We start from the raw sequence: 72,089 nt of genomic DNA, 5'->3' as shown, positions 1-72,089 counted from the left end.
CAGCTGCTGCCACGTATTCTGCTTCTGTTGTGGAATCTACTGGAACTGATTGTTTGCGTGATCTCCAGGAAATAGCTCCTGATCAAAGACTCATAGCATATCCTAAAGTAGATACCCCAGTTTCTTTGTCTCCATCAAAGTTTGAATCAGAGTATCCAATAAAGCTGAAGTCGTCCACCTGTGTATACTTGATTCTAAAGTCTTGAGTTCCCTTCAAGTACCTTAGAACTCTTTTTGCAGCAGACCAATGTCCCTCACAAGGCTTTTGCATAAACCTGGAGAGGATTCCAACAACAAAAGAAATGTCTGGTCTGGTAGTAGTTAGGTAGTTGAGACTTCCTACAAGCTATCTATACTTTGTTGCATCCTCAAATTCTTTTCCTTCAATAGATGTGAGCTTTAAGTTTTGTTCCATTGGAGTAGTAAGAGGATTGCATTCTGTCATGCCAAACCTATTCAACAAATCTCCAATGTACTTCTTTTGAGAAAGAAATATGGACTTCGGATGTTGAGTTACTTCAATACCAAGATAGTAATGAACATAGCCCAAATCAATCATTTCAAAACTTTTCCCCAATTCCTTTTTTATGGATGCAACGTAGCTTTCATTGTTCCCTGTCATCAAAAGATCATCTACATACACCACAAGATATACAACTATTTTGCCAACTTTCTTGACAAATAAAGTTGCATCATCAAGATCATAATGTTTGAAATTGAGTTTCAGAAGATGCTCAGTTAGTTTTTCATACCAGGCTCGTGGTGCTTGTTTGAGGCCATACAAGGATTTCACAAGTTTTCATACTTTATGTTCATGTCCTTTCATAGCAAATCCTTCAGGCTGGGACATAGAAACATTCTCTTTTAGGAAAGCAGTTTTTACATCCATTTGATGGACTTTCCAACTGTTCTGAGCTACTACGGAAAAGAGTGTCTGGATGGTAGCCCATTTTGTTGTGGGGGCAAAGGTCTCCTCATAATTGACCCCTTCCTTCTGTGCAAAACATTTTTCCACAAGCCTGGCTTTGTGCTTGTCAAGTGAGCCATCAACTTTATACTTGTTCTTGTGGACCCACTTGCAGCCAATTGGTTTGGTTCCTAATGGAGGATCAACAAGCTTTCAAGTGCCATTCTTTATGAGGGAATCATATTCCTTTTGCATCACTTCTTTCCATTCATCATGAGAAGCAACTTCTTTGAAGGAAGTTGGTTCAAAATTTGTAGACAAATTCAATTCACAATCATAAGAAACATCCATATCAACAGGTGAATTAGAGTCATCTACATCACCTCCATTTTGCCGGTTTGAATTTCTAGTTCCTGTCTTTCCAACCTCATCAGGATGAACACTTTCAAGTGTCTTTATCAGCCACATTGGAGGACCTTTCTCATATGGTCCAAGTTGCTCCATTGATTGATTTGGGACTGAATCAAGATTGAGCCTCCTAATTCTATCAATCAAATCACTTAAAGCATCATCCGTTGTTGGAGTTTCATGCGGGGAAGAGAGTTCTTTAGAAGAAGATTCCACATGTTGATCTAGTATAGGAATGCCCCCTTCAAGATGTGGAATCTGATTATCAAATTCTTGAAATGATTTTTCATTTGCGAATCAATCCAAGCTATCAAGTTGCCTCTCAACAACATTGTCAATTTTGGATGATTCAAGAAAAATTACATCTCTAGATACAACAAACTTTTTATTGACTTCATCATAGAGACGATATGCTTTGGAGGTGTTTGAATACACCAGGAAGATATACTTACGACTTCTTGCACCAAGTTTGTTTCTATGTACCTTTGGGCATAACAAGTGGAACCAAAGACCCTGAGATGCTTTACCGAAGGAATGTGCCCATACCACATTTCATATGGAGTCTTGTTTCTAATATCATTAGATGGACATATATTCTTTATATATGCAACACATAGAACAACATCAACCCAAAACATTATTTTTACATTTTTGAAGAAGAGCATGGAGCGTACCATATTTAATATTGAAGTCAATAAAAAGTTTGTTGAGCAGGATTCTTTTCTTTATGAGCAAGGCACACAGCCTCTTCAGAAGATTCAAGGGTTGTCTTCTTTCCAAAAGGTTTCTCTCTTTTAGCAATTTTTTTCACAAGAGAGTCAAAGGTAATATCTTTGAGATTTCCATTTGCTTGCAATGACTCAAGATAATTGGAGTAAGTAGGATAAAGTGCCTTGAGAAAAGTGATAAGAGGAATATCAAATTCAACCTTAGTGGCTTTGATATCATGCATTATAGATTTTACTTCGGATGCAAGAGCAAGAGGATAATTATTTTTTAATTCAAAGGTGAAGAGATTAATCATGAGTTGAACAACTTCAAGTGCAGAATGTGAGTCATAGAGTTCTTTCAGTTTTTGTAAGGCTTTGAAAGCAGTTGAAAATGGTGAAATATGGCGACTCACCTCTTCACTTACAGATGCTACAATTAATGCATAGGCTTTGTTGTTCTTATTCTCCCAAATGGTGAGCTCTTTGTCTAAGGTAGGTTGTTCTGGCTCTTTGTCTCTGTCTCCAATACAAACTCCTTTCCACAACTCATTGAAAATGAGGGTGTGTTTTATCATTTGGGACCACTCAGGATAGTTCTCCTAGCCAGTTAGAACTATTCCCACAATAGATATCATTAAATGCATACTGTAACAAAAAAAAAAACTTCTGCTAGCAAAATGTGTTGAATGTTTAATACGAACCAGTGGTATGCTGGATTATACCATAGTTATATTAAAAAACGCAGTGGCAAAGGATTGTGGTATGTTGGATTATACCACAGTTATATTAAAAAACGTAGCAATAACATTCAATGGTCAATGCTCAATGTAATAAAAATGGGAAGCAGAAGTGTATTAACCTAGAGCAATGTCGATATAGTGTTGCCGAATATCAACAGCTGCTCCTTAGAAGGTTTGCAGATCAGTTCAAGAAAATGTATGAATTGGGAGCGAGAAAATTTCTAATATCGAATCTAGGACCTTTAGGCTGCACACCTTTGATGATTAGTTTAGAAAATCTCGATAATGGAAGTTGCATCGGTTATGCCAGTGGCATCATCTCAGATTTCAACAAAGGCTTGGATAAATTGTAGAATCAGTTTTCTAATGCACGATTTGTTCTGAGTGACAACTATGCCATATTCAATGAAATAATCAACAATCCATCTACATATGGATTCAAATATGTGAATGAGAGCTGTTGTAGACTGGGACACTTGAGAGCGGAGTTCCCTAGTAGTACCTCATCAAGATTGTGTTTCCACCATGGAGACTATGTCTTCTGGGACACTCATACTCTACAGGAGGGGATGCTTAACCGAGGTAGTGGGAACGCTACCTCATTTGAACAGTTGGAAAGCGCGGAGTTCTCAAGTCCATATACCACCAAACTTAAACCTCGCCGAGCCCAAGATCCACATGAAATAGTGTTCAGCATTCACACCAGGTCTCTTGACAGAGGGCATAGACTTTAAAAAACGTATAAAATATCAAAAAAATGTATATGACACTACCTGGAGCACGCTTCAGGTAGGAAACTGACACTAGGAGTTACACAAAAACTAATTTCGGGAGCTGGCTCTGATACCATGTCAGACCAGGCAGTAACTCCTCAAAACAATTCATTGATTTCATTTAGGTTGGTGTTTATTATATACATGAGGGAGAGACTGTTCATTTCATCTCCCGGTCACTATTCATATTCTCTTGTATTTATTTACATCAATTGCATTCCTAGGAATTTCAGAATACATCATGTGGTGAACTTAAAAGGAAAATTCTAAAGAAGATCAACTTAAAATTTATCTGAATTTACTTAATGGAGCATTGTCACCTGACGAATAACATTTAGAGGTTATAAGCTAGAGACGTGTTCCAACATTGTAAAACATAACAGTTGTCACTAACTTGTCTGCAATACATCTCGAGTGTGATATCTTATTACACGTATGTGAGTATATTGTAGCTCGTCCACATACCTTCAGGTATATAGGGCAGTGTCACAGTACGTAAAGTATATGGGAATGCTCTCACTCTGCAGTTTTTCATTAGACATCGCTAATACGGATTGGACCTCCATGTACTTTCAGGTATATATGGGAGGACAACACTAGGTTTCTATCCATCCTTAGGTAACTAAGTCAGCTCCATTGTACACTGTGATACACCAAACACAACATTCGGGGAGATTGCCTGCCTGTACTTCTCGGTTCACCGAGAGGTATTCTGAATTTCACAGTTTCTTGGTAAACCTTTTGCCTAGATAATCCCTCTTTTGTTTTGTTATGTTACTTTGATTAAAATAAAATTAATCTACCGTGGATAACATCCTCCACACTCACTCCTTAGTTGATCTTAGTTTGAGACATATGGAAACAAATCCAGAGTCCACCGATCAAGGAATTCCTTTTGATGGGAATCCTAGTCCTTTTCCTCCTTTTAGAAATATTGGTGCTCCATATATGGCTACATTGTCCCTTCCAAGATTTACCATTGGCTTGCCAGTATGGTTATTTTCAACCTCCTTGGTTCAAAATGTCATGATTTCTCCGCAATCGAGTACTCCTCCAATTGGACAAAATCAACCTCCAGTTGATCCTAAAGTTGACCCTTTGCCTTCTTCCTCGGTTGTTTCTTCCTCCCCTTCTTCCTCTTCACCTGGTGAAAGTATTGGTACTAGTAACCAGGTGGCTAAGAAGAAGAAGAAAGGGAAGAAGAAGAAGAAGCAAATTCAGCAGAGGGGAAACCAAGAAACCATTGCTTTGAATGCAATATCTAATGAGAAACTATGTGTCAAGCCTCACAAAGTTCAATATCCATGCAAACTTTGTGCGGGAGACCATCTTTTTTGAAATTGTCCTGATATTCCTCAGATCTTAGAAGAATGGTCTTCTCGTTCACATCATCCTGTGTCATCAACTTTTGGAGATCATGCTAGTGACACACCATCAATTAGTGGTAGTAAAATTCATGGAAAGAAGGGTAAAGTTAAGTTTCCATGTAGGTTATGTGAAGGGAATCACCCCATCCACCTTTGTCCCTATCTTGATGAAGCCAAAAAAGTGTTGGATAACCATCCTACTTCTCTGTAGTGACTTCCATCTCGTTATAGGAGACTCTCCCTTAATCCTTCATTAGTTGATGAATTGACTGACCAAAATCAACCGTTGTTCAAACCCACTCTCTCTGAATGTGAATCCCATGAGTCTATACTTGACCAATCACAGGTCAAGGAAATAGTTAACCCGATTTCACCTTCAGTTAATCGTACCTTTCCCATAGAGAGTGAGTATGATACCACTCATGTTCTTTCTATTTCTTTATATTCCAATGAGCTTGGAGGCAACCCTCCTGTTCCATCAAGACAAGAGGAAAATCCTCCCGTTCTCATAACTCAAGGGGATAATTCTCCTGTTCTTACGGTACCCCCTCCAAGTAGTCTGGTCACTTCCTTTGATTGGGATCAACTGGTAGGATTTCGTCTTCCTTCTTATGTGCCTTTCCAGATCATAGTACAAGTTTGTAATATGATTGTATTTGGCACTATTATATATGAAGGTGGATCTGTGAGTATCCTTTCCTCCACTGCTTGGAAAGTGCTTGGTTCGCCACCACTTGTGCCTGTTACCTAGAATCTATTGGCTTTTAACAGAGGAACAAGTCAACCATTAGGGATCCTCCCTCACTTACCTATTACTTTGGGAGGAAAAATTGTTTATCTCAATGTGATTGCAGTCCCAGGCCCTTTAGATTACAATTTACTTCTTGGGCATGACTATGTTTATGACATGGGAGCTATTATTTCAACAATCTTTCGAGTGATTTGTTTCCTGCATGAAGGAAGAATTGTCACTGTTGACCAACATTCATTTCTTGGTCCAAATATGGCTTCCAGTCAACCATCTTCCCTAAATGGTCCTTTTGTAACAATGGTATCATCCTTGCCATGGGTTAATTATGTGGCAACCTGTTCCATGCCTACATCAACTGACAATAAATTCAGTGATGTTGTACATTATGTACTAGAGGCATTGGAACTAGATCTCTCTAATGGATTCCTTGCTATAGATCCCTTCCAGAGCATTGTTCTCCCATCTGACTAGAACCTCTTGAAAGTCATGAAATCTTATGAGTTGTGAACCAAGGATATGAGGATAGTTCCTAGTCTTGTGTCAACCTCGTTAAAAAATGAAACCAAGGACTATGAGGATAGTTCTTTGTCTTATTTCAACCTCATTAAAAAATTAAACAAAGGGTGTGAGCATAGTTCCTTGTCTTGTGTTAAGCTCGTTAAAGAATGAAACAAGGAATCTGAGTAGAGTCCCTTGTCTTGTGTCAAGCTCATTAAAAAAATGAAACAAGGTCCCCTGGAGCAAAGTTCCAAGTCGAGTCTTTGATTAGATCTCATAAAATCCCAGTCGAGTCTTTCACTTGACCTCGTATATGAACCTTCATTCCATCCACCTGATAGTAGCGATTAGTCTACTTACGTGAATGTAATGAAGCTTGGGGAGCATGCACCTAGTGGTAAAGTTAAGTTTCCCTGTAGGTTATGTGAAGGGAATCACCCCATCCACCTTTTTCCCTATCTGAAGAAGCCAAAAAGGTGTTGGATAACCATTCTACTTCACCGTAGCAACTTCCATCTGGTTACAGGACACTCTCCTTTCATCATGCTGGGGGCATGTAAACTGAATTCAAGCATAGTTCTTTGTTTTAATATTGTGTAAAAATGAAACTAAATCCAAGCATAGTTTTTCCTTTCAAGCTTGTGTAAACATGAAACTGAATCCAGGAATAGTTCCCTATGGTTCAAGCTTGTGTAAAAATGAACCCATTTTCATTTTAACCCTCGTGATTGCCATTCTATCAGCCTTTTCCATTAGATGAGCCTTGGTTTTTCTCCTTCCATCGTCACTATCTGCTTGGATGATCATATGCTTTCACTTGGTTGTTTTACCCTTTTTGAGGAACAGTTGCAATGAGTGGTATTATTAGCCAACCTCTTCACATAAATCAACATGTTTTGAGAAGTTCCAACATCACTGGAACTAGTTGCTATCCTAGACACCACTCGTTCCTCAAAGTGGAGTTCTCTTTAAGCTCTTTTCAGACTCTCGAAATATGAAAAGATTGCCGAGCACTTGTCATTTTCAGCTCGTTAACGGATTGGAAACGACATCTACTGAGTATAAGTTTAACCCTTTTTCAGGCTGAGATAGATTATTTATGAAAAAGCAATATGTTGATTGAACATGGTCAATAGGTTCTCTCTCATATTGTTTTACACTTTTTCGGGCTTGAGAGACAAAGAAACGAAAAATAACTTGTGGGGTTTTCATTTTTTCCCTTTTCAAACTATCTAAACATGAAAAGGACCGAGTTATATTTGTCGTTAAACTCGTTAAAACTTCAAATAGCAACAAACTTGTCCATCTAGACAAGATCGAGTTTCACCTTCACTAGACTCGTTAAAACATCACATAACGATGGATTCACCCAAAGGGTGAAATTATACAACAAGCATATGTTATCCTCTTCAAGCTTGATAAAAATAAAGAGGTACTGGTCAGCAATGACTAGAGAAAATGGAAAAAGGGGTAAACCACTTTATAGTAGCAGGTTGCTCTTGAACATGACACTTTCACTTCATCTCTGTGACTATTTGGGTTGGGTTATCTACTTTACGGTTATCATACTTATGGTCTATCACACCATCCATCACTTTTGTTTTGGGTCAATGCTGCCAATTCATTCAGACTGTTTGAGTTGGTTTATTTTCTTGATGGTTATCATACCTATGGTCTATCACACCATCCATCACTTTGGTTTTGGGTCAATACTACCAATTCATTCAGTGTCATTGATATGTTCAAGAGAAGTCAATCAGTAAAATTCATCCTTTTCAATACCATAAACCTTCATTTTCATGACCGCCATCCCTAAACCTTGTGTCGTTAGTCAAATTCAGTCTCCAAAATCATTACACTTGTTTCATGTCATTGATGTGGGATACATCAAGGCCCTCCTACAATGAGTCGCTTCTTGTCGACATCAACACATTATCCAAGAAGTTGACTTAGAAACACCCCTTCAATACCTTGAGGCTTGCATACATCAATGGCAAGTTTCTCGCTTCCAGCGATGGGTTAACATAATGGCCTTCGACTGAAAGACTTTGTATGGTGTTCGACATCAAAACATCCATTCACACCATGCAAAATATATTGAAATACCTTGAGGATCATTATCATTATCGGTGATTTCTCTCGCATCTGTTAACGGCTTACATCATTGGCTGGTAATTAGATGGTGTCTTCCCATGTTTGACTTCAGATCACATATTCACATGGTTAGACTCATACTTGAGCAAATGATTGAACGAGATAGAAGACCCTATATCTAGTTTCATCCATCTGGGCTGCAATTTCAGGAAATGTACTAAATCATCTGTACATTGGCTTTACATTGATGGTCATTCCAATCATGGGTCTATATTTGTAGATGACTATCTATGTACTTGTAATGAAATTTTATATGTTGAGCATGGGTATGCCTTTCCTCTGCATTTCATGAGAAAAAATCAAAATATCATGATATTATGTATTATAATCAATGCAGGTCACCAACCACTTCAGAACCTCCTCATCACATCATAAAGCATATCACTCGACATTATTATTTTTGACTTCATGCTTTAGGGGGTAGTTGTTACAGATCCATTTGGGCACATCACTCCCATCATCTAGATCAGTGTTTTAGGGCTCATCAAACCCTAATTTCAGTTGTTACATGCCCTAAACAAGTCAACCTATTGAATGCCTCCTTCCCAAACAGCTTCATGGCCTCAAGACATTCTAAAATGACTCCTTGAAGGGCTAGCACAGGTAGGCCCATGTAAGGGTGCTTTGCAGAGCACTTAGGCCCATGCAAGGGTGCTTTGCAGAGCACTTAGGCCCATTTTGACCTGTGTTGGGTGAGATTGAAAAAAATTTGCATAGGATTCTGGGAATATTCCTTAGTTCTATATCTTTCTAGAATGATCCCACCTCTTATCCCCTCCTATGAGGTTGAATTGGATAGGCTACGGATCCATTAACCTCCTATCCTCTCATCCCTTCCTCCATGTAAAATAACTCTATGTTTGGAAGGCCATTCAATACCCTCATTTATGATAAAACCTCCTCCATCTTCCTATAAATTGAGCACTCATCTAAGTGATCAAGGGCTAGACTTTGATGAATTATAAGGAGATAATGTTAGTTTGAGAATTGAGACTATTGTAAGAGTTGTTATGTTGTCGGAATGTCATTCTTATGATGTGATGTGGATGGAACCAAAGCTGGAGGAGTGACTACAAATCAGGCTTGATGGTTGTAATTCCTTCTTCTATTCAATAAAGTATTTGAACCTTTTTCCATATGCTTATCTTGTTATATGATGCTTATATGTGTGAATATATCTTATTCCATTTACTTGTATTCAATAGATCTTTTTCCTTGATCGGTTCTTTGTCTTCTGTTGATGTTTACAGGTACTTCTCAAGCATGTTAAGTACGGGAAGGAGCAACATGATCAATATAAAGGAGACAAGAGGAAAGAGGAACTACAAGTAGGTATACTCATCTTCTTTGTCTTATCTATTTCTTATAGGAAAAGGCTAAAGTGCTTTAAACTATTGTTCTAGATATGGCTACTTAACTAGGGAATTAGTATTTATCCGTAGATACCAAATTCTTCATAACAGCTAGTACCACAGTTTTGTAGACCCTTCAATATTGTTGAGAGGATTGGGCCAGTAGCCTATTGACTTGCACTACCTCCGACAGTGAAAGTCCATGATGTTTTCCATGTTTCATTGCTTAAGAAGTATGTTAGATATGTTGATCATGTGATTGAATGGTTTGTATTTCAAGTGGAACCAAATGGATAATTCCAGCAAGAGCCTCAGTGTATATTGCAGAAAAAGGTGCTCATGCTCCAAAACCAAGCAATCGAGCAAGTTAAGGTGCAATGGAAGCACTCTGGGTCCGATGAAGCTACATGGGAGATGGAGGATCACTAATCTCATGTTAGATGGGTCCCTTTGAGCTTTTGGACCACTTCACCTTTGGATGCTCTCATTACAGCATCTAAGGACATCTGGACACTGTCATAGGCTTGCAAGCCAGCGTCCAGGGACTTTTTTTCATAGTGATGTGCCAGCGTCCCTGGGATTTGAGCCACTTTTTCAAGCCCAAAGCCCATGTCATTGCCCAGAATGGAATGACATCTTCAGAACAATAATATAACTGGGAAATTACAATGTAAAAGAAATTACTTGAATAAGAACTTGACTGGACCCCTACCAGCCATGACATGCATTTCATAAAAAGTATCACGAATATGTAATATACAGGTGTGAATAACATATCTGAGCATAGGGGTCTTATACTAAGCTGAGAATGGCTAAGATACATCGATGCCTCAACACATTTATTGCCATTTCATCCATTAGGTAAGTATACCATTCATGTCAAAGGGAAAGTAGCCTATGAGGCGAATAATGTGTTGTTGTGATGCAAGTAGAGGTATTATATTTTGTGTGGCATTTGAAAAATCTATAACAGAAAAAGAAAAAGTTTAATGTCAATGTGATAACAAACATTTACCTTTGCAAGCAAGTAAGCAATATGAATGATGAAGAAAGTGAGGAACCATACATGTCATTTTCTAATTTGAGAGAGGAGGATGTAATTTTTTTGTTATTTGGATGTTTTTTGTTTTTTTTAGTTGTTTTGATGAATGAAAAGGGAGGTAGGCAAAAATTTGTGCAAGCCATGTAGGAATGTGGAAAGTAAATGAGTGGTGTTTACGAGTATTGTTTTGTTGTGTTTTTATGTATAAGGAAAAATTGTTTTTTTTGTGTGTTTATGTGTGCAATGCATAGTAGCATTTAATGGGTGTGTTTGTTTTATTTAATGAGTTGTCATTGAATAAGAGGTGGTGAGTATGAAACTAAGGTGAAATACAAATTTGAGAGAAGTTTTTTTTGTGTTTGTTTTTGTTATGTTGGTGCCTTCCAATAGTGAATAGTGGGATGTTCAAATGACCATTAATTTTATTAGAATGGATATCGTTATGCATAGTTGGTTTGGATTAAAGGAAGATAAGTTTTGGATTCCACCATAATTTTAAGCAATAGTTGTGTATGTTATCCATATTGAAAAGTTACATTTTAATTTGTGTATTGAATACATGTTTTTTTTTAGTTTATATGAAGAGATGAGCAAGGGTAGAAATTTCAAGCGAGCAAGTGCCCATGTAGTTACAAGAAACATATAGTTACGAGAAACAAGTGAATGTTGATATATTCATGAGGAACATTACAAGTGAGAGTGCCCATACAGTTGTGAGGAACAAGTAAAAGTGATGAAGTGGCAATATACTTACGAGAAAGAAATACAAAAGTAGGAAGTAATGTTGTAGGGGAGGTGAAAAACTAAGAGTAGATATAGAAGCGTGGACAAAAGGGTTTTAAAAAGGCATGAAGGTGTGTACAAGGGCATGGAGGAAATGATGCGATTGCAAGGGGGGAAAGGAGTTGAAAATAGTGAAAGGGAGTGGCATAGTAGGGAATGCATTTGAAAGGTTGAAGTTGGCCATAAATGGAGAAGTGGGGGGAGGATTTGGAACACATAGGTGTATAGTGAAAGGGTGTGTAAAACAAGAACATGGGGAAAACAAAGGAGAGGGGGAAAGGCATTTTATAGGTGGTGGGCAACCATCCTGGAAGGTGAAGAAGTCTATTGAATGTCGCGAAAAATAAGAGTGGATGCAAAGGAGTAGGTTAGCTCCTCAAAGTGCATGAGGGTTTTTCGGAGGTGCTCAACATAATTGAAAGTGTCTATTTTCAAAGTGAGTGTGAAGAGGAATTGTCGATCTTTCACCCTGTTGGATATTTCTCTGATAGTTTCTGGCTCGCTTGAGAGGAGGCTAAGGTCCTTTGTAGACATGCCCAAAATTTATGTTGTAGCATCATCGAAAGCAACAACATTGTCGAGGTGGCCAGTGTGGTCGTGTAGTCAAAGTCGAAGCACATAGCGGTAGTCACATTTAAGGAAGGAGCCCTCACATTTTGTATAATGCCATGTGTTGTCATTTTGGTGGGAATCTTTTTTCATGCATTGCACCCCATCAACGTTAAGGGGGCATGCGAGAAAGTAGAAATATTCCATGTTGATAGATGTAGTTGTAGCACGAAGGGAAACCCATGGAGTTTTTTCTGTGTGGGCCATTGCAGTTAACTTAGATATTGTTTTTGCTTTGATGGGTCTGTTGGGTGTTCCTGTATACTTCTGACTAAGTGAGGGCAAGGATGAGTTGACCCCTATTTCCTGAAACCATTGTATGATCTAGCGTGTTTCAACAATATCTATATTGATAGCAAGGTAGGTGGTGGGGATAGTCCCAAAGTTCGACCATTGAACTCGATGACACAACCCCCTTTGATTGCAAGGAATGCAATGGTTTGCGCCATATGGAGGTTGGGCAGTTTGAGACCCTTGGCATGACAGTGTGTGCCCCAAAGTGTCACATTGATGTTGCAACCAGATGTGTCACGAAGCGAGATAGCTTTTTTTAGAGTCTCAGAGCCATCACGTCTATGTATGATGGAGGTACGAGGAGATGAGATGGAAACGACAATAACATGAACAATTTAGTTGCGTGATGAAAGTTTGAGTGAACTAATTGGAACAAAATGGAAGTTATGGGAAGGGATTGGCATATCATCATGTATGGAGGGAGACACATTCGATGTGGAGAAGAGAAGGATTTTGAAAGGTTGGTTAAGATGATTGTAGGCAGGGTTCAGAACATTTATGGTGTGATTTGAAATGTTGTATATCTGGTTGATGTGAACGAGAGAATGGAGGGAGGTTTCCAAGTCATTGAGGGCAGACACATGGATCACATCGCCATCGTGGTCAACAAGGTCAAATAAAAGTGATTTCCCAGAGTCGCGTGAGGTGGTGTATTCACGTAGGGGTGTTTTCTTCAAGCACTCTACCTTGGATGGACCAAAATTTGTGTGATGCGGTGAGGGCCTTGAAATGGAGCAAGTTTGTAGTTACAAGGGCATTGTCTAACAGGTTTGGAGTTTGGGTGCCTACAAGGGGGTTCGACGTAAAGTTGTATGCATTAGATGAGGATGAGCTAGCATGGAGTGCTTTTTCGGTGGAGAGAACAAGAAGGGTTGGCTCACCGACCAGAACTACTACAAGTTGGAGGATTTCAAGTTCGAGGACACGTAGCGACTTGAAAAGAGGAAGAAAGAAAATGTGAGTTAAGAGGGGAAAAGAAACATCAATATATCAATTGCAAGTGAAAACGACTTAAAAGGAGAGGGAGGCGAGGGAGCTGGGGGGGAAGTTGCAAACACACAAAGACCGATGAATGGATGTGCATGAGCTTTTTCTGAGGAGCACAATGGAGGCAATTTGCAGGGTTCCAGCTGCCGACAACACATTGTGGGAGGAAGGTAGCAAGAAAGAGAGAGGCGTAAATGACGGTTTGCAGACCTGTCAGGGCAGATGTGTTCGATGGCGACAACCTAGAGGACTAGCTACAGTTCGATGCAACCAACCAACAATAATGAAAGTGCATTACTAGTCAAGGTTGTTTCCATTATGAAGTGATTTTGTTGTTCAAATAAAGGAGTTGTAGGTAAAATTCACTTTTAAGTGTATAAGAAAAAATTTAGTATGCATAGTAAATTGAAGGAGAAGGCTACAACGTTTACTTTGTAAGGCATGAAAAGAGGAAAAAAAGATGGGAAAAGTGTGGAAGATCTAAAAACACCTAGGGGGGGAGACGTGTGAAATAAACAAGGATACCAATAACGAAGAGATCGCCAGTTTTTTTTTTATTTGTGCAATGTGGATGTGCCAAAGAAAAATGTTCCATGATTAAGAAAGCAAGTGAAGGGAAAAAAATGCCATCATGGAATCAATTTCTTTGAGGAAATGGATTAAACATGTTACATGATGGCGTTACAAGTCCTACGTTAAGGAAGATATAAAATGTCTTAAAACATTTAATTAAGGAATGAAAATGTCTCCAAAACCATTTTGAATGAGATCCAACAAGAAAGTTGAGGCACTACAAATATCATTGTTGGATAAAACAATCATTCCACAAAAGAAATTTTGGTTGTTTTCAATATAATAGAAGATAGATATCACAATTGGTTACAGTTTAAGTCCATACTATAACAACCTCCTTATGAAAAACCGAGAAGTTTTGATGGAATAATCCAAAATAAGGAATTGGATTAGCTAAGCTTATGATTAAGTAATGAATAACAACCCTAAAACCTATGTAAGAAAGGGTCAGAGATAAAGTTTTCTATTTGAAACAAGAAAAGTGTTTAATAGAACCAAAGAGATTAGTGGATTGACTAGTATTAGATACCATTTTGTCAATTGCAATGTTCAGATTCCCAATAAGTGGGGTCTAGAAGATTAGAAATGAGGTCTCATGATGGAAATCACCCCAACTTACTATTCGAACAACAGGTCATGGACGATAGAGAATAAATTTACTATGATGATGAGAAGAAACAAAACTAAAGTAGAATAAATTTCTAAAATAATTTCTAAAAGAAAACTTTTTATACTTTGATCAAGTCGATGCAAGAAATATATTGAGGAAATAATTCCACTTCCACTCACATATAGATTGACATTCATAACAAGAGAGAGAATTTTTCCACTAGTCATTGTAAAACAATCACTACAAAACATCCCTCCCTCATGCACGATGAAAACTCTAATAGGAGGCATGATTAAATAATAAAATTTCAAGCACATGAAACAAGCTACAATTTAGAGAAAATCTCTTATTGCCTTCCCAATGGTTTGGCTCATGGATAAATTAAATCTAAAGTAAAATAGTGGAAACCAGAATATATTGGGAAACAACATTGTGATAAGACATGTACATGATCTATCCAAAGGCAAAGAACAAGGAGGTTAGTAGCAATAGATGGTAGGAATCGGGCACCAATAACAATAACGAATAAATAAAGGAGATCCAAGTTGTAGTTAGAAGAGTTTCCAGAACAATAAATGGCATGGTTGAAATTTAAAAAGTCAAGCAATTTAATGTATGTTTTTGGTTGTGAAAATGAAGGGATTATAACAATCTAGTAAATCTCAAAGTCACTAAAATATTTACATATTAAAAAGACATAAGGACATAATTTGTTTTTAAGTCTAATCTCGCCATTTGGAAAAAGCAAAGAAAAAAGCTAGTCTTAGCCTTTACATAGAGGAACTATAATGTTGGGATTGGCTACATTGACTTGGTCCAAAGTTTTATATGGAATTCCATGCTCATTAAAACATTGATGAAATTTAGAAATGGTGATACAAGAGTTGCTTCTATGAATCGAAAGAAACTTGGGAACCAACTATGTAGGTGTTAGTGCCTAAATCTACCTCAGCCTGAAGGAAGGTAGGTCTAGGGTAACATCAATTCACGCTTAACCTGGTAGCTAGCCCTACCAGGTCGGGAGAGGGCTCTCTCCTTGTCAATCTCAGGAAAATATAGCAAGTGAGGCTTGAGATGACTAATGTAAAGACTACTTTTAGGCTAGGTATATGCTCAGAGGAGTTTGATTGAGTTTTATGGTTGATTGCTAGATCAAATGTGAAAGGCAGTTTTGGGTCCGGGGAATGAACTCAGTCTTGCAGAGGTTTCTATGGGGCGAGGTAGGCAAGTGCTTTAGTACTTTGAATTAGGTGAAATGGATATTTTTAAGACTAGTGAGGAGTTGGAGATGGCATGGAAGTGTCATGAGGCCTCTTCAAACAGTAGAAAACATGTAAAACTAAAGAAACCCTAAGGCAGAGCACTGAAACATCAACGAATTCCACCTTTACACTTGATTCATTTAGTTATGCAGAAAGAGAGAGATAATGGCACACATAAACATATGATAACTTGAATCACAGAAGAAAAAACAATACTAATTCACCTTGACACAAGAATCCCACAAAATGCTTCAAACCCTGGTCTATTTCCTTGCCAAACTGCAAAAGTGATGTACAATAGTGCTCAAAGCATCCACAAGAGTCCAACCCTTAAAAATGACTGAAAAAACACATGATATAGACCTCCAAACCACCTATGCTATCCATCAGGGGTCGAATCCATGAGAAGAGGAGTGGTTTCAACCATATCTAAACTAGGAACACAAAAATAGGTAGTGGAACAGCTTGCCTCTAAAACTTAGGAAACTGATTCATTCAACTCAAAACCACCTACAACTGATGTATCTACCTCCATGAGTCAATTTTTATCATTTTTACATCATAGTACATGAATTTACATCATATAACATCATGAATTTTACCATAAGAGAGAACAATTCAAACTAGAAGAAAACTAGGCGAAATTTTGAACAAACACGCAAAATTGGCACTTTTTCATCTTGCGCGTAGCACCATTTTTTTTGTGCATAGTCCTTTTTCCAATCTATTTTTGGAAGACTTCCCGAAGTCCAAATCAGGTGGAGGATACCTTTTTGGAAATCCTGGTGAGTCTACTTTCTATAACAACTTGAATTTTTTGATTTGGAGTCCATTTTCCCCTCCAAAATTGCAATCTCCCAAGACTTCTTCCTGTGTGGCAAAAAAGTGGCAGAGAGGGCACTTTTTGGGTGTTTTTTGCCCTTTTGGAGACCTAAAACTTGTCCAAAATTCTCAGCCATTTCTGAGCATGCATATTTTTTCATGTTGATTCCAAATATGTAAGCCATTTTGTAAGAATATGTCTCCATCAAAAGCGTAGCGCCACCTGTTGGAAAAGCCTGTGTTAAACATTTCTATGCGTAGCGCCACTTATTCTGTTTGTAGTGCCGTTTTCAAATCAATTTTTGGAGGCTTTCCCGGTGTCAAAATTGGGTGCAAGATAGCTCATTGGAAATTGTATTGAGTGTAATTTCCAACACAACTTGAATTTTTCAATTTGGAGTTCATTTGCCCTGTCAAAAGTCAAATCTCCCAATACTGGTCAAGATGTGCAAAATGAAGCTACCTAAAGGCAGAGTGCCATTGTAGTCAACTTTGGAAGGTCTTCCTCAACTCCAAATTGAGCTCATGATATCTCATTGGAAATATATTTGTGTCTAGTTACCATTTCACTCATCAAGCAACTCATTTGGCTAACCAATCTAGGACAAAGATTGATTTTCTCAAGGTCACTTTAGAGGTGCATCAATTCTCCTCAGGAAACTGTATTTTTGACATTTCTCTAAAACCATGACACTTGTGTAAAACGTGAAGGAGGTTTTTCTTTCTTTGCCTATTATGAACAAAAACCTCTCTAACTTCTTCCAAATTCATTTGTTCTTGCTCAGAAACATCATTTGAGTAAAACCTATCCCAATGTGTGGAACATGGGATTTGTCGAAATGAAGTGAAATGAAAGGGATAAGGGGCTTATAAATTCTTGAGAAAAGTTTTGGAAGTAGGGAGGGATGTTAGGAAGTAGGGAAAAGTGTAATTTCAAATATTGAGTGAGGGGAAGAGGTCCAAAAGGGAAAAACAGAGGCGTAGCCTAGAAAATTGTCAAATTGTAGCAAGAAACTAGGGTTTGTGCGAAAATGAGGAATTTGAGGGATATCAGTGATGGGAAGTGTTTAATAAGGTACATTAAGGGTAGGGGAAGGTGTATGAACATCAGGATACAATTTTTGTTGATGATTTGACCATCCAAGAGAAATTAACTTCAAAACCCTAGGAGAGGGAAATGAACCTTACCTAGGCACAACTGAAGGATAGGTGTAAAATGACCCACTGGAACCTGACATGATGATGACAACCCTCTGAATGATGGTACACTCAGCTGAATGGTGACATGGACCAACATATGGACAACTTTGAAAGGAGTGAAAACAAACCCTAGACCTAATACCTAGCGACCAAAGTTTACTTGAAGACTCACTGAAATGACAAAATTTGACCTTGACACCTTAAAATCACTTTGTAAGAGCATGTTTGATCACTGGAGGAAGGCTGCAAAGATTGACACTAACATTGGCTCCAATGGGGATGGTAGCTCCTTGGAGGTGCCAAGAACCATAAATCTTTGGGAGAGCAAACCAGTGCCTTATCCATTGGGCAATGGGGTCAAAAACTCAAGCTGAAATTACATGACTAAATATTGATGACTCAAAGACCCAAACTGACTCTGAAACTGTCTTGAAACTGACTAAAACAAAAAAATGACTCGAGACTCACTTAACTAAAACAAGTACTTACAAAGCTTTTTAATGGCAGCAGACCATCAAGACTTGAGGGCTTCAAATCATGATGACAACCACCGCCCTACTAATGAAATATGTACAATCATGTGAAGTGGGCCTTCCAATGTAACCAATCCAGCAGATGGCTACATACTGAAATTCTACTCTCATTTTCCCCGAGCAAGCAGAATGATGTACATGTAGGAAACTCACCATAACAACTGAAACCAAGGCTTATGCTAACGAACCAGGAAACATTCATCTTCTCTAATGCTTGCAAAAGAATGCCGAAGGGATCTTGAAAATCCTGAAGCACTAGCTTGTCTTGAGATCCAACAACAAAAATACAAGTACTCCCTTCATTATGATCTGAAAGAAGAGTTGGCTGCTGATTGATAGGAAGGCATAGAGCAGTGTAAGCTTTTGCTATCTGAGTGCTAGCTGTAAATTCCTCAACCATGAGAAATTTTGACTTGAATTCTGGCGTACTGTCTCTCTGAGGCTCATATTCCTCAATTTCATGGTCTAAGCCATTCCTAAACAAAAAACATTCTTCAAGAATATCAAACATGACAGCCTTATCATTTTCAAAAGTAGAAGAAGCTTCATCAACACCTTCTTGACCATGTGCACACTGCAAACCTACATTAGCTTGGGCTGTAACATGACCTTTGAGGAGTTGATCTATCTCATCTTCAGACAAAGGAGATAATACTTTTTGTTTTCTTTTGCTCAAACAGTAATTGTCTTCTTGAAATAACATTTCAAAACATGAAAAACCTAAATGACAGTCCTCAATTCCTTGATCTTCTGAAATTTGAAAATATTGTTGATCATCTTCATATGACATGGCAATCAAATTATCATTTACCATTGAGTTATCGAAAGAATATTTTCACTTACTTGCACAAAGATCTCATCTTGTTTTTCATAAAATGACTGGATTACCTCCTCATGAAGGCTTTGTTCTAATGAAATGAGAACACTTGGGTCAATAACTTTGTCTTCTTCATTCCAGATGATCTCAACAACAGAGCTCTCCTTCATGGGATTCAGAACAAGGTACTCTTGATCATCACGATCTGAATCTAGATCTGAAATAGCCAACTTGACTTTATCACATTCTGAAATTGAAACTTGACTTTCCTGCATACTGTTTTCTTCTATGGACAGATCTGAAATAAGACCTTCTCTTTCATCATTTTCCATTGTACTAAGATCTTGATCCAGCTGCAAATTTTCCTACGCATCTTGATAAGTATCCTCTAAGCTCTCTTTATTTTGCTGAAATGGATTTTCATACAGAGCCTCCATGATCTCATCGTCCATGAAACCATCATCTTCATAAACTTTCTCAAGACTTTCAATAAAACAATAAGCATTTATGCAATAGTTCTTAACTAAATTTAAGGATGGATAAGATTCTTTATACCTTTCAAAGAACATGGTATGAAAATCCTTCAAACAATAAATACTAGCAGGCGGCAAACTTTCATACCAAGATCGGGCTTCACCTTCCAGAGTGGCCATGAATATCTTCATCAAGCAGTCTTCAAGAAAATCAACCTTCAACTTGCGAATATGAATGTGAAATCTAACCAGATGTAAAGCAACATCATTCCTATCATCATCTTTAAACATAGGCAAATTCCTTTGCCAATCTACCTTCGAAATTTTATTTGGAAAACCTGGAATGTGATCTCGGCTCATGGGAGCATACCTTCGATCCAGCGAAACCATTTTGATAATAATGAATTCACCAAGAAATTCTTCAGGCTACTAATTCTTGAAGAGTAGAGTCGCCATAAAAAGTTTGAACCTTGGGATTTTTTGACACTGGAGTCGCCAGGTGAATGATTTTAGCCTTCTGGTGTCTAATCGTTATCCACCTTAAACAATTATATCTAAACTTGATACATTTTATTGAGGAACATAACACTACATTCCCCAGTATGGTCACCAATATGTTAGTTCCTAAATCTACCTCAGGCTGAAGGAAGGCAGGTCTAGGGTAACATCAAACCACACTTAACCCGGTAGCTATCCCTAACAGGTCGGGAGAGGGCTCTCTCCTTGTCAATCTTAGGAAACTATAGCAAGTGAGGCTTTAGATGACTGATGTAAAGACTAATTTTAGGCTAGGTATATGCTTAGAGGAGTCTGATTGAGTTTTATGGTTGATTGCTGGATCAAATGTGAAAGGCAGTTTTGGGTCCGAGGAATGAACTCAGTCTTGCAGAGGTTTCTGTGGGGGGAGGTAGGCAAGCGCTTTAATACTTTGAATTATGTGAAATGGAGAGTCTTAAGACTGGTGAGGAGTTGTAGAGGGCATGGAAGTGTCATGAGGCCTCTTCAAACAGTAAAAAACATGTAAAACTAAAGAAACCCTAAGGCAGAGCACTGAAACATCAATGAATTCCACCTTTACACTTGATTCATTTAGTTATGCAGAAAGAGAGAGATAATGGAACACATAAACATATGATAACTTGAATCACAGAAGAAAAAACAATATTAAGTCACCTTGACACAAGAATCCCACAAAATGTTGCAAACCTTGGTCTATTTCCTTGCCAAATTGCAGAAGTGATGTACAATAGTGCTCAAAGCATCCACAAGAGTCCAAACCTTACAAATGACTGAAAAACACATGATATACCTCCAAACCACCTGTGCTATCCATCAGGGGTCGAATCCATGAGAAGAGGAGTGGTTTCAACCATATCTAAACTAGGAACACAAAAATAGGCAGTGGAACAACTTTCCTCTAAAACTTAGGAAACTGATTCATTCAACTCAAAACCACCTACAACTAATGTATCTACCTCCATGAGTCAATTTTTATCATTTTTACATCATAGTAAATGAATTTACATCATATCACATCATGAATTTGACCATAAGAGTGAAAATTTCAAATTAAAGAAAACTAGGCGAAATTTTGAGCAAACAAACAAAATTGGCACTTTTTCATCCTGTGCGTAGCGCCATTTTTTCTATGCATAGTGATTTTTCCAATCTATTTTTGGAAGGCTTCCTGAAGTCCAAATCAGGTGTAGTATAGCTTGTTGGAAATCCTGGTGAGTGTACCTTCTGGAAAAACTTGAACTTTTTGATTTAGAGTCCATTTGTCCCTCCAAAATTGCAATCTCCCAAGACTGCTTCCTGTGTGGCAAAAAAGTGGTAGAGAGGGCACTTTTTGGTTGTTTTTTGCCCTTTTGGAAACCTAAAACTTGTCCAAAATTCTCAACTATTTCTGAGCATGCATATTATTTCATGTTGATTCCAAATATGTAAGCCATTTTGCAAGAATATGTGTCCATCAAAAGCATAGCGCCAGTTTCAGATCAAGTTTTGGAGGCCTTCCTGGTATCCAAGTTGGGTGCAAGATAGCTCGTTTGAAATATTATTGAATCTAATTTCCAACACAACTTGAATTTTTCAATTTGGAGTTCATTTTCCCTGTCAAAAGTCAAATATCCCAAGACTGGTCAAAATGTGCAAAATGAGGCTGCCTAAAGGCAGAGTGTTGTTGTAGTCAACTTTTGAAGGTCATCCTCAACTCCAAATTGAGCTCATGATAGCTCATTGGAAATATCTTTGTTTTTAGTTATCATTTCACTCATCAAGCACATCATTTGGCTAACCAAGCTAGGCGAAATCTTGATTTTCCCAAGGTCACTTCAGAGGTGCATCAATTCTCCCGAGGCAACTATATTTTTGACATTTCTCTAAAACCATGAAACTTGCGTAAAAGGTGAAGGAGGTATTTATTCCTTGGCCTATTATGGACAAAACCTCTCTCACTTTTTCCAAATTCATTTTTTCTTGCTCAGAAACATCATTTTAGTAAAACCTATCCCGATGTGTGGAATAGGGGATTTGTCGAAATGAAGTGAAATGAAAGGGATAAGGGGCTTCTAAATTCTTGAGAAAATTTTTGGAAGTAGGGAGGGATGTTAGGAAGCAGGGGAAAGTGGAATTTCAAAGATTGAGTGAAGGAAAGGGGTCCAAAAGGGAAAAATAGAGGCCTAGCCTAGAAAATTGTCAAATTGTAGCAAGAAACTAGGGTTTGTGCGAAAATGAGGAATTTGAGGGATATCAGTGATGGGAAGTGTTTAATAAGGTACATTAAGGATAAGGGAAGGTGTATGAACATTAGGATACAAGTTTTGTTGATGATTTGACCATCCAAGAGAAATTACCTTCAAAACCCTAGGAGAGGGAAATAGACCTTACCTAGGCACAATTGAAGCACAAACAAGGTGTAAAATGACCCATTGGAACCTAACATGATGATGACAACCCTCTGCATGATGGTACACTCAGCTAAATGGTGACATGGACTGACATTTGGACAACTTTGAAAGGAGTGAAAACAAACCCTAGAGCTAATACCTAATGACCAAATTTTACTTGAAGACTCACTGAAATGACAAAATTTGACCTTGACACCTTAAAATCACTTTGTAAGAGCATGTTTGATCACTGGAGGAAGGCTGCAAAGACTGACACTAACAGCAGGTATTTGGCTACAAATGAAATAAAACTACAAAGAGTATCAGATTTTTCTCTGATTACAAAGGGAAGGTTAAGAGATTATATATCTGAGAATAGATGTATGAATTTATAATTCTAAGACCTTTTTTGTAATTTTCTGAATTCAAGAACCTATAAATAATTTTGAAGGATTTCATTCTCTATTTAAGTCTATTTACATCTTACACAAGACCATTTTTCACTGAAATTCATTTTGTATTAAACCAATAACCAAAATTAGGCCTATAGTAGTGAAACAACCTGATTTAAAAATAAGAGTTTGAATTCAACCTTTATATATAGCACAGTAGACTGTTATCCAAAATAGATCTATCAGGCTTATAGAAGCAAAAAGACAAATAACCTTTTTCTGGATTTTGTGACAATCTTGATTATCTTTAAAGCCTATTGATCTCTTTGAAAAGAGTGCATTTTCATTAGCTCAATACCTGAGAGAAAGATGAACATTAAACCTATGAAAATTTTCTAACAAGGAACAGTTCATAGGGAGAAATGTCAAATATTTCGGTAGTAAAATGCTTCAAACACAAGTGCAAATCCTAGGGAAGCAAAATTTAAAGCAAAAATCATAATATTCAAAATATAGGTTCCAATTTTTTTTAATGAAAATGAAAATAGTAATGAGATTCATATCGATATGGGAATTTGTACCATGACCCTATGATAGGTAGACCCTTGCTCTTCAACATCCTTGAGTTCAAAACATTCATCTTTTGGCTTTGGCTTTATCTTCTTGTATAGACTGATAAAAAAGAAAATGATGCAAATGTTTGCCATAGCTTGAACTGGGGCAAAAATGTAAATGGATCTGAATGAATCCTAGTAGAGATATATTAATTGTAGGAAATATTCAATCCCGAATAAAGTTGGCACATAAAAATACGGTGTGGAGAAATGTCACATATTTAGTTAGGAAAATGCTTGAAATAAAATTGCTGCCAGTGAAACCAGAAAATGAAATGACTTAGGAAACCTAAACAATTCCTTTTTTGGATTGCTCAAATTCCATCGCCAACCCTTTTCTAAAAATAGTCTCTTGTCAATGAGAAGCTCCATAGTCCTCTAACAAGCGAGGAAAGACACTCTGCAACACTGTGAGCCTATTGAAAGTGTTGGACCCACAACATGTCAAGGGGATATCCCTAGTAAGAAGTCCCAACTAGACCTCACACCGTTTGGAGTAGGAGTCCCAGCAGTGGGTGGTAATGTAGTGCCTTGACCGCGATAGCATGCAGAGTTAAGTATGATAAATTTGGTTGGAAGCAAGTGTGTGACCTTACAACAAGTCATGTGAGATGCATGGGGGTTCTAACACACAGAGGGGAAAGGAAGTGTGTCCCTTAAAGGCCTGTAATAGTACATAGCTTAAAAAGAGCACATCACAAGATGGAAGCAGAATAGTCCACAAACCAAAGTGATGGTTTAATCCAACAACACGTCTTCAACAAGATTCATACAATTGCATACAAAATAGTTCATACACAAATGCTTAAGTTAAAAAACATACACTGCTAAAGCAACCAGAATAGTCCAACTACAATAACAACATATGCATGAAAATGTGTTGGCTCAGTTATATTATTAAGTGAAAATTCCATCCATACATACACCATTGACAACCACTAGCCCCAACAGTGGAACATTACAGTCAGCACCGCCTGCTCCTCTAAAGTGGTGTACTGACTCTACGTTGTGGAGAAGTCAAGGCTCATCACAATACTCTCCAAGCCTTCTCTAAGCAATGCCTAGCCAAAGCTTGGCTTCCAAAATCCCTTTCTTTGAGTTATGAGGCTTTATTTATAACAAAGGGTGGGGTGACCCTTGACATTCCCCTTTGTGACTCTTCGACTATCCTCATGTCTCTTCAACTTCGTTACAAATAACTCTTTAGATTACATAGTGACTATTCACATTCCACTAATGACACTTGGAATTTCACTTACAACTTATTTACAAATAATATACATTTTCCACATGTACCCATGTGAGACAAAATAGGCTATAGACAGCCTAACAAGACACAACACTATGAATATGAAGTTTGGGGCAAGACCAACTCGACAACCTCCACTTGATGATTCTTGGTCACATACTGATGCCAATCTTGGTACTATGCTATGATGTCCCAAAACTACTTGATGGTGTCTTCCTGATAGCAAACTCTTGCCTCCATAGCTTCTAGGTATATGGTCTTGGAACCTGTGTCCATCTCATCCTAAAGCATGTGAAGCATGATGTAGACCATGGCAGGACCACCAATGTGCTTCTGCATGTTTTGTGTGCCCATCTCCAAGTCATCCGTGGTGGCCTCTCACCTTAGCTGCTCCATGTACATGTCGACCTCTAACCAGACTTGGTTCTTATGCTTGGCTTTGGTGAGGGAACCTGCATCTGTTCACTCTCTTCCTCACCTACTAGATTTTCCAACTCATCAACCTATATTGCCATTATTTTCTATGTCATTGTGTCTTTCCTTTGTTCTTCTTCTTGTTTCTTCTCCTTTTCTTTTTCTTTCTGTCTTGGCTCATGTTCTTCCTACAGTTCTTGTTTTGCTTGTTGCGATCTCTGTTCTGCTACCTGCAAGCTCTGCTCTTCTCTCTTCCTCTACTATGTTGTCTATGTCCTACGCTTCCTTTTTCTTCTGCTATCAAAGTTTCTTGCATGAATATTGAATGCGCTTTCGCTCTGCAACTTTTTTCTCCCTTTATTATGTCAGCAATTTCCTCTTTCCCTGATCTTGTACTAGATTACTACCTTCTGCCATTGCTGCTAGTTTTTCTACCATGTTAGTGTTAATTCCTTTTTCTGTAAACAGTTGAGAATCTGCGTATATTGGAAAGTAAATTGGCACTTGCTCAACTTCTTTCCCAATACTTCTTTCAGTCGTCTCTCTTGAAGCATCTCTCTTTAGTGCCATGGTACAATGATTACTAGAGATAAGTGCTTCATGAGTGTGGTACCTATGGGACTTAAAGGAAACTCATGGCAAGCAAATAATAGTTCTTACAAATCTAACTTCAAAGCATGATCAAGCAACAACTATGGCATCTAATGAGAGGAATTGCGCAATTTTGACTGACAGGGGTGACTAGCTGACTGTGGGAACTACACAATGCTTAGTTTAGTCTGGGCCAAGGCCTAGGAGAGACTACACATTGCGCAATCTTAGTGACTAACCTGGGAGATTGGCTCCTAGAACTGCACAGTGTATAGTTGGAGCTAGCCCAGGACAAGCTCTACACAATTCCAAAAGCCAAGGCAGAGGCCATGAGCTCCCAGATTGCACTGTGTATGCAGTGAAGTGTGAGATTCATGTAGGGGGAGCCCAAATTTGTCCATGGGGAGTTTGTAAACAAGTAGATCTAAAGGATGAGGGTAGATCTGACTAAGTGTAGATGTATGCATGTAAAACAAGTGCAAAAATGGATCAAACGGAAGGAACATGAGGCATGTGAAGGGATTCGTCACACAACGACCATTGGTGCAAAACAGGAAAACTCATGTGACGCTTGGGGAAGGAAATGTATAACTTGAAACAACACTTCTACAAGCTAAAACAAGTTAAAATGCCAGTGTTCAGTCAAAAAAATGAGTGAAACAACACTCTCACAAGCTAAACAAACAAAAGCAACAGAAAAAGCAGCATAATGTGATAACAACGAAACTCACCCCGAAAAACAATGACAATTCTCAGAAGGTCCTTGGTCTCCTAGGGAAGCTATTTCTTTATGATCGAATGTATAAGTGAGCTCTAGAGGCATCCATTACATAGATTTGAGAAAAATGGAGTTCATGACACATATGCTTGCATTCAAGGACAACAATGACACTTGGCAGAAACTTCTAAAGATGCAAATGTGTCACCTTCAGGAAACTAATAATAAATCCCTACTTCCTAGGGATGTTTTTCCTCTTAGCTTCTTTCTTTTCGGCAAAATTTCCTTGCACTATCTGGAAAGATTACGAAGTTCTAGGAAGGACTAGGAAACCCTCTGGTTCATGCTCTGAGCAGTTTTTGAGCACAACATGTTCTGCATAATTTCTAGGTTGAGTGGCTCTAGGCTACCTCTCATGTTCTACACAGTTTCCCAGCTGAAGACATGCTGCCAGCTGACTCTATGCAATTATGGACCGAGTGGCTTTGATTGCTTCTCATGCTCTATGCAGTTTCCCAGCTGGAGACGCACTGCCAGCTAGGTCTATGCAATTTTGGAGTTGAGGCTCACCGTTGGCTTGAACTACACATTTCCTGAGAGAAAGGTTGGTTTCCCTCTAAGATTGCATAGATCATCAAGGAAATGCTAGAACGAGTTTGCAACCAAGTCACGAGGTTAGCTTGTGGTTAGACAACAAAACCAGTAAGTAAACACAAGGTCCAAAGGAGAAGATAAAACTCAAATGAAAGCACAAGTACCTGGACAATGTAAGACAAGCTACTGATATTTTAGTAGGGAGGCTCCAAAATGAAGTGAAGGAAAAATTTTGGAGGGTGGTTGTAGCCACTACAACAAAGCCTTAAGTAGAAACACCCTCAATTTCTAGGCATTATTTCCCTTGTCCTTGTCTACTAGTTGTAATGCAAAATCTATATTTTCAACCTACAACATTCACCAATTGGGATTCTCCATTCTCACCACAAATGGTATTCCCTTCTATGGATATTTGACCAAAAGACCAAACCCAGGTCCTATTAATAAGTTCTTAAGGATAGAGATTTTTACTATCTCAACAAAGCAACAACTACAATAAATAACCAAAAAATGGGAACCTAGTACTCTTATCATGTCAATGAGGTAGTTCCTGAAACCTTCATCTTTAACTAAGATCCATAATTCTACTTACACATAACCCTCTCTTAGTATTTTTTCCCATAGCTTCGAAAACATTTAGCTATTATGAAACAACCATATATGTAAATTTCATTTTGGAAACACAATTTACACATAACACAGTTATCTAATAAAGTGAAATGCAATTAGCAGAGAATGTGATAGCTGCACATCAAGATAAGCACCTGGATTCCTGAAGTGGCATGGAAGTAGTTGTTGGAAGAAGCATCATATTTAAAATAACTGTGGGCAATGGTTGAAATAGACTCAAAGATCCACTTATTGTGTCCATAAGCGAGAGATTAAGAAAACAAATAATCAATTATATATGAATAGTAGAAATTAAAATAGATTTCAAGGGAGACTTTAATGGAATATCAATAATCCAAACCTCAACTTACTATCCATAATCTGGATATCATTATTTAGACCTAAACTGAACCTTACTAAATTTTGCAATAGTAGAAACTCCATATGCCAGAACACTAAATTTCCAAGGCAATGAAGAACTAGACTTAACGCAGTGCAAAGACTAACAAACAACAACACTTACTGCAACAATACTTCCATTTACAAAGGTAGAAGTTGAAAAGTTAAAAATTTTACCTGGTTGCTCGATCAGTTCTGGTGGCAACAGGCCCGCACAGTGCCTAGCAGATTTAGTTTACCTTGCAATTCATGCATTGTTGTCACCAATTTGAAGTGCACTAGTCTTGACATTCAATTTGATATTTTTTGCATCCAATTGGAAGTTAAAATATATTTGTAAATGGAACCTCTACACAGAGGAACCATAACATTTGGATTGGCTAGATTGGCAAGGTCCAAAGTTTTATATGGAAGTGCATGTTCATTAAAACATTGATGAAATTTAGAAATGGTGATGCAAGGGTTTCTTCCATGAATTGAACGACACTTGGGAACCATCTATGCAGGTCTCTGGCTACAAATGATATAAAACTACAAAGAGTATCAAATTTCTAGCTCATTACATAGGAGGGAAGCCTTAGAGATTATATATATGAGAATAATTGTATGAATTTATAAATTTAAGACCCCTTTTGTAATTTTCTGAAATTGAGAGCCAGTCAATAATTTTGAAGGATTTCATTATCTATTTAAGTCTATTTACATCTTACAAAAGACCATTTTTCACTGAAATTTCTATTTCCATCTGACCATTTTTCACTGAAATTCATTTTGTATTAAAGCAGTACACCAAAATTACATCTACAGTAATGAGACAACCTGATATAAAAATAAGAGTTTGAATTCTTCCTTTATATATAGCACACTGGACTATTATCCAAAAAAGATCTATCAAGCTTATAGTAGCAAAAAGACAAATAACCATTTTCTGGAGTTTGTGACAATCCTGATTACCTTTAAAGCCTATTGATCTCTTAGAAAAGAGTTTGTTTTCATCTTCTCAATACCTGAGAGAAAGATGAACATTAAACCTATGAAAATTTTCTAACAGAGAACGATTCACAAGGACACCAAGATTGGAAGAAGCGTCATATTTAAAAGAACTGTGGGCAATAGTTGAAATAGCCTCAAAGATCCACTTATCATGTCCATAAGAGAGAGATTAAGTAATCAAATCATCAATTATATATGAATAGCAACAATTAAAATATATTTCAAGGGAGATTTCAATGGAATATCCATAATCCAAACCTCAACTTACTATCCATAATCCAGATATTATTATCCAAACCTAACCTGAACCTTACTAAATTTTGCAATAGTAGCAAATCCATATGGTAGAACACTAAATTTTCGAGGCAATGAAGAAATGGACTTTACGCGGTGAAAATACTAACAAACAACACCACATACTACAACAATACTTCCATTTACAAAGGTGGAAGCTGAAAAGCTAAAAATTTTACCTGGTTGCTTAGTCAATTTTGGCGGTAGGAGGCCCATATAGTGCCTAGCAGATTCAATTTGCCTTGGAATTCATGCATTGTTGTGACTAGTTTGAAGTGCACTAGTCGTAACAATTAATTTGACATTTTTTCCATCCAATTTCAAGTTAAAGTATATTTGGAAATGAAATTTGCTAAATTATCTTGATCAAACTTAATGGAAAATAATGTTTGTTTGTTTGTTTTTTTTTTAGCATTGGGATTGTTTTTTTGAAAGCATGCACTAGCTAACTTAGGATCCAGATATGAGTATTCACGGCTTCTCAAAATGACCAATGCAGTAGGTTACTTAGGTTTCACATATCAGTATTCATGGCTTCTAAAAATGGCCAAATATCTCCAGCTGTGAATAGAAACCACTCTAACTCATGACAGTAGTCCCATAGGCACAAAGAAAATTACCATATTAGCATTATATTACTGGCTTGGCCTTCCATGTGAATAAGGTTTATACTTTTGATACCTGTAATCTAACACACTTTGGTTTAACATAGGTTTTGATTAGTTGTGGTGTCATGTTGGTAGGTCTACATGCCCAAATTTTATACTTCATTTCCTTGAAGAAAAGGTGTTGTTGAACTGTAGTGTTGACCCAGGTGCTGCTATGAATACTTAAATGTTTATCATTGAACAGGAAAATGGCCAATTCATGGTTCTCCTTCTTAGCTTATACTACAAGTGAAGTTGAGACCTACGCCCTGAAGTGAGACTTGAATATGAGCATAGCTAGCATAATATATGTAACAAAGACATGTTCTAAGTTGTCAATAATTATCAACTCTTTTTAATAGATACAACCAATTTGACTTACCATCTGAGCCAGTGTAATATCAAACCAAAGCAATTAATATTTGCTTGAAGTATATAAACTTTTCTCAAGCGGAGTATGTTATAGTGCAATAGCTGGGAAAATAACTCACTTGTTGGAGGATGGGGAACAACATTCTGGAGGCTGTGATGGCGCAAACGGCGTTTCGGCGAGGATTGGGTTAAGCCGCAGGAGCGCAGCCACAAGATCGCAGTTGGTAAACGGTTTGGGAATCAGGACAGCGACATGACGACAGATCAGCTGCGGAAATCGACAGACGAACTGGAATCTACCGACAAGGAGGGTCATTGGATAACGGACCTCGTGGACTACACCGAGGACCCGTTGGAGGATCAGCAGATTTTTCAAAACCCTAGCCTATCTGCGCCGGGTTTCGCTCCACCTCTCGCGGATGGGTCTCGAGCATAGGACTTTTTTCCGGTAGTTTCACTACCGGCTCCCTCATCATCTGAATTCGGCTTGGAAGCTCCGCCACTCTCCCCTGGTACTGCTCACATTCTTTCCACTCTTTCACCTGATTCTCTGCTTTTGGGCCCTATCTCTCCCCTGCAGCCTGAATCGACTGAGGTAGGCCCTTCCGCTCTCCAGCAGCCTGTCTCGACCAAAGCCCATGAGAATCAAGGAGTGTTTGTTCAAATCCCTAATCCGATTTCTGGGGTCAAAACATCTGGTTTCTTCAGTACTCCCTCGGCTAATGTAAACCCTACAATCCCTCCTCCCCAGATTAGGGTTACAAATCCGTTGGTCGACCACCCATCTGCTCCCCGTTCAAAGAAACGGAAGTCCAAGTATGTGAGGGCAACCACAAAAGACATCACAGTCGATTTCGACAGCCCGATGGATTTCGAAGAAACTTTGATGATTTCTCACACGGTGTTGGTGGGTCATGTGAGAGGGCGCACATACACGGTGGATCGACTGAAACGATGGGTGAAGGAAATATGGGAAGGCTTGTTTTCACCGATGCCAGAAGTCGAGGTTCTGCAAAGGGGATGGTTCTCCCTACACTTCGCACTCGAGGGGCACACGGATGCTGTCCTGGAGAAATTTTGGCATATTGAATCTGCTCCTGTTCTAATGAAGCGCTGGACCCCGCTCTTCGATCCCGAGCGAGAACAAATTGCAGCAGGACCTCTATGGGTTAGGTTGCCTGGTTTACCTCTGCAATACTGGAGAGATGAAGCATTTACCAAAATTGGTAATGCCTTGGGCACATACCTGGATCACGATCGATCTTACAAGGACACTGGAAAGAAGTCGATGGCGCGGATTCTGGTGCATCTGGATACCAGAGAAGGATTGGAAGAGAAAATTACTCTCAAATTGGGAAATTATAGGCTCTCCCAAATACTGGATTATGAGGGCGTCCCTTTCCGTTGCAACCGATGCCATCAAGTGGGACACCTATACAAGGATTGCCCACTGAATAACAGTCAGGATAGCTCTCCAAAGGTCTCGCCTATCCCATCCAGAAGGAACTCTCCTCTCACCCCCCGATCGGATCTGAAGCAAGCTGAACCTACAAATGATTGCATGGATCCGGTGCAGAGCAGGACGGACGTGCCCTCTCCTCCCATGACTCGGGCTCGAGCGGCTGCGGCGGCAGCACTGGCATCGGGTACTTATCCTATCTCTATCCCTATGTCTTTTGATCAGTCAATTGAATTTTTAAATTCAGTAGCTGGTCCTAGGATGCATTGCAAATCTTCGCCCTGCACCCCCTCCTCTTATGAGCAATCATCTGAGCCCCATATCTCTGTAACATGTTCAATGGTGCATTACCCTATCCCTCCTCTCCCTCCCTTGATCACTTCCACTGTCTCGCCCTCATTGATCCGATCCCCCTCCTCTACATCCGATTCATCCCCCCGGATTTATCCCCCCCACCGCTACTCCCTTCGCCCTCGGACATCTCATGCAGAACTCTTCGATTCTCAGATTGGGCTGGGTATCATCGCTCCGGTAATGGGATCCATCTCCACCCGAGGCAGAAAATCCGATCTCAACAAAGCTATCAAACGAGCTGGCGCGGAAGTTGCCTCTGGGCGACAGTCCACCATCAACGGGGTCCTTAGAGCAACAAAACCCCCAAAGCGAGGTCCCTCATGAAGAGTCTCTCTTTCAACTGCAGGGGTTTGGCTAGTTCCCCCAAAAAACTTGCCATTAAGCGACTTTTTGAGGTCAAAAATCCTGATATTATCCTCCTGCAAGAAACTCTGGGATCAGCTGAGAATATCTCTCACAATCTCAACCTCATCTCGTCTCGTTGGAACTACATTGCTTTGGATGCGAATGGCAGATCAGGGGGCTTGGCTATTGGCATCAACCCGAAAACCATCAGATTGGACTCATCCTGGGGGGGTCCAGGTTTCATGGGAGTTGATATCTTTTCCGCTAAGCTAGGGAAACACCTCCGCATTGTCAATGTATACGGGCCTTGTCAGCAAAGGGAAACCTTTTGGAGACAGCTCCTCAGCAGAAGACTGATGGCTCATGATCGCATTATCTTGGGAGGAGACCTAAATTTTTCAATGGGATACAGAGAATCTTGGGGAACTAGGGCACAGATTGATCCCATCTCGGATTTCATGAAATCCCTCCTGGAGCAAAAAGACTTTATTGACATCCCTATGATGAAGGTTCTCCCAACTTGGAGGAATAGAAGGATTGGATCTGCAGCACTTGCCCGTAGGCTCGATCGCTTTCTGATGAAGGAACCTCTGATCCATCATCTCCACAGATACAAGCAATGGGTAGGACAAGGAGGGATCTCCGATCACTCTCCTATCATATTGGAAATTATGGGACCCCTACCCAAGCCAAAGGCACCATTCAAATTCAATCACCTTTGGCTTCAGGACCAAAGCTTCACTAAATTAGTGTCGGACTTTTGGAAATCCCACCCTATAAATCGAGAAGCATCGATGGCAAGGGGTTTTGTTAAAAATTTGACAGAACTCAAGCACATTGTTATAGAGTGGGCAAAAGAGAAGAAGAAGAGAGAGGATGAACATCTTATTAGAATGGAAGAAGAACTCAAAGCTCTCCAGGATGACAGGAATCTGGCATTCGGATCTATGGAGGACAAGGCTCGATTCATCGATTTAGAAAACCAAAAGCATCTCATTCTAAAGCTCAGGGAGGAATCGCTTAGACTTCGGAGCAGGGCAATCTGGCTCAAAGCAGGGGATGAGAATTCTAGATTCTTCCACAATTATGCAAAGGGAAGGAAGTTGGCAAATACTATATGGAATATCCCCCTGCCTGATGGAGGATTGGCGGATACTTTCAATAAACTCTCACTCTTAGGTACCTCTCACTTTAGAGGCATATACAAAAGTCCTGCGGGCACAAATCTGGCGGAAATCATTAGGGTGGCTTCACATTTCCCTAGATTTGTAAATGAGGAGGATTGTGACTCACTTACCGACCCTGTCACAATGGAAGAGCTGGAACATACCATCAAATGGTTTCAGAAGGAGAAGAGCCCTGGACCTGATGGATGGACCATTGAATTTTATTCTGCTTTCTTTGAGATCATTGGAGAAGACATTCTGCAGGTAGTGGAGGAAAGCCGAACTACAGGTCAGATATACCATGCTATAAATTCCACCTTCATTGCCCTCATTCCTAAAGCTGATTCCCCTTCATCTTTCGACGATTTCAGGCCCATATCTCTCTGTAATGTCCTCTACAAAATCATATCAAAGATCATCGCCAATAGGATTCGGCCCATTCTGTCAAATCATATCGCCCCTCAGCAGTTTGCTTTCCTTGAAGATAGACAAATCCATGAAGCAATTGGATCTGCCCAGGAAGCAATTCACTCCATCTGGACTAAGCGGCTTAAAAGTATTCTCCTCAAGATTGATCTCTCAAAGGCATTCGACCGTGTAAGTTGGCTCTACATTAAAATGATCCTCATTCATCTGGGTTTCCCCCTCCCCTTTATCAATTGGATTATGGCTTGTGTTACTTCCCCTACCTTCAGCATCCTTATCAATGGGGCTGCCTCTCATTTCTTTCATTCCGAAAGAGGTCTTCGACAAGGCTGCCCTCTGTCACCTCTTCTCTTCATTCTGGTAATGGAAGCTCTGAGCCGTCTGATTATCTCTGCAAGAAGGGATGGAGCCATCAAGGGCCTCAAAATATCCGAGGATTGTTATCTTACCCATCTGTTATTCGTTGACGATGTGCTTATTATGTTAGATGGCAGCATACAAGATACCACCACCTTCAACAGAATCTTAAAACTATTTGCACATGCTACAGGAATGGAGATAAATCAGGCAAAATCTTCCATCACTATGGTCGGCACCACAGTAAATGAATCCTTGGCTGCTAGTCAAGCCTTTCCTTTCTCTACCCAACCCCTGGATAGAGGGCTCAAATACCTGGGATACTGGCTTAAACCCACCTCTCAAAAGATCGCGGACTGGGTTTGGCTGGTTACAAAGATTGAGAAAAGGATCACATGCTGGAGCTTTCGCTATCTGTCCAGGGCAGGCAGACTAACATTGATCAAATATGTTCTGGAGGCTACACCAGTATTTTGGATGGCGCTTGCCTGGATACCCCGCAATATTTTATCTAAACTACAGAGGCTCTGCAACAGGTATCTTTGGGCTGGAAAACATGAAAAGCGCACATTTGCCTGGGTAGGATGGAACTCGATAGCCCTCCCAAAGAAATGGGGTGGGTGGGGGCTAAAGGACCTACCCACCTTCGCATGTGCTCTGGCGGCAAAGATGGGATGGGCCCTGATGACTACTCATAGCCTATGGACTTCTATTGTATATCACAAATATATTTGGCCTCAAAACACTTTGGATTGGCTCAGACAGCCCAACTGGAACAAAGTTGGAATCTCATCTATCTGGAAGGCTCTGCTCCATGCCCTTCCACTCATCCGGGATAACATAGTTTGGAGAATCAAAAGTGGAGACAGGGCTCGTATTGGACTTGACCCCTGGAGCGGATGTGGTGGTCGACACCTACTCCCACAGGATTTGGTGGACTACCTATTTTCTCAGGGCACTAAAACTATTGCGCAGATAGCAGACCAGAATCGATCAGACATATTTCACCAGGCCTGGCAGTCAGCAATTCAATTAAATATTCCCCTGCGATGGCACACAATCTGGCAAGATTACTGTGCGGCATTGACGGAATCTCACATTAGGATTACTGAGGGCCCAGACGAACTGATCTGGTATCAGGCGGACAGTGGACTGTACTCCCCAAAGGAGGGTTACTTGCATCTTATCATTCATAAGAAGCCGGAGGTACTTGACAAATGGTGGCATCATATATGGAAACTCTCGGCCTTCCCTCGCTCAAAATTATTTACATGGTGTGTCCTCCGGAACAGGGTTCCTACTGGTGACTTTCTCATGCGTCGATCTCATTATGGTCCGACCAGATGCGCACTTTGCAAGGCTGAGTCTGAATCTACTGTGCATCTATTTCTAAAATGCAATTCTGTATAGCAGGTTTGGAGCAATATAAAACCATTCATCAATTATACCGGAGAATGGAATGGGCCCGATGCTATCAGTGCTTGGACAGACTGGGGTAATCAGCACAAGGGAAAGAAAGAAGCTAATCTCCCAATAGTTGTTAACTGGATCATATGGAAAGTGAGGAATCGTGTGATCTTTGATGATAAACCACCTGTCTGGCCGCTCATTGAAGCCAGCATCATTTCTGCTTTTAGAGAACTGCCTGAGCCGCCTCCCCCAAAGACTCGTCGACCAAATCCCCCTCCCATCATTGATCAGAGTACTCCCTGGGCGTATTTCGATGGTGCTGCAAATGCCCAAAGCTGTGGGGGTGGTTTCATTCTGCACATTTCCACGAATCTTTCATATCATATCAAAGCGGGTCTCGGGGCAGGCACCAACAATTTCGCGGAGCTAATCACTTTACGCCATCTCCTTCACTTTGCTATTAGTCATCAGTGCTCTAGTATTAACATATTTGGAGACTCACAGATTATCATAAACTGGTTCAATGAGATCTCAATATGCCACTTGCACACACTCAGAGTCATATTTGATTAAGTTCGGCAACTCAAAGAGGTTTTTAACCATATCTCTGTTGCTCACATTTACAGGGAGCATAATATGGCAGCTGACAAGCTGTCAAAGGAGGCCGCGCTGATGGAACGTGGAACATGGGAGATCACAAAATTTTTGGATCAGCAAGAACAGAAATTTTATCATAGACCATATATAGACCCGGGTTATCCTACAGCGGGTCCACCACACTCCTAATATTTTTGACTCGGCAACAACATTACAGAACACAGCTTTATGCATAAGTTTACTCTTTCTTTGAACAGACTGAAGGTTGCAGACAAGCAACAAAACATTTGATAGATAAACAGAGCTCAAAATGTTTTATATCAGACAGGAATATATGTAATTTTTGTATCTTTGTACAGATCCACAGCGATCATGGCATATGCTATAGCATCTACATATGTAATCTTTTCATATATTAATGAAAACTTTACGGATTTTTCCAGTGGAAAAAAAATAAACTTTTCTCAAGCGAATATAGAGCGGATCTATACTTTTGTTTGGTTTTCTTTGGATCTAAGCTTATGATTTATTTCGATCAAAGCTTATTTACTTTTTAGCATACACATTTTCACAGCAGCATAGAGAAAGACAAGATTGAAAACAGATTTTGGCATAGGCATAGACAAGTTACTTGTTGATTTCGAAAGCAAATTCTTCATGTCTTTGAGGTTTGATGAAGTTGGATGTTCTTTGGCTTCGATGATTTTCCTAAAACAACAACATGTAAAAGATGATTTTCCTGAAACAACAATAGGTAATAATGCACCCAACCTTTATTCAATATATACTTACACCTGCAAACCACACTGCAACAAAAATTGAAATACAAAACTGAACAAAGGCCATGCTTCCATGCCTATTCAATGCAATTTAATACAGGAATAGATAGGTTGGGAGCCTAGAAATAAATGAACTGAGGTGATGAGCATGATGAGCATGGGAAGGAGACTACATAGGAATGGGTGGTCATTTCAAATACAGGGAATGACCATAAGAAAAATGGATGACCTAGTTCAGGCACATAAGCTAACAACACTATAAATGGACATGGAGTGAGTACCAAGATTGGGCCATGGGATATCAATGGGCATGGAGAAAGTACATTCTCGCGTGAGCCTTGTAATTTCCCAATCCACTGCTCATGCTATCATGGGGTAGATGAAGACATGGTAAGCACTTTGACAAAGTTGTACAACTTAGTTGTAGATGGCAATGATGATAATTTTGAGAGCAAAGATAACTTAGGGAAATACCCATCAAAGTCTTCATCCAACCATGTTCATTCCCACACGAGCCCTATAATTTCCCAATCCATTGCTCATGTTCTTCATGCGGTAGGTGAAGACATGGTAATCACTTTGAAAAATTTGTACAACTTAGTTGTAAATGGCAATGACGACAGTTGTGAGAGATTTCCTATTGACAACCCATGGAAGTCGACAGTCCACCACATGGTAGTTCCATATGGAAAATTACAATTGGGCCGAGGATGATGAAAACCAAGGTCTCTAATTGGCTCGGTTGAACAGGATTTGCCCACCCCAAGCTTGCAGTGAAAGATTCCTATCGGCGTAAAGATATAAATAGTAGCTATAAATTAACATCCATTTTACCATATAAATTAAAATAATAACTTTGTAACCATATTTAAATTTCATTAATAAGCACATAAAAACTTATTACTTACAATTTAACAAGATTTTTAACCATGGATAGTCACCCTCACTTTACCATGGATATTATTAACCATACCATGGGCCAATACAATGGTTCAACAATACCACATGCCCAAAAACCATCTCTCATTTCACAATCAAAATAATATTTATTATATAACAATATTTTTAAACATGGATACTCACCCCACTTTACCATGGATATTATTAACCATACCATATGCCCAAAAACCATCTCTCATTTCACAATAATATATATATATATTAGGCCAAGAGACACTCCATTTCAGTATGGAAGAGATGTTGTAATGCCCCATTATATTATGTTATCTAAACATTTTGACTCAATTAAATTACAAAAAAAAAAACTAAAAAATTAATAATTAATAATTAAGCCAACCTAGATCCATTTTAACTTTTGATCTATCAAGTTTCAGGAGGGATCAAATCTCTAGAGGTGCAAACCTTTCTTCAAGATTTGCACTCAAAAAGAGCTTTGCACCTCAAGATATTTGGTCTCTCTCGACGCTTGATACATCTGAAGTTAAGATGGATCTAGGTTGGTTGATAATTACACTCTTTTCTTTTCCTATAGAAAAAACCAGTAATTTTTGTTAATATAAATACAAATTACACTTTGTAAATACATAGTGTGTATGCATCATGAGGCACAAAAAGACCAATCCTCACATAGAAAGAGTAAGCATAAGAGTGAAATAGTGAATAAAAATCCAAGAATGTCAACGATATACCGTGAAGAAGAAATAAGAAAATTAGAAAAAAAGATGATGGATGACATTAAGTGCTGATTTTTTCTTTTTTCCCCTTCCTACAGTGCACCTTTTGTCATCCTTCTGGGTCTGGATCAATAGGTATCGAAGAGAGTTATTGGGCCCCAACAAGACAAGGAGATTCGTTTTTCTCACGATAATGATTGTGAGACATGGGCACATTTAGTTCCACTATGACTTGTTGGGGACTTTTGGATTTCTAAATCTAGACCCGACGGTAAGATAGTGCTTCATCCACCTTGATTCACAACCACACCTTCCAATTTATCCACAGATTGAACAGGTTGTGAGTCTTGGATATCCCCCTCCTCTTCTTTCGAGGAGGGAGAATCATTGAACTGTCATCCTTTTGGTTTGTTTGGTTGTTTCTTTTTATTTTTTGGGATCTTCTTCGCAATAGGGCATGTGTTTTTAAAGTGATCATTTTGAAAGCACACACGACATCTGAAGGTTGTATTTTCATAATCAAGGATTTGAGTCCACATAAAGTTGTTGTGTTTTAGTAAGATGTCCTCTGGTAATCCTTTACAGAAATCAATCTCCACACAAATTCGACCAAAAGTGAATATTCCTTTTTTGTTCTCTCCATATCCATTTTTTTTAAATTTTCCAAGTTTGTTCCCAATATCTTCAAGAACTTGGTGGTGCTAGAAAGGGAGGGGTAGGTTTGGAAGCCTTACCCAAATTGGCATGAAAGTGATGACCATGGAGGTTACATCAAAGCCTGGAAACCATGGTATAATGGATAGCTTGGAGTTACCCCAGAACCATGGCCCTTCATTTGGTACAAAATCCAACTCATTTTGTGTATCAAATTATACAATAAAGAAACCTTTGAAGCATAGGTAAATATCACAATTCGATGTCGAAGTAGAGAGAACACCCACTGATGCAAAGCTGCTAGTTTTGGCTAGAAAATGTTGAATTTGGATTCTAATGTAGAGAATAGTTTAGAGACTTGTGTGTTTTTTAATTTCATAGATGGAGCTTGTTCCATCTGGTCCACAATATTGGATCCTGAGGGAAGTTTTGTGTCTAATTTGCGGGTAACATTATTGGATCCTGAGGGAATTTTTGTGTCTAATTTGTGGGTAAATTATTGGATCCTAAGGGAATTTTTGTGTCTAATCTGTGGGTAACATAACTTTCCATCTCGATGTAAAGGTCTTCCTTTGAACAACATCCTTAAAGGATACATAGAGACCTTTTGATGACTTGGCACCATTTTCTCCTCCGCTAAGCCTAAGATTCAAAATTACTATGAGTTTTTAACAATACTGAGGTCTTTTAGATGTAGTGGGTCTTGTAATATCTTCCATGCAAAATGTAGTGATTGGAGATTTACAGGTATTCCCCATCTGTCTTGAATTAACAACTTAAGGGATGTAAATGAAGAAGATTCCTGAACCCAAAACACTTCTTTCTTTCCACTATTATTTTTAATAAATATTTGAATAGGGAGATTTGAATGACACTCGCTTATGGTATGAGGAGCCCCTTATTTAGGTTAATGCCTTGATGCCGTAAATCCCCATGGTGTCTACAAGCCTCATAGAGACTAGTTGTAGAGGTATTCCCTTGAACAACATCCCTAAAAGATATAGAGAGGCAATTTGATGACTTGGCACCATTTTCTCCTCTACAAAGCCTGAGATTCAAAATTACTATTGAGTTTTTAACAATACTGAGGTCTTTTAGATGCAAAGGGTCTTGCAATATCTTCCTGCAAATTGTAGTGACTAGAGATTTACAGGTAGTCCCCATCTGTCTTGAATTAACAACTTAAGGGATATAACTGAACAGGGCAATTTGGATGACACTCTGATATGGTATGAGGAGCCCCTGATTTAGGTTAATGCCTTGATGTCATAAGTCCACATGGTGTCTACAAGCCTCATAGAGACCCCCTTCGCTACATCAGAACATGGCTAATATTCATAGAATAAAAGAAATAAGCACAAAACGAGTGGGAGACCATTGTGGATGGCGCCTAATGTTTCATTCTGAAATAAACTGGAAAGAAACAATAAACCAATCTCCTTCCAATAAAGAAGAGGATGCGAGGAATAATTTAATATCAAATGTCGGGGAGTCAAAAGAACAAGCCATCAGTGGTCAAGTCGTCTTGCTCCATAAGCTTGCCGCTACCATGATTCGAGACCATGCTCTGTTCCTGACTCGCAAGAGAAAAGGCTAATACTTTTCATTGTTCCTCCTGTCGATGACTCCATCGTGAAATTGAATTAGTCCATATCCATTGTATTTCCAATTTCTCTTGGCAAGAGACAGTCCAAAGAGCACGGTGGTCATCGGTCCATTGGGGTTGAGCGAGAAAACCCTAACCCCACCCAGATGCGTGAATCATTTTTTTGTCATTTTGCACTTAAAAAAAATTAAAAACCTAGTTCCCACGATAATTATCTCTTCAAAAATTACTGATAATTAGATAAAAATTATCCAAAACCTATTAAAAAATAAACATGCTCATTAACATATAAATAAAATAAAAATATTTATAATAAAATTGATTTTTACAATGTGAACAATGTCAATTTAGGCAAATTTGTTGTCCACAAAAATTGTTATGAACAAGTATTGGATTATAGCATGCGTTTATGTTAATAAAATTTACAAAATAAATACAAGTTTATGGAAAAAGTTCCCAATTTTAAAATATTGAAATATTTTCATTAATGTTGACTTTTATAATGAGGACAATGTTAATGTAATAATAAATTTATATGTAATAAAATTATTGATATTTAGACTATATAACACATTATGTCAGGTTATAATATTTTTATTAATGATTGTAAAAAAAAATTAAGTGTATTTTTTAATTTAACATTGAAGAGATTGTAAAAATTTTAAAGTATAAAAGTTATTTTTTCTCGCGTCTTCAATTTTTCTATTTCTGAGATGTGAATGCATTCATGACATCAAGGTGCCCATATATATTTAACTACTTCTTGATTTGGTTTTCTTATCTCGCAATAAAAAAACACACAAAATATCTATGCATGTACCAAATTCTCCCCTTAATTTATTGCCTCAAATCCCATAACAGGAATTGCTTCCTTCATATGATAGATTTCCACTATCTACCATTATTTCTGAATTCATACATTCAAATTGGAATTACACAATTTTGCAGAGACAATCATATAATAAAAACTTCATTTCATTAACATGTCATTAACATAATTAGTACATGCACCTACTTGGAACCTCTCCTTCCTCTCCATGGCCTTCATTTGATCATCATATTTTTTCCTCACACTTACTCTCATTTTTATTTCTCATAGGTTTATAATAGATAAAATTTAGAAACATCACATATTTTTCTAGATCATAAAACCACTCCATAAGCCACCCATAAATCACTCCATAATTTATTTATTTTTTTCTAAATATTAAAATCACTACATAAATCATATTTTTCTAAATCTTAAAATCAAGCAATCTATTCCTGGAATCTCTCATGCTTTACAAGGAAGATTTGATTTTAACATATCAACAAAATCTTACATATCCAAAACATATCAACAAAATCTTACCTATCCAATGACTCATGACCCATTCACTTAGATTTCCGAGAATAAATCATTTCAATATAATATTTACATAGAATAATATGAATTCTTCTCAAAATGTCAAGACCCATTTTTGGAACTTTGTCCTCCAAAGGCTTGATGGTTTAGAAGCTCTAATGCTCTTGCATTAGACTCCCATATCAAAAAATTTAAGTCTTTGATGTAACATGACATTGACTTTAAGCCTTTAACATGAAAAATTTAAGCCTTTGACTCCTTTATGTCATTGTTATATTACATTCTGATTTGCTCCTCAAAGTTAGTTGAGTTTGAAAACTTTCTCTAGCTTTCATCACCTATATCTATTGCTAAACAGTTCTCTAAAAACCGCATTTCCTCTTCAAAATTTTCAAACATTAAATCTCAATGTTCTACTTGAGGCTTTAACACATCTCTAAGAAATAGCTTAGCTTCTACTTCTTTAATTACAATCTCATGTTCATCTTTACTTTCTATGCATGCATTCTCATAATTAATTTGTAAATTAAAATTTACCTCAACTTCCTCAAATGTTGTAAACACATCCTCATGGCTAGGCATTCATGAACATTCCTCCTCTTTGGTTGTAATTTTCTATTTAGACTTAGATCCTTTCAACAACTTTTCCAGAAAATTTAACTCCTCGTTATACTTCTTGAGAATTTTCATCAGAATGCTTCTCTTCATTTATGTTCTCCCTTTGTCTATCTCCATGAGCCAATTTTGTTATGTTCTCTTCACAAACATGTTCTTGCAATTTTCCATTGGTAACTACATTACACAACAATGTATGGGTCTCCATTTGTTTACCCTTGTGAGACAATGTGGTCTCATCCTCCTCCATCTCTGTGAAAGCTTCAAATGATTGTCTTTCTTCTACTAAACCTCCAACATACACAAATTGTGAGTTTTAAAAACACAAGGCATTCTATCCTCATTTGATGCCTATGTCATCAAATCTTCCTCATGTTGATTTGAACTTTCCACTTAGTTCATGAGACTCTCAATAGTTCTCCTATCAAAATCATCTCCAAGGAATGATTCTTGCTCTAGCTCACGATAGTGAACTCTTTCTTCTGTAATGAACCTCTACTTAAGCTCAAATCGCCTGAGCTTCTCATTCCTTAATTGGGAATTCATCCTTTGCCTCCGTTTCAGTTATAACAAATTCCTTTTAACTCCCTTCTGTGGACTCCATCTATACCTTTGGTCTTCCTCACCTTCCTGTAGCAATTCCATTATCATATATAGTTGTACTTTCATGGCAACTATTTTTATGTCAAATTTATAATGATTTTATTTCCTATGGCTCCACTCTGAATCTTTATTATGACCATTAGTTGTCATACTTCTCCTTTCTCTATGAGATTCCCCTTGCTCACTGTGAGCTGCAATCAATCCTTTGTAACAATCCTTATCCATTACTTGTTACTCAATACCTCACTAATATTTCTCATTAGCTCATCCTTTTGTTATTGTTAGGTTCTCTCCACTAAAACCTCCTTCTTCTAAGAACTTCTTGCTCTTCTCGCTTCTACACTTATTTAGCTCACCTCATTGAGAACCTTTCTTGTCCTCTTTCTTCTAACTTTCAGTTGGAATAGTTCCTTTGCCATAGTCTCCAATAACATCACTTGTTCTCTATTACAACCCCCTTGTTGTAATCATTTCCACCACTGCTACCTCTAATCAACCAATCTCTTTCACAAATTAGTTGAAAATAAAAAGACCAAATTACCTCTTCTTCGGGCTCTTTCAAACATGCATACTTCTGTTGCAATTTTCTCCAATCCTTCTACTAATTATGTTTTTGAATTCATCCACTATTTTTCCTTGTCCAAAGAACATGCTTTCCTTCCAAAGTAGATTTATTTTCAAAGAACCGTAGTGTTCTTTGTCCAAGAGCTTAACCTGAAAATATTAATTTCTTACTCAAATCAAATATAAAAACATTTTACTAGTTAAATTTTACCAAACCTGAACTCATGCAAGTTTTGCAAGCTCTATCTCTTCACTTATTCTACCACAATTCTTCTCTCAATTGCTACTCACTATGAATTAACATTTAAAAATTTTAATCAACTACATAGATATTCATTATCAAAATGCATTTGATATGCACTTGTTCACTTCACCCTAGTTCTACACAACTTCTCTTGTTGGAACTATTTTCTTTATCTGTAAATATACTATTGCAGATGTCACTATCCTTCAAATAAAAAAACATGCTTATACTCCCAAAGTAGAAAAATTCTTCCATATCCTTAAAAAACTTTAGTTTTCTTTATCAACCTTCCTTTTAAAGCTTAATCATGAAGTCATCAATCCTCTATCACAATATAAATTACAAAACAAAGAGAATTTAATTCATAAAATTCTCCAAACATGAGATGTTGCAAGCTCTGAATCTCCTCTAAACAGGGTATCTCTGTTGTAATTTTATTTACCAAATAGCACACCTGCTCTGATACCACTTAATGCTGGAAAATTCACTTTTCCTGTTTCTTCAACTTCTCTACTTCTGGGATGTCAATGCACTACTGAAATCAAGGTGCCCATACACCTTTAACCACTTATGGATATGGTTCTCTAATGTTGCAATAAAATAAACACATAATATCTATATGTGTGTGTGTGTGTGTGTGTGCGCCAAATTATTCCTTTACTCAATTACCTCAAATCCCATTATAGGAATTGCTTCCTTCATATGATATATTTCCACTATCTACCATTCATTCGCAATTCATACATTCAAATTGAAATTACACAATTATGCAGAGATAATCATTTAATGAAAATTTCATTTCATTAACATAATTACGCCATAAGGCTTTCCCTTTGACAAAAAATTACCTCTTGCCTTCATGTCATCACTATACGCCCTTGTATCATATGTTAGACGATTGGAAGATGTTCAACCATTGGATCAAGCGAAGGTAGTTAGAAGTTGGTTAATCCACTTCCCTGTGTATCCTCCTAAACATCCCTCTAAGATTTCCTGTGAGCATCCTGTTGTGTACCCTATGTACTTGGGACAAAAATGTTGCGTATGCTCGAACCCTGTGCGTGGTCGAAAAAAACACAACATTTGATTCTTAGGCAGATAAACAAAAGCCACGATATGGCTCCCAAAAATGGAGAAATGTTCTTTCTGTTGTCTCAAATATAAGCGGTTTTGAGCTGAATGCGTGCAATGGGTAAGTGCCTTAACACAGACTCTCCTTGTTACTCAATTATTTACTGGATTATTAGGTACGTCCAACTCAGAGAAATTTTAAGGATGGATATTTGTTTTAAAGTTTATAAATATTGGAAAATCTCACTATTGTCTAATATGAAAACTATAGAATGTTTGTTGATATATTTATAAAAATATCAAAATTTCTAATTATTTTATAGGTAGAGTCCATATAATTTTGGTGATTTTTAGGGCAAAATAATCTTATATTGTAAAATTTGGGCAAATATTTTTTTGGAAAAATCATGGAAAATTAGCCAACTTGCGAATATTAGCCCCTAAAATTTTCCATGGTCCGACTTTAATTTTGTAATTGTTCCTTACTTGTGATTGTGATTTAATGGTGAATATTATTCAATGTCGAGGGGTTTCTCATCCATAATGTCTTTCCAAAAAGGTTGTGAAAACACTTCTTAATGTCACTAAATATCAACTGGCATAAGTAATAAAATGGAAGATTTTGAGAGGACAGTGCTATCACAACAATAAAGCGAGAATACTACCATTGTTGTAATTGTTGGTTATGGAGGGGTTGGAAAAATGACCCTCCCAAAAGAACTCTTCAACTATCACACATCAAAGTATGCTCGATCTTGTTTTCTTTCTGACCTGAGAGAAAACAAATCCAATGGTTGTCCAAATGTATTGTAGACCAGATTTCTTAAAGACTTGGCCCAACCAAATTTACACTTAAATAACATCCATGAGTGCATAGAGACGCTCACAATCCATCTCTCACCAGAGACGCTCAAAATGCATTTCTCACCTCCTCACCCATGCCCCATAGTTTTAGATGATATTGATAATATTAGTCAACTAGATGCCTTACTTTTCCCAATTAAACATATCATTCGTTCAATTAGCTTAATCTTAGTTATATCTAGGGACTACGATCTTCTTACAAGCTTGGGTATTCCAATATTTGATACATCGACCACTTGTGTTGCGTGGACAAGATATTTGCATCCTTGCATTAATAACATGCATGTACATAGCAAGGCAATGTTTAGATAAGTCTTCTTAGCATCCTATACATACATATCATGGCAATATTTAGATAGATATGCATACTAGCACAAGATAGTTGATGGATCACCTCCACCCTCATCGAGGCTGTAAAATGGACCTTGCTTCTCTCAGTTCCTCTAGTGCAACAATGTTGTCACTCATTGGCTTCATTGAGAGTTACTTAAATTCAAATGCTTGGCAATCTATTTGGGCCAGTACAAGGGATGGTCTTGTGTTACATGTACCGAGGAATTAGTCTTTGGAGGTAGATGACACCCCTAATATTTGAAAAGTAATCATTCTCTTGAATATTGTAGCTGGAAAATCATGTATGTTATATGTTCACACTCTTCTTTTCCTGTTTTGCTAATATGAAAAGATATTGTGCTTTATACGAAACCCTTCTTTGTACTTATTTCCTTGCCTCATGGGGTGAAGTCATAGCGGTGCATGTGTTGTTTGTCAATAATGGACAATGGTGTATTATGTGTTTATTTACTTCCTAGCTCATGGCTGAAAACATGTTATGTTTTACATATGAACATGGAATATCTTAGATCCTATAGTATTTATCTATTTTATATAGTATTTATCTATTTTATATAGTCTTTATATTTTATATGTGACTTGAGTACATCTCATATTTTCTGATAAAACTTTCATTGTTTCAGGTTATTCCCTTTGAATGAGGGACTATATGGGAGCATCTACTTATGGATCTAGCATCTTGTCTATTTAAAAGTCAAATTGCCTATTTGATAATGTCACTTGTTTTAGCTATGAGAGACTCTATGATGTCTTAGTAACTCTATCTGCAGTGTGATTACCCTAAGAAACCATTCTATATGTATATCAATTCCACATACACCACAAAGGTTAGTATCTTATTTTTACATAGTTGTCACAACCAATTTTTAATATGATATTCTCTTGCTCACTTGCATTATTTTTTATTTGAGAAATATCCCTCTCCTTGGTTACACAGTGAGTACTAAAAATTTGTTACTTAATTTTAGTATCATCCACAAGAAGAATAAAAGTTTTAATTGATATATGTCAACTAGATAGTTTGGAGATTGGTCTCAATTCCTCACTTTTCAAGTTATAGAATAGAATAAAATTATTTGTTAGTTTGTCTCCTTTATTGTGAGAAGAAATGATTGGAATTGGTACTGCATGTGGCATAAGTAATTGGTCATTTCTAATGGTTTTGGGAGGAGTAATTTTCTAAACGGGTAAACTCCCTACCATTATTTGAAGTATAATTGAACATACTCTTTCGGCTGATATAGGATGTCTCAATACCTGATCCGTCTCAATGGTCATCAATTTTTTATTGGATATGAAGTCTATAATAGGAATTTTTTCCTTTTGGAACTCTAGTTAACATTTCTTTATTCCCATGGAGATTTTTTCTTTCAACTCCTCAACCTTAAGATCTTTGTTCACTATTACATCCATCTTCAGGAATTGTTTGTCACCAATTTGTTTGTTTAAATCAGATATATTATGGTCATATATTGTTTTGTTGAGGCATTGTTGTGACACCCATCTGAAAAAATTATCCAAAAGGAGATTTATTTTAGCATATGAAAGTATATAAGAAGAGATTTGAAAAACAAATCTTAGGAAAAAAGAGCACCAAATGTGGAAATTCTATTTTTATTCCCTACTTTACACCTAATGTATTTGTATGGAAACATATGTTTCTTTAAATGATGAATGGAATTTGTACCAACATTTAGTGTAGTTTGAAAAAGAAACATTGCTCATAATTAATCCCATCCCAAGAATCCCTTTCATGAAGGAAGAGATCTCTCTTCATCAATTAGTTGTGTCCCAATTTTTTCTTGACACTATTTATACTTTCAAGTTGTTTTCTTTGTTACCAATGGATGTGGAAGAAGTTCCCTATAATTATGTTCAAACTTGATAACTAGTATGGTCGTTTTTTGGTTCACTTGTCTTTGTTATCGAAGGTTGTTGCACAAAAACTCATGTTTGTTCTTTGGGATTCAACAAAATTGCCAGCCCTTACTATGTCAAAGCAAAATGTTTCTAGGTATTTCATAGAAAACTGGTGTTGTAAACTTTTGGAACAATCTCATTTTTTACATTTATGGCCTTTAGTTGCATTAACTTAGGATATTTGTTTCTTAAACCTCATCTCTGTTTTATTTTTTATGTGGGATTCTAGGCTCTTAGTAGACACCTTGTCATTTTATAAATTTACATTTGCAAGCCTTTAGTCATATGTAATAAACGAATATTTTAAATCTCAAACATTTTTTGAGTATGGTAATTTTTTTTACTTCACTACTGCTATGTTCCTCTTTTTGTTACAAGTGCCTATGGTTTACTCCTTGTAGGACAATGTTTGTTTTGTCCCTTCTTAAGTCTTAAATAATATCATATTTATTTATAATTTCTTCCCATATTATGGATTTTTGGAATTTCCTTAAAATGTGGATACTTCTTTGAACTTGAGCATTATTTGCTTTAAAAATATTGTTTATCTACTACCATAGGTCTCTGTCAATACAATTGATAAAAAGTAAGTGCTAAGGAAAAAATAAAGTCTATCCCTTCTCTAGTTATTACTTTATGTTAAGAATATTATTTATGGCCTTAAAATTGCCTTAATCGTATTGGCAGTCTGTTTCTACAACTAAGCATGGTTTTACAAGATTCGGGACATAAAAGAATAGGAAGTCCACAATTATATTTACACAGAAGAAACTCAATATCTAGATAGGAATCAATGAACTTGAACAACACCAATATCTTACATGGTGTAACCACAATAACATTTTTCAACAGAATTCATATGTTGTTTTAGTCATTTGAACGAAGGCTTAAATGAGGTGAGAGGAATCTATAATAATCCTCTTAGTCATAAGTTCGACTATGATACTCTCTACAATTAACTAATAGCTACTAATTCAAACTTATAAGGGACATAAGGGGATACTTGAAGGTTCTTTCTACGACTAATTATTCTATAATTTGAAGAGTATGAATGGGAGTACTCACTCAACTATGGAAATATGTTTTTCAAATTCTAGCAATGAGAATTTACCATGAGTATGGCCACCTTAAATAGAAATTACTAGTATTAATCTGATCACAATACTATGCAGGTATTGTTATCAATATCAATATGAAAAACTGCATTTTTCAAGCATTGTGGTCTACACACTGGTACTAGCTAGTTGTTTTTTCCTTTGCATGTTCTACTACTATTTCATTCTTAAAATGGAGTTGTTTCATGGATAAGATTAAAAATATGGATTGGTAATTTTAGTTGCTAAATTGTTGTTGCATATAATAACCTTATTTTGTCCTTTGTATTTGAATCGTGTTCTAAGATGGGGATTTACATGGTCCTTACATTACCATAATTTGATCATATATTGTTTTAATAGGTTCAAACATAATCTCTTTTAAATTGACACGGTGTAACAATTCTTGGTTGGGTTGCAATCTCAATTGTGAAGGCAAGTTGGCCTTCTCTTTTGATAAAATATCCCAATGGATACGATGAACACAATGGATTTTCATTTATCCTTTTTATTAGCTTGTAGATACACACACGAGAATTGTTTTTTAGTTGCATGGTAAAGTGAGAAGAGAAAGCAATTGCTAATATGTTAAATGCATTCACATCTTCCTGGTTCAATATTATTTCAGTGTGCCTTTATTTCTAAATTTGGGAAGGTTATTGGTAGACTTTGTAGTGGGATTCGGGTCCTTCATTGTAAGTGTGTCCTCGTATTCTATGGCAAAAACTATTATTTTGTTGTTGGCTCTTTTCTTCTATGAAGTTTGTATTTGAATTAGGTCATGATTTGGGGGTTTTCTTAACCTCAGTTCCTGCACACAATTTAACATGAGACAAAGTCCCCATAAAAATATGATTTATACCAGTGAGAGAAGTGCCCTTTTTAGAGAATAACTCATCATGAGAAATGCATCATCTTCACATATATTTGGTAGATGTGGATGTTGATTTCACCAGACTATAATCTGCAGGTTGGTGCTTTCTGTAAACCATCTTATATATGGAGTAGCAACAAGCTCATAGATGTATGCCTAAAGGTAAAATAAGGGGGGAAATAATTTGGAGATGTTCAGTGTTGCTCCTAATCATGGATCTATTCATAACAACAGAGGGTTACATCTTAAACAAGTTTGGGTGCAATGTTCGATGAAGAAGGCAAGCACCTTTTTCAAAGATAGAAATAGGTAAGAGGACTCCTCATCAAATAAAAAAGGAGGCTTCGATCTTAAATTTTGACTCACTAACTTGTATAACATGTTTTGAGCAGCTGAAGTTTTAGCTTCTTCAACAAAATCAAAACTTTCTCCTTCTCTGGGTTTTCATCAAGCATTATCACTACTTTATTAGTCTCATCAGGTAGACATTATTGAAGTAGGTTATGGAAAATATTAGAAGTCAGGAAAGTGGATAATCAATAACTTTCTCTTTATTTATTTATTTATCAAGCATTATCATTGGCTTCTAAGTCCCATCACTCATACATTATTGAAGTAGGTTATGGTAATTAGTAGAAGTCATGAACTTGAACAATTGTGGGCATTCTATTAAAATGGAAACAAATGGGCTTTTGTTCTTTGAGGGTAATCGAGCATTTGATAATCTAATTCCCAGGGGCAAGTATTTATTCCTATTGAGAGATTCTAGAGCCATTCAGGTCACCCAAGCCTACTCTGCAATGTGCAAATGGTTTATACACTTTCTCATTGCATTCATACCTTAACACCATGTTTCCAATGGTTTATACACTTGTTTCCAGAAGCACATGGATCTTAGAATAAAATAGGCGTTTAAGAAATGAAATCACCATATTATATTTTATAACATGGAGAATTATGTTATTGGGTTACAAGTCTCATCATTCAAACATTATTGAAGTTGTTTATGGAAAATAGTAGAATTCAAGAACTTAACTGCAAGAATTATATTAAAGTGGACAATAATGGACTTTGTTCTTTGAGGGTAATCAAGCATTTGATATTCTAATCCCTAGGGGCAACGTTTATTCCTATCAATAGATTTTAGAACCACTCAGGTCACTGAGGCCTACTCTGCAATGTGGAAATTATTATCAACTTCATATGATTGAATTCGGTGAATAATGGTTTCACATTTTCCTTTTATCATATTTTTTATTTAAATTTTTAACATTGTTATTAATTGTTTTAATATGTATGAGAGTGGTTTAATTGAAAAGTAGCCCTTATGATTTGAAAATTGCTTGATATTCGATGTTGTGTAATTTTGAAATGGAATTTCAGAAAAAATTGAATCTCCAATGTATTATTTCATTCAATTTATCATTCTTTTTAGTTCTAGTACTAAAATCAAGCATTCACAATCTCCATCTTACAAGATCGTTTTTATATCATCTTGATATTTATGTAGTTGTGTAGGCTATCAACATTGTGCAAATTTAGGTTGAGGCATTATGGTTATCTACCCAATACCCTTCTTGAAACCACCAATTTAGATTCCAAATTTTCTACTTAGATTTCTAAATTCTTGTTTTGATAACTACACTATTAATGAATGAACATATCCAGTCACTACAATACGAGCTTTTACAATATAATTAAACCATTTGGTCATCATAAATCATAAATTTAAAATGTTGACTTAAACTTACAAATAGAATTGAACAAACTAGGAAATAATATAATCCATGATAAAACAACATTAATGCAACATAATCACTCACAAGTTATGAATTCTTACATTTCTAGGAAGAATCTACTAATTGATTGTGAAAAGGGACACTCTACCCAGCCATAGGCTCCCTAATGCAACAACTCTCATTATAATAGAGGTCAACCCATAATCTAAAACTATGAATCCACAAAGGTGATTTATGATGAAGAGATTGAAGAAGGTGAAATAGATGGGAAGCGATGAGAGATTTCATATTGTGTGCATGATCTTTCTTAATTAGTCTTGGGCCTAATGTCAGGCACAAATGAGAACATGATGACAAATGATCTCATGGAGTGGGAGTGGAAAATATCATGGGCACCAAGATGCAGGGTATCCAAAAGATGGGATATCAGGAAACAATATGACTTTCAATTAGGGTTCACATTTTTTTTTACCTTGTATGGTCATATACTTAAAATATGTTGAAAATTTATTTCAATTTTTTGTGTTAAATTGCAATAATTGGGTTGACTTTTGTAACATATCACATCTATCTTCATCTATGCTTTTCTTCCATATGTTATCCACTTAAGGTTTTAAAATTTCTTGATATTCGACGTCGAGTAATTTTGAAATGGAATTCTAAAAAAAATTGATCCTCTAATGTATTATTTCATCTAATTTTTCATTATTTTTAGTTTTGGCACTAAAATCGAGCATTGGCAATATCCATCTTACAGGATAGTTTGTATATCATCTTGATCTTTATCCAATTATGTAGGCTATCAACATTGAACATTTAGAGCAATTAGTGCAAAGTAAGGTTGAGACATTATGGTTATCTACCCAAAACCCTTCTTCAAACCACCAATTTATACTCCAAATTTGTTACTTAGATTTCTGAAATCTTGTTTTGATAGCTACACTATTAATGAATGAAAATATTCAATCACTAGAAAACAAGATTATACAATATAATTAAGTTCCATTTGGTCATCATAAATCACAAATTTCAAATGCAAACTTAAACTTGCAAATATAATTGAACAAAATGGAAAGTAATATAATCCATGACAAAACAACATTAATGCAACATAATCACAAGTTATGAACAGTTACATTTCTAGGAAGTATCTACTAACTGATTGTGAAAAAGGGACACTCCACCCAACCATAGGCTCACTGCTACAACAAATCTCATTATAATAGAGGTCAGCCCTTAAGCTAAAACTATGAATCCACAAAGGTGATTTACCTATGGTTGACTTTAACTCTCTTCACATAGTCCAATTCCTCTATCCACAATCACTTTCTCACCTACAACAGGCCCAATCCATAACACTCTTTCCCACCAGCTTGTAATCCAAGGAATGGGATTGGTTTCACCAATCAAAAAATCATTAGGCTAATCCACTTTCCTTCAAGGCTCCAACATACGATGGCCAATGATTTTCATTGTTAGAATTCCAAATATTTTGACTTGTAGATAACTTTCATAATGATAGTAATTATCATTACAAATAGTCTTCATTACTTTTTCATAGTTTGTTGTGTCCTTAACTCAATATAATTTATATACTATCTATACTAACCTTCATTGCATTCATAGTTTGTTGTGTACTTAACTCAATATACTCTATATACTATCTGTATCGACCTTATGTTATAAAAAACCAATTTCTTTACCTAAATAATTCTTCAAACCTAAAATTTCTTTTCAAATAAAATAATTCATATTTATAATTTAAATATTCAATTTAATCACATAACATATTACATCTTCTTTTTTCTATGTTACTCTTTCCTATGCTATCGCCTTACGATGTTTCCTTTGCAACATGTGGTGCAATTGCTAATTTGTATATAAATCTACTCAAAACTTCTCCTTCCTCTCTATAGACTAATTTCACATTCATTTGGTTGTCATCTCTTTTCCTCACACTTATTTTCTTTTTTATTTCCCATAGACTTACAATAGATAGAATTTAGAAACATCACAGATTTTTCTAGATTCTAAAATCATTCCATAAATATCTCCATAAATCACATTTTTCTAAATCCTAAAACCACTCAATGTATCCCTAGAATCTCTCATGCTTACAAGGAATATTTGTTTTTAACATGTTAACAAAATCTCACTTATCTAAACAACTTCTAGACTCATGATTCATTCACTTAGATTTCCTAGAATAAATCAACTCAATATAATATTCACATAGAAGAATATGAATTCTTCTTGAAATGTCAAGACTCCCATTTGGACATTTTTTCCTCCAAAGGCTCGATGGTTTAGAAGCTCTAATTCTCTTGCCTCATATTCTATATATCTTTTTCATTTAAAATAAATCTAATTTTAAAACATCACTCATAGGCACACACACATATCCAAATTACATATAAAATTATTTATAACCTCCTTACCTCAAGAGGTGTTTTATATATCAATATAAAGAGAAATTGACATGTTACCTTAGGGTATGCTTAAGGGAGAAGTTGACATGTAACCTTAGGTTACATTATGAGGGAGAATATATGTTACAAGGGATAACTTGATATGTAAACTTGTTAGATTACCAACCTAGATCCATTTTAACTCCAAATGTAACAAACACCCATAGGGATCAAATCTCCTTTCACTCTAAAAGAGGTTTGCATATTAAGAGATTTGATCCCTCTTAGTGCTTGGTAGATCCAGAGTTAAGATGGATCTAGGCTAGTTTAATTATTGATTATAATTATTAATTTTATTTTCTTTTTTTTTTCTTTTTTTTTTTTTGTTTTATGTAATTTCTCAAATTGAAAATATTTTATTGATACTTATAATTATAATTATTTTTAATTTTAATTTTATTTTATTTTAATTGAATCAAAATGTTTACAAGACATTAAATTACATTACAACATCTATACCACACTAGATTGGAAAACGCCTTTCGACACAATGAGGAAGAATACATTTTAGAAGGAGAACTTGATAGGTAACCTTACGTTACATTACTAGGAAGAAGACATGTCACCTTACTTTAAGTTACTAGATCCATTTTAACTTCGGGTCTACCAAGGGCTGAGAGGGATCAAATCTCTTTTAACTTTAAAAGAGGTTTGCGTCTTAAGAGATTTAATCCCTCTAGGGGCTTGGTAGATCCAAAGTTAAAGTGGAGCTAGGCTTTTAAAATATCTTGAATCAATTTTTCTAAACTCCATAATACCATGGCCAAACATAATAATATAATAATAATAACTTGATTTTAGGGTCATGGTTTAGGAGTGAAATTGAAATATAGATATATATAATTCTCAAAATTTGGGTAAAAAATAATTATCTTTATTATAAAATTAGATTTGAAAATAAAAAACACTATCTTAAATCACAATTTCAAATATAATATTATTTTAAAAAAAAATATTTAATTAAGACTATGACAAGTAATTTTTTTTTAAATAATTTGTGAACAAATTTTGATAACCTATGTTGCGTCACCTATCTGGTTATAAGAAAATATTTTTAAAATTTGGTAAATATTTTAAAAACTTGAGTTTAAGTTATTTAATTTGTAGAATTCTAGTACTCTTCAGGGTTGTCAGGGTGTTGAATCCATTTATGCATTCAAAAATGTATTTTAAACAAAAAAAAATCACAAATATTTTAAAAGCTTGAGTTTAAGTTATTTAATCTGTAAAATTCTAGTACTCCACAAGGTTTTTAGGGTGTTGAATCCATTTATGCATTCAAAACTGTATTTTAAACAATAAAAATCACAATCTCACTTGAAATTTTATCACCACATTCCCATTTATAATATTACAAAAGATATTTGAATTAGAAATAATAACTTCCCCAATATTACAAAACACGATTGAATAAGAAATAATAACTTTACCTTAACGATACAATGCAATTATCTTTTTTATTAAAATATGATAATTATGATCTATTTTCTTCAAAATCACATCACCATTATTTTGGCTTATGATAAAATTGAACAGAAAAAGTGCATAGGCCTATTGAAAAGTCTATGATTATTATGGTCTCATTTTTATGAATACCTATTTGAATGCCCTGAGCTTATCTCGATTGTTGATTCCTCGAATATTCAGTAATCAAATGGACCGCGCCCATGTCCCTCTGATTACCAAATATTCAGGAAATCACAATCAATATAAAAATACCCGTTTGAGTGCCAATTATTTCATAAGTTCCATGTGTGGGAGGAAAATTTCATCCCAAAACGAAAACCATAGGAGTGTGACTCTCACTTTTGAATTATATTTAATCCATCGAAGGGAAACCCATTTTATTTTGTCAAAACATTCATTGTTTAAAAAATTGGTTTGTCAACTTTTGGAGAGAAATCAAAGTCAAATGCTGATGATTCTTCGATTAGATTGAATCGCCATCTTGTCATTTTCATGTTTCTAGATGGGTGGTGCAACAAAGGTTACCAAGCTCCAACAATGTCACGAATTGCTCAAGCACAAGTATACATAACATATAAGTTGATAACTTTCTTCAAATTTAGTGTTATCCACGGATTGCTTCAAATAGATTTATTATTCTAGAATAAGACATTATATGTTGTACCAATTCAATTCCTTGTTCATTAATCTTCCTTCCAGGTGACTGAGTGACAAAGACCTTGGAGGTATTAGCATGAGATAATTATTAGAGATTCAAAAGCATATAGATCTTGGACTATTAAAATGGGTTTGAATGAGGCAAGTAACAAAATTGAAACTAAAAGACAGATCAATAAGTTTATACTTTTCAAAATTTCATAAGATTTTAACAATAATATTATTCTTCATGATATTTGGATTACTAGTTTTGACTGCAATATAAACTAATTAACGAACATATGGCTGAGGTTCAAGAAATACTTGGTGTTGTACATGCAATTATTTTATATGTTCATCGTGATGAAGTTTCAATACAATTTGTACTACTTGTGTTATAGAACCGAGAGAAGGGCAAGAGAGGGCGATAGAGTATTGGATCTATATCTCTACACTATTCACATTCAATCGTATGCTTAATATTAATATTTTCTCTGTCTTATAAATTCAAAATATTAATATAAATTGAATTTAGATTTAACATATTAATATAAATTCAATCTATTGAGTTAACATAAAATGTTGACATATTTTTTTACATTAGATCTACATATTGGATTGTAAAACATGCAAAAAATTAATTTAATATAAATAATAATACTAAACAAAAGAAAAATTGTGACCTTTCCTCTTTAAATGTTTTAATTGCCCACTTCCAATTCACATGATCTGAGTTGACTCAAATTTCGGATTTAACCAAGATCTTTTGCTTTCGTGATGTAGTTAGAATTTCATTTTATAAGAGAATAAATACATATATATGCATGCTTAAGCAAATGGAAACATAATGACGATCAACAAATCATAAACAAGAGACATTGATAACGTAGTTCATCCAGTGTGGACTACGCCTCTGGGCCCGGTGTCAAGATGGTGTTGGTCACTTCATTCAGTGCTGGAAATGGTGAAGATGTACATGGATTATGTTTTCTATCATACAAGGACATGTGCCCTCTACATGAGTGGCAAAGTCTCTCCACTAGACATTTCGCTACTGGAACTATCACTCACAATAGACCTCCTATCAGAATGACATAATCTTACACATGGTGACAAGTATCCCGCCAGCATGGCATCAAAGGGATCTCAACCAAAACACCCATAGTGACAATGAGTATCCCACCATCATGGAAACAAAGGGATCGAAATCAAAACACACATAACAATTCATGATGAATATATCTCACATGAAATAGACACAGATCCTGCATCACACATCAAGCAGGAATCGAAACAACATAGTGCATCTCACAACAAATGATCAAAGAAGTACATGACAACAACACTTCATATACCTCAACTCTGATGCTGGTTGAAGAATAGAATACTCATTTGTTGGATTTGAATTTACCATCAAAATTGTGGCATCGAATGGCATATAATCGACTATCCATGCTTTCAAATCTAACATCGTCACTCCAATATAGAAAATCGCCAAAAAATAGAAGGCTCAACTGCAAAAACTAACTACATCACTGAATTTGTGTCGTCGAGAGGTGTAAAATCGACTATCCATTTTTCGAATTATGACACTAAGAAAAATTACCTCCCAAGGAATCTTCAGCATCATGAGAATATTCCCCTTCTCAAAAAATGTGTCAAGGTTCCGCCTCCTGGAACTGGATCATGGCTCCACTTGGGCATGGTTCCACTGCACAGAACTTCATTCTCCTTTCGGCACTCTCCGTTCCGTCGTGGTCTCCTCTCCATTCCGTTCTACCCCATGCCTTTGCGGAATGAAGGTTTATGCACTGTTCGAGGGCAGAGCCACCGACCTGGGTTTGACTCCCACCGATTTCGATGTATTAAATGTGTCGTGGGCCACAAGGTGGGGTTCCAAGTCAACCAGACCCCGAAACCTCTTGTATAGACATATGAACGCGTTGTTTTGTATGGTTATGGGGCTTCGGCTAGGGGTGGCGGGTTTGACAACCTACCACCCCATTCTTAATACATTTTTAATAATACATATACAACCGACCGGTGGGAGTGACGAGGGTGGTGGCCCGCCACCCCTATATATATATATATATATATATATATATATATATATATATATATATATATATATATATATATATATATATATATATATATATATATATATATATTGTATTTAATAACCATTATGGTCATTATCAGTTTTAACGAAAATAAGGGATATTGGACAAATTAAGTAGGCTTTCGCCCATCTAGTAGTCAGGTTCCGATGACCACTTCTAGTGCAATTTGTAGGACCATTAAACCTGGCCCACATGGCTACTTTGACCAAAACTTTGACTGGCTCTATCTCCCTCATATGAGCTCAAATTTGAGTTTCGTTCACACCATTGGAATCAGGGTGACGAGCACTTCGATCTGGTACTGGTTTGGGAGAAATCTAACCACTTTGAATTTTGACCATTTCTAAGCCCTCTTGTACTTTTGTATGTGTCTGGAGCCACCTGGATCAATCCTCCCCACTGAGGTTCTTTTGGTCCTCCAAAAGCATGAAAAATAATCTGCAACTTCTTTGTACATTGTCTACACCACAAGTGTCTGATAAGTCACCCTTCCTTCTCCTTCACCTTTGTCCTTTGGAGCCATAAGCGATGAGCCAAAACCTGCATCCCCTACAACCGTATAGTACATTGTTTTGAAAATTACATACTTGATTTACAAGACCAACTAATGACCTAAGCATCCCATACTTTCCATGAGTTTATAACACATACTCTGTGGTCATGTTTACATCAAAATGACAATAATACCCCAGTTATGAAAACAAGGCCAAAATATCATTGTTGCTTCAACAAGTGATGGAAAACACATCATCATTGCAACACATGATTTACAAAAATAAGGTCAAACGCTATTTTTGCTTTAACAAGTGATGGAAACACATCATCACTTTCACAGTTTAAAATGCAACACAAAATAAGTTTAGACATCATTATTGCTACAACAAGTGATGGAAAACACATCATCACTTTTACCTTTTAAATTGCAATAAATGATTTACAAAAACATGGCCATGACAAGCCAACATATCTACAAACCATTTTTCACTTATCGAAGTGAATGGTTCATCCCCTTGAGGTGGTTTTGCTTGTCGAATGATTTTTTCAACTAGTTCATGCACCGGCACTTTGTCTTTAAGGCACTACTCTGGATGGAGCCTCCAACATGTGGCTCTTTGATGACCACCTCTATTGCAATGACTACATAAATTCTTCTTCCTATAGATCTGCTTAACATGCTTCTTCTCCTACCGTGGAGAAGGCATTTCACGTCTCATCCTCTTTCATGTTGTCATTCTCCTCCAGCACTCATCAAATACATGGTTAGGTAAACCACAAAAAGTACATGTTTTTCGATGCCATGATTTATGTCCATCATTAACAAAATGATTGTAATCGAAATGAACATTCGAATATTGAGACTCGTTATACATTTCCTTGTTGTCTCTAGCATAATTATGGTGATGAGATCTTTCCTCGGCTCTTTCCCTACAATGGGCACTGCCATGGGATGATGGTGATGTGTTCCCATCATTCTCTTTCCTCAATGATTTCAACAATGTCTCGGCTATTATGCTTGGCTATTAACACCAAGTTCCTCTTCTTCCTTGTACCTCATCTTGGTAAGGAGCCTCATGTGTGTCCCTGTAATTGGTATCTCCACATTTCCAACAGAAATTATACTATGTGAAGATGAAACTGATAGGAAATCAACATCTTTTACCTCCACTGTCGAGTTGGAAAGAACTAATGAGGGCTTCTCATCATCTGTTTTTGGTGGCTTGATGGTTGTCTTGGTGCATTCCCCAACTTCCTTCCTAACATACCCAAGTCATGCCTGACGAGGTAATTCCTCTACTTTGATGGGGTTGACAATGCCTTGGCCATTAATTCCCAAGCCTTTTTCTTCATACCCCATTCTCTTCAGTAGTTTCGAGCCAATTCTTGTGGTATGATTTTCAAAAGTAGCGAAATCATAATAAAGAAACATACATGAAGTCAAAGAATTGCTTTTTACCTCACAGGGGTCACATTGCAAATTTTCCAAGGCCTCTTCCTTAGTTTACAGTTGTCGTAGCAACCTCTATTTCTCATCTTTCTCTTCTCGTAGAAGCATCTTCAATCCAGCGTTATCTACTTGAATACTATGGCTACAGTCCTTCATTTCTTCTAGGGCCTCTTCCGTGGCTCACAATTGAAGCGGAAATCGTTGTTTTTCCTCTGTCTCTTCTTGCAGAGCTTCATACATTATGTCCATCTTTTTGGACACTTTGAGCATGGCCTCATACATCTCTTTGTCATCCTCCATTTTTGCACGTTCCATTGTTCATGCTCACAATTCACATCCATGTGAAGACCGCTCTGATACCAAACTTGATCCAAGTTGACTCAACTTCTGGATTTAACCAAGATCTTTTGCTTCTGTGTTGTAGTTAGAATTGCATTTTATAAGATAATAAATGAACATATATGCATTCTTAAGGAAATGGAAACATAATGACGATCAGAAAATCATAAATAAGAGACATTGATAACGAAGTTCATCCAGTGTGGACTACGTCTCTAGGCTCAGTCAAGATGGTGTTGGTCACTTCATTCAGTGTTGGAAATGGTGAATATGTACATGGACTATGTTTTCTTTCATACAAGGACATGTTCCCTCTACATGAGTGGAAAATTCTCTCCACGAGATGTTCTGCTACAGGAACTATCACTCACAATAGACCTTCTATCAGCATGACATAATCTTACACATGGTGACAATGAGTATCCCGCCATCATGGCATCAAAGGGATCTCAACCAAAACACCCATAGTGACAATAAGTATCCCAACATCATGGCAACAAAGGGATCTCAATCAAAACATACATAAAAATCCATGATGAATACATCTCACATGAAATAGACACAAAGATTCTGAATCATACATCAAGTAGGAATTGAAACAACATAATACATCTCACAGCAAATGATCAAAGAATTACATGACAACAACACTTCATATACCTCAACTCTGATGCTGGTTGAAGAATAGAATACTCAGTTGATAGATCTAAATGCACCATCGAAATCGTGGCGTCGAATGGCATAGAATCGACTGTCCATGCTTTGAAATTTGACACCGTCGCTCCAATCTGGAAAATGGCCAAAAAATAGAAGGCTCAGCTGCAAAAACTGACTACGCAATTAAATTTGTGTCATTGAGAGGTGTAAAATTGACTATCCATTTCTCGAATTCTGACACTGATAAAAATCACCTCCCAAGGAATCTTTGGCATCAAGAGAATATTCCCCATCTCAAAAAGTATGTCAAGGTTCCGCCCCCTGGAACTGCGTCACGGTTCCACCTAGGCGTGGTTCTACTGCACAGAACTATGTTCCCCTTTTGGCGCTCTTCGTTCTATTGTGGTCTCCTCTCCATTCCATTCTACCCCATGCCTCTACAGAATGAACGTTTATGTATTGTTCAGGGGCAGAGCCACCAAGGTCAAGCCTTGTGGCTCAATGGTGGTGGAGATCCCTAGCCCGGCAGAGATCAGGGTTCAAATCCCCTGCCTTGCAAAAATAGAAATTTGTTTTAACCAAATTTTTGCACATTGCATAACCATTGCCAACTTGTGTAAATTTAGGTTGCGGTTTGATTATATTTAAATATGGGGTGGAGCTACTGTGGGATCGCTGCTTGGGTGGGGCTGACTGACCCGCTGGCCATGGGTTCGACTCCCACCGATTTTGGTGTATTAAACACGTCGTGGGCCACGGCGCGAGGTTCCCAGTCAATCATACCTTGACCCCTCTTGTATAGACATATGAACACGTTGTTTTGTATGGTTATGGGGCTTCAGCCAAGGGTGGCGGGGTTTGACCACCTGCCACCCCATTCTTAATACATTTTTAATAATACATATACAACCGACCGATGGTGGGGGTGGTGGCCCGCCACCCCATATATAATATGACCGATGGGATGGCGGGGTGGTGGCTTGCCATATATATATATATATATATATATATATATATATACATGCATGTATGCCAGGTTTAATGGTCCTACAAATTGCACCAGCAACTGTCATCGGAACCTGGCCACTGGACGGGCGAAATTGTGGCCTACTTAATTTTCCCAATATCCCTTATTTTCGTTAAAACTGAAAATGACCATAATGGTTATTAAATATATATATATATATATATATATATATATATATATATATATATATATATATATATTTAATAACCATTATGGTCATTTTCAGTTTTAACGAAAATAAGGGATATTGGGAAAATTAAGTAGGCCACAATTTCGCCCATCCAGTGGCCATGTTCCGATGACCATTTCCGGTGCAATTTGTAGGACCATTAAACCTGGCATACATGGCAACTTTGACCAAAACTTTGACTAGCTCTATCTCCCTCATACGAGCTCAGATTTGAGTGTCATTCGCACAGTTGAAATCAGGGTGACAAGAAATTTGATTTGGTGCTAGTTTGGCAGCAATCTGACCACTTTGAATTTTGACCATTCCTGAGCCCTCTTGGACTTCTGTATGTGTCTGGAGCCACCTGGATCATGACATCACTTAATGAAAAAATATTGTATCCTTAATATGTTAATGGCTTGTAAAAGAAAATCTAAACATAATAGTTCATAACAATAACTCAAAACATCTAAAAATAATAGTTCATAACAATAACTCAGTATAAACCATATAATTAATAAATCATTTGGAAAAACATATTACCCCAAACCTCATCTTACAAATATTTAACTATAAATTCTTAACATTTTTGCATCATTTGGAAAAACATATCACCCCAATCTCATCTTACAAATATTTAAAGTATAAATTCTTAACATTTTTGCATTAAAGTGTCCTTGAGAGATAAATGTAAAAATTATATTAGGTGGAGTGGTATTAGCTTCTCGAAAATCAATAGATGTAGGAATATGAGAGGTTTGATAGTTACAACCTCCATTTTGTATTAGAGATAATATGTTTAGGCTAGAGAGGACAAGAAGAAGGGGGCAAAAGAGAGAAAAATATATTGTGTTTTGAGTAGTTATCAAACTTTTTAGTTTTTGTAGCATCGGATGTGTTCTAGCCACAAAATTTGGTGGAGAGATTAGAATACATGAGATCTCCAAAATCTGTATATCGTTTCTCGAAATTCCACCTATAAATAACTTAATTAGATTATTAGCCGGTTTTTAAATATTTCCTAAGTCTAAACTTAGGGAATATGGTTAATTAATCAGTATTAATTAAGTCAAGGCGAGAATTATCTAGAAACTCACACAAATCAATCGAGAGATGACCCTAGCCATCGATTATGTTTTAATCTTGGTCGTTGGTGCTCCAACAGAGGATTATAAGAGGAGGTCAATGTGGTGATGGAGAATACACTTCAACAGTTCAATTTCTTGGTAGATCAATTTCCAGAGTAGCAACAGTCAATTACCAGAGAGAGAGCCAGAGATCGAAGCAGTGAGAGAGGGGCATAGACAGTGAGGTTGGAGGAGGCATTCCAGATCCATCGAGTGCATTTAGAGAGAGGCAGAAGAACCACAAAGTGGCTAACGTTGGGGAAGCGCAACAACCTCTAGAGGCAAGATCGATTTGCTAAGAGGGAGAGACGTCTTCAATTCCAAAGGTTGGGAAGGAGTCCCAGAGCGTCGTAGAAGCATCTTTTCAGCCAATAGAAGGCAAAACGACTTCATTAGAGACCAGTTAGAGGCTTGACATCTAGAAAGTTGCAAAGAGCAGTGTAAAGGGTCAGAGGGCTGAATTTCTGAAGGCAAGTCGTGCCGGGATTTTTCCTATGGGGTGAGGAAAATTCCTCACTAGATTTTTGCCAATATTTTTCTCTATAGGATTGCAAGATTTCGGCATCCAGTTGTACTCAAAATTTCTCATTGCTGCATAATAATAAAACCCTCAGTTGCTACACTAATTTCCCAAATTTGGTTTTCCCGAAGACTTTTGTCCGAAAATAATTGTGTTAGTTTTATGTGTATGTGCTAGCATTCTCAATTTCCAGCGCATTATTTTTCCACGGTATTTTATTTGTTAAGGTTGCAGTGTATTTATTTTGATATTTTTCGTAGCATATAAATTGTTAATTAATTAACAATTAAGAGAAATAATATCAGTTGTTGCAATAAGATTCCAGTTTTCAGAATTTTCACATGGTACCATAACACAATTGATTAGTTGGAGAGATCAGAAGTGAAAAGAAGGAATTTCGCTGCTCATTGTGGGAAACATGCCAAAATTCCCAAGGGCAGCACAATATTTTTTCCAGGTGTTTGAGTTACTTGTGGAGGTTCAATTTTTTCTGGGTGGGGCAGAAAAAATTTGATCTTTTCAGATTGAGTGGTTCCGAAGGCGGAGGGGGCAGCTCAGAGTTTTTCATTGGGCAGATCTCTAGCTGGACACAGTGGTTTTTGCAACAGTTTGCTAGAGTAGAGTCAACGTCGGGGTGGAAGAGAGAAGAGCACACACAGAGGGAAAATTTTCCTCAGGGAACTTCTAGTCTCAAGAAGTTTGATTTTCTTTGCAAATCGGTAGTCGTTGTGAGAAGATCTTGTCACTCGAGAATGAAGTGTGAATACTAGAGTAGCATCCGAGCAAAAGGAAAGAGGATTTTTTGATGGTTCATTTATATGGCCACTGTTGGGATTCATGATCATGACAAGTTGGATGGAGCTTCCAACTACATCATCTAGAAGGAAAGGATTTCCTTCCTTATAGATGAATATGGAATGAAAGCCTATAATGATGCAGTGGGGGAAGTTCCTCATGATGCAGATCAGCTAAAAGAGTAGAAGAAGGAGATGGCGTGGGCGAAGCAATAGATCCTATATGGAGTCTGAGATCATATAGTATCGCATATAGCTAGAAAATATACTGCAAACATATGTGGGATGATCTTGCCATGTTATATCAGGGTACTTCTGAGCAGTGAAAGATGTACCTCGAGGAGAAGTTGAGGATCATCCGGATGCAGAAAGGTGAAGGCATAGACCCCTTCATCACTGGGATTTAGGAGGTCCGGGACCAGTTGTCAGTTGTGAGGGTAACGCCTCAACCCACAAATCCATTGAGATTGGCACTCAATAGTGTTTCTAAGGACTGACAGGTCTTTGTCCAAAGCATATTGGGCAGAGACAAGTTACCAGAGTGGGACAGGATGTGGGCTGACTTGTGCTAGGAGGAATTGAGGCGAGCTCTTCTAAAGAGCTCCATTAGTGGCAACAATAGTGGATCGAAGTAGGTGAAGGAGGAGGAGAATGTGGCCCTCACATCTAAGGGTCCCAGTCAGGGATTGGGGGGGGCAGAGAAAGAAGAAGAAAGACCTGTCAAAGGTCAAGTGCTTCAGGTGTGGTGAGCTCAGTCACTATAGTACCTATTTTCCTCTCAGGAAGAAGGACAAGGAGGAGCAAGACCAGCAAGCTGCTTCAGCAGAGATTGATAGGCTTTCCTCCAGTCTAATGGAAGACTTCACAATGTTTGTTGATACACCTCCATGAGTGAGGTGGGGTGACTTGGTGTTGTAGCCCCAGAGAGCTACAGATGGGCAAGATCCTTGAGAAGTCCACCTCATGGATAATTACCTAGCTATGGGGGCCCAAAATATTCAATATCAGGATGGACTAGTGCCAGTTGATGCAGTCAGTATCAGAGTGATATTTGTCAACTAGTAGTAGTTAGATGCTAGGGAGCGCAGTGCAAGGTTGGCAGAAGTGAAATTGGCACAATGAAGAGTCAGCAGTAGCGCAAATTCTTTAGTGATAGTGCATATGCTAGTAACAATCATGACTCGGGAGATAGATGAATCATACTAAACAAAGTTGGTTTAGTATTTTGGATGTTTTTCAGTTGCAGATGCAACATAAACAGATGAGGGGGAGTTGCAGTGCAGATGTAGTGTTGGCAGCAGTATGGCAGTGTCAACAACAACACAGATGTAACGTATATCAGAGTTACATAGTGGTTGGAGGGTAGCATCAACCATACATTAGCAATGTGACAAGAGTTGAGGCGGAGACAAAGTGTTGTGGTAGGAAGTGCAGCACTAGAACACATTCCTCGCTAAGAGGGAGTGTTATTTTTTTGTAGAATTGGATGTCTTCTAGCCAAAAAATTTGGTGGAGAAGCTATAATACACTATATCTCCAAAACCCAAAAATCGTATCTAGAAATTACACCTAGAAATGACTTAATTAGATTATTAGTCAGTTTTTAAATATTTCATAAGTCTAAACTTAGGGAATATGATTAATTAATCAGCATTAATTAATTCAATGCGAGAATCATATAGAAAATCACACATATCGATCTAGAGATGATCCTAGTCATCGATTATGTTTTAATCTTAATTGTTGGTGCTCCAACCAAGGATTATAATAGGAGGTCGATGTGGTGATGGAGAATACACTTCAGCAATTCGATTTCATGGAAAATTGATTTCCAGAGTAGTAGCAGCCAGTTTCCAGAGAAAGAGCCAGAGATCAAAGCAGCGAGAGAGCAGCAGAGGCAGTGAGGCTAGAGGAGGCATTCCAGATCCAATGAGTTCATGTGTAGAGAGGAAGAATAGCCACAAAGAGGCTGATGTTGTAGCAACACAACAACCTTTAGAGGCAAGATTGATTTGCTAAGAGGGAGAGACGTCTTCAGTTCCAAAGGCCGAGAAGGAGTCCCAGAGTGCTAGAGAAGCATCTTTCCATCTAGCAGAAGAAAGAAAGACTTCATCAGAGATTAGTCAAAGGCTTAACATCCAAAAGGCTACACAGATCAGTGTAGAGGCTGATGCAGAGGGTCAAAGGACCGAATTTCTAAAGGCAAGTCATGCCGGGAGTTTTCTTGTGGGGTGAGGAAAATTCCTCATTAGATTTTTCCCGGTATTTTTCTCTATAGAATTGCCAAATTTCGACATCCAGTTGTACTCAGAATTTCTCACTACTACATAATAATAAAACCCTCATTTTTTGCACCAATTTTCCCAAGTTGTGTTTTTCGGGGACTTTTATCCGAAAATAATTGTGTTAATTGTATGTGTGTGTGTTAGCATTTCTCAGTTTCCAACACACTATTTTTCCACAATATTTTATTTTATGAAGGTTGTAATGTATTTATTTTGATATTTTCCATAGCAGATAAATTGTTAATTAATTAACAATTAGGATAAATAATATCAGTTGTTGCAATAGGATTCCAGCTTTCTGAATTTTCACAAAACCTATATAATGAAATTGAAATTTCGTGTATTTTGCTAGTTCTGTGTAATCCAATGTCATCGTGGTTTACATTCTTTGTTCATTGTGTGTTTGATATCTATGGTTTATGTTGATATTCAATGACGAGAGGACATAATTGAACCCCCCATATCAACCATTTAGGTGCATTAAATATCAATATGGTAAATATCACCTACTAAAGGATCAAGTAGTCTTAAGGGTCGTAACTATAGAGGAAGGGAAGATCTGAAACCAGTTTGGTAGTTGTGGTTGGTTCAAGATTCACAGGTATAATCCTTGGTTAGGCCCAAGTCATAATCTCTAGTTCACATCAGTGAATGTGAAAATTAAAATCCATGTTAACTTCTTGCCAATTCTTGGTGACAAGATACACATTACTTCACGGAACTAGAACTAAAGGGTTTCCACTCCTAACACAAAGTACCGACTCAACATGAGGTTCCATCACAATGGAAGTGTGGTTCTTCCCTTACACGAGGTTTCACATTAAAGTTCCACCAAAAACTAGAGTAGTTTTCATCATAGGTGGTTTCCCATTTCAAACGCTCCCCTTTCTAACTCATGGAAGGCTAGGGGCCCGCGAATTGAATCAAGACCATATATTAGGCCATTCTATGTTCACACATTTAAAGGTGGCAACTTATTAACAAGGGTCCCACGATGATGGTCCCCATTTCAGACCCCCTCGTTAAACCACAACAGACCAAGGGGGCCCTGAAGTGAACCTAGGTCTTTGATCTAGCCATGCCAAAAACCATCTTGTTCAAAGAACTACTACATATAGGAATAAATTTTGACAAAATTGATGGTACAAACAAAATTGGTCATACCATTGAAAATCATAAGAGAAATGATAACTTTTATTTTTATTTTTTATAATCAACCCAAGTTTGTCGTTATTACGACACCATAACTCCACATCGTCATAATTACAATGGTATTCCATGTTCATCACAATATTGATGAAAATACCCTTTTTGACTAATCACTTCTATCCATTGAACTATTAATGAAATGATTGGTCACCTTTTGACTAGTCGACATCAACTTGGTCAACGATCATTGGAATTCTGAAAGTAAATAAATTGATAAATATGTTGCTTTTAAGAGACATTGCGACATTTTCACTATAAATGCAATGGTTCTAAGAGGTTATAAGGTCTTCTTATCAAGCGAGATATATATATATATATATATATATATATATATATATATATATATATATATATATATATATATATATATATCAATTCATTACAGAATATAATAGATCCAATACACCACTCAATTTTAAAACATAATCATAGCATATTTTTTTGTGGGGAAGAATTTCAACAAATATTAGTAAGGAAAAAATAAAGGAGATGATGGGAGATGTTATTTCCCTTGCACTAAATGTGGGGGCTTACTTCTCTAATATTTTTAAAAGAAAAAGATAAAATACATTGTAGGAGGCATGGGCACATTGAAGGGGAACCAAATGAATATTGTCCCTTTGTAAGCTATATATTCATTATTTATTGTGTTTATATTAATCATATTTGAAAATTTTATATTGTTATAATATTTGTTATTAAAACTAACTTTGCATGAATATTTGTAATTATAAAGTCAAGTTGGCCCTCTAGCTAATGTATGAATGCCCCAAGAAGTAGTAGAAATGATGTTGTACAAGCTGAATAACATGGAGAAAATATTGAAGGTCAAGTTAATGATCCTATGGAGGAAGGCAACAATAATAAAATAGTTCAAGATGATGGGACAAATGAATTTATGTAAGACTTGTTTTCTCAAATGGTCAATGATCAGGATAAGGACAACGATGATATTTTTGATGTACCTCTGATAGAAAAGGAAAAAACACCACTTTATGAAGGCTCAAGAGAAAATATTCTCTCTACTACAAATTATGTTGGTTTGTGTAGCTTGGGAGGTACTCCATAGTCCTAGGTGTTATGTTTCTGAGAATTGTGACCACAAAAGGGTTTTGTGGGCAAAGTACCCAAGTGTTCAGGTTTTGCACCCAAGGTGTGGGCAAGAAAGCAAGACAATAAATTATTGTTTATTCATTGTTGCAAGTGGGGCACCCTTAAAGGATTAAGGAGGACCTAAGGAAATAATTAGGTGTTGAGATCAAATGAGAGAAATTAATTTTCCATAAGATAGTCGAGGTTTAATGAAGAAAATCCAAGTCGGGTAAGGTTTGTGTCATGAACCTTGAGGGCTATCTATTGCCCTCATGAAATACTATAAGAAGGGACATTAGGAGATTCATTTGATTATCTAACAAGAGAAATTATTCTCAAGTGAGGATTTATCCAAGGAGGCCGCATACCTCAGGAAGATGAGTTGGATAAGGAGCAAGAAGAAGGGTTTGGTTTTGATCTTTTTGTCTCATTTTCATGTTCGAGGAAGGTTGGATGAGTTTGGTGAAGGTTTTTGTGGGAAACTCTGAGTATATGAGTTGTGGAAGAGGCTTAAGGAGTATGGCTTAAAATTCTGGGCTAATAGTAGTGGTAATTATGTGATCAAGCCACAAATAATTCTGTGTGGAGGAAGAGGGTTGTCACTTTTATTCATGGCCAAAAGAAGGGATCGAGTAAGCGTCAAAGTCTCATCTAGTAAAGCACAGATATTGCAAGTGATTTGAAGGAGTTATCATGAGGTTTTATAACTGTGTGACCATTGGGTCAGTGGTGGCCACATTTATAAGGTAACCCTAGGTGTGGGGACATAGAGATCCGTAGTAAGGCTGAGTATATAGGTCAATAAAATTCATGGAATCATGATTTCTTGGAGAATAAGTGGCAACATCCTCAAGGAGTTAGATTTCTAAGGTTGGAGGGATGTACATAAGGTTCTAGGCAATAGTCTAATATGTCGTAGTTAGGGATGCTTCCTATTCAGACTGAGACCCTTAAGACAACGCAAGGTTTCAGTGAAAGTGTAGCCAAATTTGTGATGAATGAAGAGGGTTGAGACCCTAGAAAGGGAGTATTGTCTCTATGGTAGAGAGACATAAACACTCTCTGTTGTGGTAAAAATATTGAGGAGAAGGGATAATGAGATTGGATTTCATAGTAAAGGAAAGTAGGTTTGTTCACTGTGTGTTGAATAATAGTTGTCATGTCCTAGATCAGTAAGAGGGAGAGTTGTAAGTGGGAATATTTGGAAGCCCCAAGGACTGATATTTTGGAGCAGCCAAAATAAAATTCAAGAGGGCTAGTTAATGTGTTTCCCTAGATCAACAAATGAAGATGGAATTTCAGTAATAATAGGGAATTTTGTGAAGCCCTAAGTGTCGATATCTTTGAGGAGAAAAAGACATCTAGACAAAAGTGATAGAATATCTCAAGTACAATTTTCATGGATGGAACCACTGCGATGTTAGGAGGTAGACTTATGGGAGCCCTAATTCAGCTGATGTAAGCAGACATATGGTTGATGAGAGCAAATATATGGAAGACCCAATGAGTAGACATTTTAGTGGAGAAATAGGGCTAATAGTGGGCATATTACTGGGCCAAATTTTAGTGACACAAAAGGAGTAGTGATCATTGATAGTGGCATGTTGTATAATTGAAGATCTAGTTCACTGATCAGCAGATGAGGAGGAAAATTACCCACCATATGTGTTCAAGGTACATGGATGGAAAAGGTTGTGGAGTGTTAAATCAACAAGTAG

This window comes from Pinus tabuliformis, chromosome X (genome assembly GCF_031772625.1).
Source record: "Pinus tabuliformis cultivar Carrire ecotype Pingquan chromosome X, CPIR1, whole genome shotgun sequence".
Taxonomy (NCBI): Eukaryota; Viridiplantae; Streptophyta; class Pinopsida; order Pinales; family Pinaceae; genus Pinus; species Pinus tabuliformis.
The sequence above is the reverse complement of the archived record's forward strand: the minus strand, read 5'-3'. Positions refer to the sequence as shown.